Source organism: Ascidiella aspersa, chromosome 1, assembly GCF_963924565.1.
Source record: "Ascidiella aspersa chromosome 1, kaAscAspe10.2, whole genome shotgun sequence".
In the NCBI taxonomy this organism is placed as follows: Eukaryota; Metazoa; Chordata; class Ascidiacea; order Phlebobranchia; family Ascidiidae; genus Ascidiella; species Ascidiella aspersa.
Window position 1 is genome coordinate 38,459,574 of NC_139447.1, and position 72,089 is coordinate 38,531,662.

The 72,089-nt window shown below is 34.8% G+C and overlaps 1 protein-coding gene and 1 long non-coding RNA gene across 3 annotated transcripts; both read right to left on the reverse strand.

The window, feature by feature from the left end:
- Positions 1 to 16,309: 16,309 nt before the first annotated feature.
- On the reverse strand, positions 16,310 to 23,555 carry LOC146170402 (NACHT, LRR and PYD domains-containing protein 13-like). The gene is made up of 9 exons (XM_083388692.1): positions 22,059 to 23,555; positions 21,826 to 21,987; positions 20,069 to 20,230; positions 19,647 to 19,808; positions 19,225 to 19,386; positions 18,803 to 18,964; positions 18,372 to 18,539; positions 17,839 to 17,997; positions 16,310 to 16,980 (listed from the first exon to the last, which is right to left on the reverse strand). Exons 1-9 carry the CDS (start codon positions 23,553 to 23,555, stop codon positions 16,954 to 16,956), a joined length of 2,661 nt encoding a protein of 886 aa, XP_083244818.1. The 3' UTR covers positions 16,310 to 16,953.
- Positions 23,556 to 25,092: 1,537 nt separating this feature from the next.
- LOC146170403 (uncharacterized) lies at positions 25,093 to 27,587 on the reverse strand. 2 transcript variants are annotated; one of them, XR_014501037.1, is made up of 4 exons: positions 27,519 to 27,587; positions 26,125 to 26,218; positions 25,760 to 25,816; positions 25,093 to 25,164 (listed from the first exon to the last, which is right to left on the reverse strand). It is a non-coding gene; the product is annotated as an uncharacterized LOC146170403 (long non-coding RNA). The 2 variants fall into 2 exon arrangements; XR_014501035.1 differs by having other exon boundaries at positions 25,760 to 25,819.
- Positions 27,588 to 72,089: the final 44,502 nt, after the last annotated feature.

Here is a 72,089-nt window from a genome sequence, read left to right on the forward strand (position 1 = left end):
AAGGAAAAAATAATGTTAAAAGTAATAAAAAGATGTTCAATAAAAACAATAGACAATTACATATATTTTTTTTAGCATTGAACCTTAGTATGTAATAACTTTGTAGCAATGGAATTGGCACCCTTTGAAGTTATTCCACAGCCAGATAATTTAAGATTGTCAATATTGGTCAAGATATCAGCAACAATTAGAGCACCTTCATCACCAATATCATTATTGGAAAGATCAAGTGTTGAAATCTGTAAATAAAGATAATGTCTGCAATATTTCAACATTGTTCAATAATTTTAGGTAACAAAAAGGAAAAAATAATGTTAAAAGTAATAAAAAGATGTTCAATAAAAACAATAGACAATTACATATATTTTTTTTAGCATTGAACCTTAGTATGTAATAACTTTGCAGCAATGGACTTGGCACCCTTTGTAGTTATTCCACAGCCAGATAATTTAAGACTGTCAATATTTGTCAAAATATCAGCAACCATTAGAGCACCTTCATCACCAATATCATTATTGGAAAGATCAAGTGTTGAAATCTGTAATTTAAATTCAGTATTAATAGAAATTATCAGTGCAAAAGCAAATTAAGAAACATATAGTTAAAATTTACTGCAATACACATAAATAGTTTAAAGTGACACTGGATACAATTCAACCTTGGTACTTTCCAGTCGAAGTGATTCCATGAAAAAAAACAATCCTTTTCCTTGAAAGTGATTTATCCCCAAGTCCATGAAATCACTTTCCAATTCAGGTTCTAATGGAAATAACACCAAGATTAAAACTAATTAAATGTAAATGATATTTACAATCCTATAGTTTAACTCTGATGTGTTAAAATTTAAAATATAATTCCAAACTTAAAAAAGTCTAAATACAATAAATTAAAAAATGGTTGGTGATATATAAATGATAACTAATATGGAGAAACAGCAAGAATAACTTACAATAAATATTCTACAAGAAAATACTAATTCAGCAGGAAACTTGGTAAAACAGATTTCAACTTTATAAACTCTAGTGGTTTTAATTTATGATGTCATTATGACAATCATAATAATGGTTTAAGTTAGTTTAAATATTGTTGAAAATCATAACCAAACTTTGGATGTAGCCAAGTGCCTATCGCTGTTGTAAAACATTTATAATGCTTGCATTAAATGGGATCTCATTTAAAGAGTTGGTTTTCTGGCGACCAATTACTTGCTGATTGTGATAAACTTTGCCTTATTGTTACTAAGTATTAATCAAATGCAATTGGGCAAGCGACCAGCATATTTTGCCAGGTGCAAATAACTCACTTAAATGCATTAAGTTTCCAAACCAACACCCATCGTACATATTGGACTCTATCGAAGTATGCTAAAGGTTACTCGAGGTCAACCACAGCATAACTTTTAATAATAGCAAAACAATAGTTGCAGTCATGTTTACATCTGAATATTACCGACTGATAAATATACAATGTTTGTGACCAAGTTCAACTTCAACACAACAATGTTTCAGAAAACACTTAAAAAAACATTTAAAAGTATGTAAATATTTGTATAGAGTTCATTTTGTAGCATGCCACAAAATAAGTGGAATTGTAATACATAACTCCACAAAATATAATTAGAATGCATTACAATTCCCACAATATGTTTCAGACACCATTGTTTCAAATTTTAGTGATTGGGTTATTTACATTTTGTTAATCTAAATGTTAGGAAACGGTTTTGCCATTCGTTGCTGTTTTGTTACACAAGGATATCTTATGAATAACCTCTCAGCTAAATGAAATTAAAAAAATAAATAAAACTACACCAGGATTTGATATTTTTATTAATTATATTTAAAAACCTAGTATTCTAGAATATCTATTCTTTTGTACCTTTTTGGTGATTAATACAACAGTAAGTAAAACACATTATAACTTTAAAGTGCTGTTGTAAACGTGTGTCTGTGAAAAAACCAATAAGGATTGTTGTAAGCTTACAATAATGGTGGCTAATCTAACAATAATGACATGGGTTATGTAAATAAATGCAAATTAAACAGAGATAAATTCTACAAATTGTGGAATAATTACCTTTATTTCTGCTTATATCAAGGGATACAGCTTTGATTGAGAGCAGATAGACAAGACTGGGGACATCAGATGGTAAGACGCTTCCTTGAAACTTGATTTGACTCGGCAAGTACTCAGCAATCTTTTTATCGAGTTCTGGATCTCTGAGCTCGTTCAACCAGCCACTGATGGTTATAAGCTTTTTTGTGTCAGTTGAACTAATTTGCTGCATAAACTGAACTGCAAACTCAACTAATTTGGATCTTTTGGCCTGACATATCTGATGGTTGGGCTCACAACTACATGCGGTGAGAAATGAGCTAACTGTTGAGTTCAGTGCAATGTTAAAATATCCGAACATGAATCTTGAGACCACTTCCCATCGACTTTCAGGTAATTTAGGAAGAATGTTAATAAATTCACCCAGAGTGGAATAAAACACCAAGTGAAGAGCTGAGAAGTTTTCTTGCAATAACAAATGTGTAAAGCTTGTTCGCTTGAAACCTTCCAGTATTTTTAAGCTAACTTTATATCTGGAATCAACATAGTGCATGAGAAAGGCATCTGCATCACTTTGATCCATGCCTACATCACAAAAGTCCTTGGCTGTAAATACAAGATCTCCTTTTTTAAATCCATTCCATGCCAAAAGAGCAATTTTGCTTAAGTGAGCATGTTTTTCCCTGATGTGTTCACTTTGGCAGAAATACTCCAGAACTTTAAAAAAAATATATGTGAGGGATTCTATTTCCAGCTCTTTACCTTCTGCAAAATGTATGTTTATGACATACATAATGATTATGCAAAGAGCAGGAACGTGACACAAAACAGCAATGTCTCTCTTTCTTTCCAAATAAGCCATTACTAATGTAACCTGTTCTGCCATTTCACAGATTTGTTCACAAATATTTTTTTGTGAAGCAGCTGAAATACCTCGAAGTGTAAAAACTGATGTTGTTTGAATCATTTTAGTCATATTGTGAAATTGACCAGGCCTGCAAGTGAAAACTTTTATGGATTTTTTCCAAACTTTAGCATTAAACAGCTTTTTTAGATGAACATCAGCTGTTGCTATTTCATCTGATGGTAATGGTTCATCTGTGAAGAAAGCATCAGTATTTGCTTCATCCAAACCATCACATACAAATACAACATTTTCACCGTCCCCAATTTCTTCCATTAAAGACTTTTCTGTAGTTTGCTTATGTCGAAATGTGATGTTTGTTCCATTTAAACACATTTGTAGAAGTGTAGTTTTTGTTTCAAAGTTGATTTCCCGACAAAACACAAAGAAAATGTACTTGCATTTTGGAAAAAGCTTTTGCTGTAGAATCATTTCCACTATCATGCGCGTAAGAGTGGTCTTGCCAATACCAGCTTGTCCGATAAACACAATGTTGTTGCCGTTTCGGTCGATGTAGTCCTGTCTGGCTTCTTCAGAGGCATGTTGTCTTGCATCGGACTCTGCTTGTTTAAAAGCCTGCTCTATCGCTTCAATGATGCCAAGGCTTTCTGATTCAACTGATAAAAGTTGCTGGAAATCTTCTCGTTTGCTGTAATGTCCTTCTTTATTGAGTTGTTCGATAGATTTTGGTTCATTTTTAGTCAATGCAACTGGCACCAGCTGAATTGGCTGGTCCCGATCAAGTTTTATCGGCATATTTCTTATTCCTGATATTAATTTCACATGTTTGCGCAATTTCTTTTTTTGTTTTGCTCGCCAAACTATAAATAAATATTAAGCATAACAACATTTGATTAGAAAATTTATGTAAAATCCACTTAACTTACTTTTGTCTGGAATAAATTGCAAAGCTCTAGTTAATAAAGAAGGTCCTGGTTGGCCGGCCAAACTTTGACAAACATTTGCATCTGGTTGTTCGTTATTTGTATCTGAAAAAAGGCGTTTTCGGATTTAACACAATTAAAAAAATAGCTTGACTTCTTTACAGAAACAAGAAAAGTAAGAAAAAACACATAAAATTAGCTGATCTGACATTACTGCTAAGGAAAAAATCATGCCTTGCTATTCCAGGATAGTAGGTTTTCAATTTAAAATAAACTAACCTAGAATAGTGAAAATCGAATAGGTGTGGGTAATTCTATCGTCAGTGGTTCAGTTTAAATACCAACATGATCAGATTCTTATTGTTTGGTATAAAGTCAATATATTTAAAAAGACAAACCTCACTAAATTATACGCATATGTACTTTTATCCGATAATAATTGATTTATTTTTTCTCAAATTTTGTTGCAAAATTTGAAATTTACTGAAGTAACAGTTGCAATGATAAAAGAAATAAAAAGAAATTATTTCTAACACACAAATATTTTCTATAAGCATTTACAATTATTTTTCTTTTTTATGCAGTAACTAGTTATATTTTCATACTTTTGTGATGATGTTTTTGGAATGCATTGTTAAAGATGTATATTTTAACAGTTCTACCTTCTGTTTGCACTTAAACATTTATTAATGCTTTTAACTTTTCATTTTACTTACTGCTTGTAGACTTGGGTTGGCCTGAGTCAGCAGATTTGCTTTGTGCATTCTCTTGGTAATAATGGTAATGATTCTCAATATTTTGCTGTTCTATGTTGGTCACATGTTTAATAATACGATTCCCAATATTGGAATGTTTAACAACGCTGCCTTGTAGTGAAATACCTGGATGGTAGTTCTAGTTAAAAACTTGTGTGAATAAATCTCATTAGTTACAAGCAGATGTAAAACAATAACTGTTGTTAAACAAAGTAATGCTTCAGTATAAACTCAAGCTACAATCACATTGTCACATGCTTTTCATAAAAAGATTTAAATTTTAAAATAATTTGACTGCATCGCAAGTCTTACCACGATGTTACTCAAATAAACTTTGACGCTTTAATAACATTCGTTAAACAGAGTGCCCTTTAAACTTACTATTTCACCACACGACTTACCAACAGTTGCCTGTTTTTTTATTTCAGTGTTTTCAGTCTTTCCAATCTGCTGGGCAGTTTCTTAGTAAAACATTAAAAAAAAGCTTGAATCATATTCTCAGTTAGGTCAAACAGTAATGATAAATTGTAACTCAGCACTGGCCAGGCTAATAAACCACATGTTTTAAACCAAATATAGTTGGAAGCAATGCTGCTTTGTGTTGCAGTTAAATAGTCACAAAAAATGCATCAGTAAAAATAAAATATTTTTGATGTTACATGCATGTAATGGATGTAATGCACCAACAAATATAAATCAAGGTTTTATGTGATTATTTACTAAATAAGTAAACCAGGGAATACACGCACCTTCTGCTCTCCTTGTGATTTGCTTGTCTTTGGATTCCACATTTTGATGTTTTGAGACTGAAAAAAAAACATGGTCACTACTAATAACATGTGGTGTATTTTGCTCAAAAACAATGCACTGAAGATATACAGGTATGAATAAGATGTTGCAGATGTGTGTCCTTATTTTGCACAGACAAATAAACAACAGAAAGATTATCAAATAGCAGGGATTAATTGAAGCTAAAAATCATGGTTTTATCTTTGCCGCATTGCAACACAATATATTCACCTGTTTGATTTGTGCTTGTAGATGGCTCAGACCTTGCATCTGAAAATTAACAACTCAATAAGCTTTTTTACAATCATTTAGATTGGAGGGAAAAGTCAAAGAATAGATAAAAAACAAGCTAAAAAAAGCATTGTACACAAAAAGTGAATTCAAACAATTTCTTACTTTGCGCTTGCTGGAAGGTTATGTGATGGTCTGCAATCAACCCAGCTAAATATATTTCATTGTTATTAGTGACAGAATGTTGAAAAGTGGATATATTTAACTAATAAATGATGTATAGAACAATTGGTAAGCAAAAAGATGGCTATAATCAGTGTTGCTCTAGCTATACACAACTTGGGTTGTCGTTCGACTTGGTCAGGTTGCCGATGGGAATATTTTTTTTTTATATCTAAGGATTTTTATTTGATTTATTGAAGTTCTGAGTAAGATAATTATCCATACTTTTTAAAATTGAGTAAGAAATATAAAGGTTATGGCTCATATCATAAAATTTGAACTTATTTATGTTAATGTCTTGTGTTTCGTTTGCTTACAAAAATCAATATGTTTAGAATTTGTGTCGCCATTTATAAAGCTTGAGAAACACTTCTTTAAATCCATGTTTCATAATTAAAAATAAACCTAATAATATTTTTTAAGTGCAAATACCAGTTTGTTTACAGGTAGGACAAGACTACAAAGACTAAAAGTATAAAAGCTATAAAACGATAAATTATCTTGTTACCTTTTTTCAATCCTCTTCTAGCTCTTGAACTCTGATCTGCAGAACAACATTTGATTAAACTATACTTTGTCATCAACACTAACAAGCGGAGTTGATTTCTCTGATGTACTGATTTCTAAATATCTCTATTACTTATAACTAGCATGATTTCTTTAAAAAGTTTAAATTTGTTAAAATTACTTTGGGTTAAAATCATATTTTGTAATTTTTTTGCTCTTTTCAACTTAAATCACTACCAACCCTGTTAGCTAAACAATTTTCTAAAATAACCAACGTCGCTATTCTTTGGTATTTTATAGTTATTAGTTTTTTGATATTCTAAAAATATCAACTGTATACAACAATACGTGGTTTAAATCAAGTTTTTTCTAATAGGTCAAAATGTTTTTAAAACAATTTTTTAGATCAAAAAACACGGAGGACAAATTTGCAATGCAATATTTGTTTATTTCTAAAGGAAAACTATATAGATATGTTATTTTCATATCGACTTATAGGCAAAAATATAAGATGGAGATTACTGATAGTGATATAGTGGTAAGAAAGGAATATCAGCCGATAAATAAGTTTATCTTAAAATCATTCTTAATTAACAAACAGACCTAAAAAATAATTAAACCAACCTTCTTGTACTATTTTTTCCACCTCACGTAAATTAAAAGAGTGTTGGCGATTTTGGTGATGGGGTTGTCGAAAAGTTTTGACAGAATATGTAGTCTGGATAATATTAAGTATATTAAGTGGCAACTAGACAACTTTACTAGACAACTTTATCAATTTAAATGTTTGTCTAAATTAGTTGATCTTAACTTGTGGTAAACATACAAGTAGTAGTTGTAAGCGGATTGCAAAATAAACAGTTAAAACAAATTGGTTTGTTTAAAAACTAGTGTATATAAAATCCACTGGGTAGATTTAAATACTATCATGAAGTGAAGAGCTTAATACACTTCTAATTTAGGATTTTTAGTGAAATAAATACAGCAGTACTCACCGAGGTTCCGGGTTTTTCCGATTCTTCCGCGTCTTGTGATTGGTCGCTTCCATCGCTGTTATTCTTGCCACTTCCTGCAAACATTTTTACAAAGCCTTTACTGTTAGGATAAAATACTGTACTACATTACTCCTTGGTGCAGATGTGTTGGCCAGTATCACAGAATGCTCACAGTTTGACAATCATGTTGGTCAAAGAATCAGCAAGAAAACCAAAAAGTTGGAATGCGTTCTTATTTAAATTAGACCCATTTTCAATTGCAAAAAACGATTATCAATTAAAGTTTATTACGGACCCGCCAAGACATTTCAGGGTTTGGTTTTCATAGGCGTACATAAAAAGTTTCCTGAAATAGGTCAAGCTTGTAGGCTGATATACGCTTTTGATGTTTAATATGATTATAAAACATCAATTCAAATCATGTGCTTTTAATCTATCGCAACCAACATAAAACAAATTTTCATTCAGTTATTTAAGTATAATGAATCGATGAGGCTTATGTTATAAATTAAAGCAATTAAACAAAAATTTGAGTATGTCACAAAAACATTGGAAGTCACTTTACTCAAAAGGTCTTAAAGTATTTTACGACTTTGTCCGTATAACTTAAGCACCATTATAATTGAGAATTGCTTTAAAAGAAATGTGTAATAAGTAGGTTTGGCAAGCACTCTATTTGAACAGTCGAATACTCATATTGGAGGAAAATGTTGTAAATTTTATCAGGCTTGTTTTGTGATTTGAGTTCTTTTTCATAACTTTTTTAAAGAATTCAAATTTGAAATGGTCGGGTCTACCTGATGCAAACACAATCATGTTCTGTGATAATAACAAAGTGTTTGGAATAGCAAAGTAGATTTATTTTGTTTAGTTTCGTCTTTTTTGAGCCTCCCAGTCTGTTTTTTTTTAGTTGCTCCCGCCAGAGATGTTTGACATGATATGCTTGCCCAAAATCACGCCAGTGACGTCATTTGGCGTTATATGCCGTCTTACATTGGCGTTGTAGAATTTCAACCCCAGAAAAAATTTGATGTAAATCTTTGGAGGCCACAAATTATGGAATGCAGTCAGGGTGTATACCACAATCTCAGGCTACTTAGAAATTTCTAAGAATCAAATCCTTTGTCTCCAGTGAATGCTAATTCAGATATTGGTGATGACTGCGAGAATTCAGATAGTGATAAAAGTTGTGATGAGGAGTAAAAAATACTTTTTCTTAATACATTTACAGTTTGTTAAATTTCGTTAATAAACTTGTTGGCTAAACTCGGTGGTTGTAGTAGTGGTAAAAAATTCTACAGCAACTGCTATAGTATTGTAAGATAGGCATGGTTTTGCAAAGATTCTTATTAATGTTTAAACAAATAGTTGTTTTTGATAATGCAAAGCCAAAAAGGTCGAGTCGATCGACATCATCTTGATTAAGACGTTTCGATACAAACTTGTATCATATACAGTTAGTGTTCCACATTAACCAAGCTACATTACAGATCCGTGCATAGTGTACCCTAGTTGTTTGTTTTACAAACCATTGTACTTAAGTTAAAACCTTCATATATTTTATTTAAAGTTAAAATCAAAGTTATTTTTAACTTGAATTGCTTTTTAATAGTGAGTATAGTATTTGACCTATTTGACCAGTCAAATGCCCAGCTTAGTAATGAGTTATATAGTGTCCACTGACAAACAGCACTTAGACCAGTCGCTTCCAACCTGGGTACAGTTTCGAACACTCAAGGGCGCCTTGAGATATTTTAAAATCTTTTTGGTACTTAAGAAGCTTTCTTAATATTCCTGAAATGTTCTCTATTAAAGAGCGCATTTGCAATTTATTGTGACTCAATTCCAACAGACTTAACTCATTGTTTGATAATAATATTCAGAAGTGCTGATGGTTCCCAGTTAACGTTTTGTTTGTGATACTGATAAACGACGTTCCCTCTATTTTTTTACTATAGGCGCAGGTGCCCAACATTTTTAACAAGAGTCAATAATAAATGTGCAATTTATTAAACGTAAAAGTTTCCAAATACGCTCTGCAGAAGACCTTTTTTTTTGGTCCACAATTTTTTTAGTCTGCTAATATGCGCGCGTCGATTCTCCCAATGTGACATGATAGATCATCTAATCACTGTTGGCTTGCCATTGAACAAAGCATCTTGTCTAACTTGTAAATTTTATAAAACTTGTTCCTAAATGATTTTCGTTGGTAGTCTGTGTGGCAGACTTAACCAAGTGTAGCGCAATTTAACAACCCAATGGTCAAGGCAATTATTGCGCTTCTTACGATTTTAGCACGACTCAATTGTCACTTTTAAACACGTCAAAGATTTTTCTTATGTTGATAACTTTGAATAAAATGAGATTTTGCCCTCGCGCCTTTTCTGTTTATAATGACATAAATTCAGGCTGTCATTTAGTCAATCCATGTAAGACACAACACACAACATTGCCTCATTTTACATCCCGGACAAAATATTTTGGGAACTCTTTTGTTCACACGTAGCGCAAATAAAGTGATTAAAGCATTTTTGGTGCAAACAAAATGCTAAATTTGGGCCAAAAATGCTTGTCACATATAATATAATAATTTTTCAGTTTGATGACATTACAATTTTTTTCAAATTTTCTTATTTTCTTTAAATAAATTTTAGAAAATCGATTAAAATAGTTAAGTTGTTGCCAAAACTAACCTTTTTTTTCTCTGTTTTCCTTCTTTGCTCTGGCAGCCTTGGCTAGTTTCTTGGAACTTGTTGTTGGGCGATTGCTTGGTGGGGAACCCCCCTTTTTTTTGCTCCTTGCATCCGGATGTTGACTGGTGGAGGGATCATCATCGGAGCCACAAGAGGAAATATCTTCATCAGGGCTTGATCCTAAACAGAAGTACAAGAGTTTAAATCAATGATTAAATGAACCCAAACAACTAACTACACTTAAACACATATTAGAAATTACCTTGGTTGGAAGTCCCTGCTCTTGATTGTCCAGCAGATTCATGCTGAAACATAAATTAAAATCAAGATTATAAAGAGCTATGCACACCTTGATATTTCAAACAGGGAGTCAAACTAAACCCAAGCAGGAACATTATGAACCGGTTTCAAGTCACTCATTTCCTGACCTTAACAGAACCTGAATAGTTTTTTGTAAGATTGCAAAGAGCAGAACCAGAACCGAACCAAATACTTTGAAAGAACCTGAACCAAATCTGTCAAATAAGACATTTTTACAATAAGTTGTATTTTACATCAAGTTATGACATGTTCCAAATTTAATTAAAAACTAAATTTTTATTAAATAAAACATAGCTTTCTAATTTCTAAGATGTTTCAATTTTAGTGATTATATTATGGTGTATTAGCTGCTTTCTTTTTAATATGTCGCAAAACTGGAATTTAATGAGTTGCAATTCAATGATTTTTAGAGCATAATGTTTGGAGGTTGTAGTAAGATCTACAATAAGAATATCAAAGCCCATACCGAAGTAGGTGTCAATTCAATAATTGTTCTTTACATTAATTGAACTACTTTTTCCACGTTTAATGTAACCCCCAAACAACAATGGTCAATACTGAACCGGATCTTACTAATTGCTCTTAAGCAAAACCGGACCTTTAAAGACCGAATTCCTAAAAATCCCTGAACCCGAACCGGTAGAGCCAAAATGTTCGACTCCCTGGTGATTTTAAGTGAAAAACAATTAATGTATATATCAATGTTCTGTTTACATTGTTGCATTATGTAATTAATTAAAATTTTGTGCTAAAATTGACAGTTGAACTTTAGTATGACAATATATTATAACCCAGAAGAAAAACTATCATTTTGTCACAAGAAATAAGGGCGCTCTTTCACTATTGTACGTGAAAAGTTATGCAAAAAAAATAATAATAATACCGTATACCACAACGCATATTATTTGGGTTAGGGTGAAGGTGGGTCAAGTAATATTATGTTTATTATTAATAATAACTTGACCCACCCTCAACCAAACGCTAACCCGCACCCTAACCCAAACAATAAGTTTTGTGGTATGCGGCATTTGAAGAAAAAAAATTTTATTATTTTTTACGTGCAATAGTGAAAGAGCGCCGGGCGCTGGTCTAGAATCCTACCACAACGAAACACCATTTGGGTTAGGGTACAGGTTAGCGTTTGGGTTAAGGTGAGTCAAGTATTATTATTGAATTAGGAATATAATATTACTTGACCCACCCACACCCAAACGCTAACCCGCATCCTAACTCAAATCTTTTGCGTTGATTTTAGAACTGTGGTAGGATTCTAGACCAGCGCTGAGCGCCGAAATAAGTAAGTACCAACGAACAACTTGCTTAAGGTTTGACAAATGTCGGTAAGAAACATTCATTTCCTGCAAAACACTTGAAATTGGAAATAACAAAAAGCAGACTTACCTCAAAATTGATGTTTCTTGTTTGTTCGTCAGACATTTCACAGTTTAAACAAATTGGTAAAATATTCACATGTTTACAAACCTAATGTAGCAATTTAAAAACAACCATTCTCATATAAAATGTGTTAATCTATTTAAAATATTAACATATATTATAAGCTTTAGAAAGACATAATACATTTACAAAAGGTTTAATATTATTAATAAAATGTAGGTGTCAACAGTCGCCTTTATTAATTATTATTACTCCCATTGCTTAACTTGGCGTCTTTATGCATGTGACGGTTGTCCATACCAACACAGAATACTAATTGCTAATTAACAATTCGCCACTGAAAAGAAACACGAAAATTCAAAATGCATTCACAAAAGGTTTAATATCGATTTACAATAACGAAACTAATTGTCAAAATTATAATTTCAGGGAAGAAATTAATATGGGAGAGTAAATATATTAATAATATTCCATGACACCCTGTATTGATTCGGTGACACCTTGTCACTGCTTTGGTGAAAAAGTTACGACCCCTCCTCCAATGCCACGTGAACAAAACCAAAAAGCTGCTAATATTTCGGGAAGTTTTTAAATTCGAGAACCACAATCTCGCTTAGCTGCGCCTCTTGACCAAATATGTAGCGTCGGAAACTTTACGGTGGCTTGGCGAGCCAAGAAGCATAACGTTAACGCCACAGCGCAACAATCACGAGGAATTTGGAATCCAATTCAGGTCTCTGTTGCCTCTAACGAACAACTGCGGCTTGCTTCACAGAGGCTGACAACTTGGCGAGCTCTTTAGCATAACGTTAGCGCTGTCTGGAACATCAAGTCATTAACCATAAGTCATTGCAGCACTGTATAGATAGCATTGTCGGTTCAACCATTAGGCTTCTAAGTCTATCCTTAGGCCCTGGAAAAATTCGGCCCTCAATTTTTTTAAGGTAAATGTTTTGTATAGCTGACAGTGATACAGACCCAGTTTCAGGACAGTTTTTGCTTAAAAACGAATACTGGTTACATTTAATACTTGTGTTTGGCTTGGAAAATTAGGCCCGTATCTATGAAACAGCCTTAGGCCTAAATCCCTGATAGATAGACGCAATTGACATCGGATCTGACGACCGTACTTTTAAAAAACGATCAGATATCGTAATAACAACAGACTTTAGGACAAGTAGGATTGCTAACGACGTATTTGTAAAGCAGCTTGAAAGGTAATGTCAATATAACTTATGACGATACAAGTGCGTATCGAAAGGTCTTTTTTAAGATGCTGTCCAATTACTCAACGTGTTTTGCTTTCACGTTCATTTTCAATTTAAATTATTAAGGCTGGTTCACACTAGCCGCGTTAACGTCTGGCGTACATCGCCCAGTTCACATATAACGCGTCGCCAGCGTTAACGGCAAATTTCCTCGATTCTAACCGAAAGCGTCAAAGTAAAATATTACTTTTCCGCTACCGAAAGCAGGTTTTTACTTTCAAGATATTTCGCGGTTTAGTGTTTTCTCATGTTTCCGTAAACAGCAAAGTTGAGAAAAGCTCGAACGTCATCAGTTGGTCGCGAACCGACCACATTCTGCGAACCATGCCATACAAAACCACATCCGTGCTGGGATCACAAGGCATTGGTTCCCTGCAAAGGATATATGGGGGACGTAGAAGGGCATGTTGTTGACTGATGAAAATAACACAAAATACCGCATTTTCGTAAAAAAGGCCCCTTTGCGGTCGCAGTTCGCCAAAAAATGTATGTTTTTATTATAAACCAGCGATGGCAAACCTTTTCATCGCGCGGACCACAAACGCGACCTTCATCCTTACAAATGCACAAGTGGGTCATATATTTAATTATCCGCTTACTTTACGCGAAACTCTGCTGTTGCGTCGTTTTAAGTGTTATTGTCTGGGTTGGTAATTTTTGTATGATTTCGAAACTCGGATTCCACGAATAGTAAGAAGCTAAATAGCTTAGAATTTTTTTATGGGATTACAGAAGCTCAGCAAAAGCTTTTCGGAATGGTTTATTGGTTTAACCAGGGTTTTTAGAATTTTTTGTCTGTTTTTTTTTTGTCTCTTATTTTCCCATGATCGACAACCTTTACATTTTACAGCGATAAACAAAATATTTTAGTTGTCTGCTGTTCTGCATGCATTAGTGCAGTTAATGTCTGCCTAATCGGCACCCCTAAAACACTTGCACGACCCACAGATGGGCAGCCCTGATTTAAACATTATAATCCTATTTAACGAAGAACTGTTTATTTAGATTTATGCTTTCATGAAAATGATTGATAACTTCTCGGTATTTCTAAAGAGATAAGCGGTTCATTAAGATTACCAAAATCACTTCGGACAACGGACGGGTGTGGCGGATTTTAAACGATCCCAAAGTCGACGTGAAAAATAAGCCCTACCCAAAATGTGTAAGTTTAGCTTCTAGCAGCAAGCTTTACAACTTAAATTAAATATTACACTTTTAAGTTTAACCGCACTAGCCAAATAATATTCACTATATCGGCGGACAGTATGTTAAAAAATGTAATATTCCCTAAGATTGAAACAAAAACGTGCGAACCGCGACAAAATTTGCTAATAAAAATACAATTTAAAAGTGGTTATGGCCGCATGGAGTTTTATTTAAATCATGATAAGAAAAAATAGCCTGGATTTATTTGCGAGCAAGACTGTAACAACAGACTGTAATTTGGCGAGCTCATAAACTGTCACAACTTGGCGAGCTCATAAGCATAACGTTAGCGCTGTTCTGGAACAATAAGACTTGTGTAATAATGTTGAAATCTGAAAACGTGTTAGGCTTATAACGTTAAGTTTTTATTATTTCAGAACTTTTAAGTCACTAAACAACCTACTTTTAATTATTGAACTTTAGTTCCAAATATTTACGGCTAAAGTCACTTTTACCTTTTAAAATTATTAGTAGACCACGAAGTTTAAAGGAGGGCTGCGGAAGTCCGTTTAAAACAACCCTGAGTGCTAGACAATAAAGTTGAGTCACAAATCCTCCTCCGCAGCCTTGATTTTAAGTCATACTTTGCACTAAGTGTTCTGGGTGAAAAGGTTTTTAACATTTATAGTTGCACCCAACTTTCTGACAGTTATCGTCTCTCGTGTTTCATGTTAACTACTTCAACCAGTGGTGATAGTAAGCCTGAAAAACATACTGGAGAAATATAAGTTCGCTTTAAACATGTCGCAATCTCCTTTAATGTAATTAGACTAAGATCTCAGATGCAAATTTGCGCACGATATCAAACGATAAGCTCACTTTAGCCGCCCACATATTTCCTTAATTTACAAAGATAAAACTGAAAAATGACTCAAAATAATGATCAAAGCTCATTCTTTGCAATATCTGACTCATCATAACCCCACTAAACGATGGTTGGTGATTATAGCGTGCTACACAATGTGAGCTTTCGTTAACCGATAAAACTGAGCATTTGCCTGGCTGGCCTGATACAAGCAACAAAAATATCTTCCAATTATCGCAATTATCTGGGAGGCTTTGGTTAGTTTTGTGAAGAAATGGTTTGCACAGTCGTTGTCGGTCTGCGAACAAGTGATGAAGACGCTTCAGTGGGTGAAAGTTCGCGAACCACTTGATGAGTCGCAGCTTCACGTGCTAAGTATTTGCCCACAAAGTTTGCTTCCTCGTTGCAGGGTGCTGGACTTATTACTGCAGCAGAACTAGGCTTGGGTCAACTAGAAAGCATCATCAGCCTGCTCGAGAACGTCAGCAAGTTTTCACGGTAAGTCGCACTGGGTGCATGTGCATTTGACGAGCTTGCCCGCGGTGAGATTTGAACTCACGACCTCGGGACTCCTGCTGGAACGGTCGACGTGGCTAAACGCCTCTTACGAAGCTTTGAGTGTGACGCAACAGACAACTTAAACAAGGCAAAATAGAGACCTGAACTAACGTAAGGTGTGCAGGGCGATAACCTCCGCAGATGCGCGACGTAACAAGCATTTACTCGAAGAGCAAAATTGTGGGTTTCTTGTGAAAACACGAAGTGTCTTGTTGTTTCCACTAATCACCATTGCTATGGAATATCGCTTGCCGCACCTACTCTGTCCAATCACAACCATGAATCTACTTTATATATATATTTTATTTTGTTTGCGCGAGTGACCTCAAGCACGCGGTGACGCTATGGAGCAAGTCTAGCGGCATTTCAGCTCAGTCGGTCGCTGGCTAAAGGCGCCTCATGCAAATACATTGGAAGTCACAATGTAATCTACCAGTGGTTCTTGAACTGGGGTCTTTCCCTCTTGGTCTTATAGTAGGGGCTGAAGGTGGTTTCCCACCGAATCTCTCACACATTATTCATAAAACTTATAGGTTAAGAATCAAGTTTAACGTTTCAATTAATTAAGACCTCTGGAATAAATTAACCTTTAGTGCAACTATCTAATATACATTGTGGACAGTTTAAAGTTCACCAATTGAACAAAGTAATTTTAAAATCCGTTTATTAAAAAAAAAATAACCATGACGCAGCAAAACACAACAAGTGACTCAGCACGACCGTGGGGAGTGACGTCACGCGATGACGTGGCAGAAAGGAAAGAAGCGACCAGTGCAGTTTTGGCGTTATTAAAGGAAAAGCGAGATGGCAATAAGGCAAAGCAATGCGTTGCATAAAAACGATGAGTGATCGTGGCCCACAGGACAGACATTTGTTAAACATAAAAAGTAAAAAAGTATTTAGAAATCAACATGATTTCTAATAAAAACATCGTTAAAAAATATAAAGAGCGTAAATAAAATCATTACCAAAAATAACATAAAAATACAAACCACGTAAAAAATTGGCGCACTAAAAACAACAGAAAACGGAATAAAAAAGTTTAAACGAAAGGGGAATTGAAGAACGATATTACGTCGACTACAGTGAAACACGTGACGTTTTGAATATTACGGGGAAGTACTTGTAGGGGCTTCCCCTACGGCTACACGTCATAGAGTGCATAAACAAGAAGTTTAACATCGAACAGAAATCAAGGTACATGAAAATTGTGACTTGGATTAATAAGTTTTATGAAACAAGAAGTTCAACATGGTCATTGAATTTCTGTTAAAATAACTAAAAAATATGTTGAGAAAATGATTGATATTGAAACAAGGTAGATTGAACTGTTGACAGCAATGAGTGAAATGTGGAACACTCGGGATTCTATTTACCGAAGACGACTCTTTCCTCCTGCAACAATAAAATCGTGTCAGTGGATTTCGAAAGTTTATTACAATGATAATAGTGGGTGACATTTTGACCTAAGCTTAAAAGCAGTTTGTGTCAAGCATTTCTTAGTTCAAAAAAATCTAAAGGCAAATAGGAGAAAACACCAGAATGATTGGGTTAATACGTCGTTAATCACAAACTGAATGTTACAAAAGATATCTCCTGAAACTTACAGGTAAACGACGACAATTACTTCATTTGATGCAAATATTTTCCGATATTTAAACGACTTTACACAAAGATGGAAAAGCGAATTCAAACTGAGTCGTGCCTGGCAGACTTGGGGTTGTTTAAATTTAAAAAATGTTAAGGTTTTTTTAAAATGTTAGGTTTTATCAAAAATGTTAAGACCACTATTTAGGCAAAATAAAACTTCTGTGAAATCAATGAATCACCTATATAAAACACATAATAGCACGCGTTATAGCATTTATAGCTGAAAACTATTAATTATTTTTTAGACTTAAAATAAATTGTTTAAGTCTTAAGTGGAATTTGTCTTCACGCGCCAAATAAACAAAAAATTAGACATTATCCAAAAAAGTGGTTGGGGTGTGATATTTTTATTAACATTGCCTATTGGAGCAATTTTAACACCTTTTTACCAGATCAAACATTTAAAAAACTTCGAGGACCCCTAAAATTAGTTCACGTACCCCAAAGGGATCCATGGACCCCAGTTAAAAATCGCATAACAAAAGAAAAAAAAGTGTTTTTTGGTATTGCTTTTTCACAGAATTTAAACGACTCCACAGTAGCGGCAAAGCGATTTGCAGATTGTTAAGTTATCAACAAAAGTTGAAACAAACTTGTTCTCACGGGTAAGTTGAGTTCCCGTAGTTTTGACTTGAGAATGTTTTTGCTGCTCTCTGAAACCTTATTCGCAATATTCAACAATTCGATATTGTGCAAGCAGTGAGCGAGTGAGGTGGCGATTGTTTCATCGAATTCATTCCATCGCAGATTCAGCCGCTTCATCTAGATACAAACAAAACAAAACTTGTTAGAATTACACCTTTTCGATCGTTTATTTGCTTGTGGGTTAGACGGTCTGTTTTCGGCCTATTTTATAAATTCATCAGCGATTAATGCTAGATGAATTTATAAAATAGGCCGAAAACAGATAAGCTTGCGAGCTACAATGCAGTTTGTACAATACTTTTTGGATTTGCAGTTTGATGTTTTCAAACATCTATTTTGCGATGACGAACAATCAAGGTCTGATGAGCCTTGGGTTGGTAATTTTTATCAAAGCAAATGTAGAGTATTTTATTTTATCTGCTAGAGTGACATTACATGACAAGCAGGAAGTAATTATATACATGGCAACACACGACTCTCATGCCACAAACCGGTTGTTTTAGTTCCTTGATTGACTTGGCCAACGTTTGCATCGCAGCATTTGAAAGCTTACAACCATTAAGTTCCAGCTCCTGAATATTGTGGATGGCAGCAGATATTGCACGAGCATTCTCATCATCAACTTTGTTGTAGCTAAGATTGAGTAATTTCATCTGTGGCTGAGATGAAACTTTGTGTTAATTAAGACTAGATGAAATACTCGGCGCTGCGCAGGTTCAATAGAGTATTAACCAGTTCAATTCTAACCCGGGGTTGCCTAGGTTTAGTATGGAGTACTAGCTTTCTTTTGGCGATGTTAATCAATTACAACTGCAAAATGCGCTACAAATTGCAAAATCACTTTATATTACAACATACAGCTATCTCGTTCATGTTTAAACATAATTAAATGCGAACAACACAGGACTCGTATGTCACAAACCGGTTGTTTTAGTTCCTCAATTGACTTGGCGAATGTTTGTATCGCAGCATTTGAAAGCTTACAATCAGTAAGTTTCAGCTCCTGAATATTGTGGATGGCAGCAGATAATGCACAAGCACTCTCATCATCAACTTTGTTACAGCTAAGATCCAGTGATTTGATCTGTAGGTGAGATGAAACTTGGATTTAATAAACACTAGATGAAATATCCGGCGCTGCCCAGGTTTAATAGAGTAATAATTTATAACCACGCTAGTCCTAACTGGTAAAGGCTACTAGCTTTCTTCTGGCGATGTAAATCATTTAACATCTGCAAAATGCGCAACAATTTGCAAAATCACTTTACATTGGAATATACAGCTATCTCGTACATGTTTAAAAATAGTTAAATGCAAACAACACAGGACTCGTATGTCACAAACCGTTTGTTTTAGTTCCTCAATTGACTTGGCGAATGTTTGTATCGCAGCTTTTGAAAGCTCACAATTATAAAGTTTGAGCTCCTCAATATTGTGGATGGCAGCAGATAATGCACGAGCACTCTTATCATCAACTTTGTTCCAGCTAAGATCGAGTAATTTGATCTGTGGGTGAGATGAAACTTTGGGTTTAATAAATCCTAAATGAAATACCCGGCGCTGCCCAGGTTTAATAGAGTAATAATTTATAACCACGCTAGTCCTAACTGGTAAAGGCTACTAGCTTTCTTCTGGCGATGTAAATCATTTAACATCTGCAAAATGCGCAACAATTTGCAAAATCACTTTACATTGGAATATACAGCCATCTCGTACATGTTTAAAAATAGTTAAATGCAAACAACACTAACTCGTATGTCACAAACCGTTTGTTTTAGTTCCTCAATTGACTTGGCGAATGTTTGTATCGCAGCTTTTGAAAGCTCACAATTATAAAGTTTGAGCTCCTCAATATTGTGGATGGCAGCAGATAATGCACGAGCACTCTCATCATCAACTTTGTTCCAGCTAAGATCGAGTGATTTGATCTGTAGGTGAAATGAAACTTGGATTTAATAAACACTAGATGAAATATCCGGCGCTGCCCAGGTTTAATAGAGTAATAATTTATAACCACGCTAGTCCTAACTGGTAAAGGCTACTAGCTTTCTTCTGGCGATGTAAATCATTTAACATCTGCAAAATGCGCAACAATTTGCAAAATCACTTTACATTGGAATATACAGCCATCTCGTACATGTTTAAACATAATTAAATGCAAACAACACACGACTCGTATGTCACAAACCGGTTGTTTTAGTTTTTTGATTGACTTGGCCATGGTTTGCATCGCAGCGTTTGAAAGCTCACAACTATTAAGTTTCAGCTTCTCAAAATTGTGGATGGCAGCAGATATTGCACGAGCACTCTCATCATCAACTTTGTTGTCGCTAAGATCGAGTAATTTGATCTGTGGGTGAGATGAAACTTTGGGTTTAATAAATCCTTAATGAAATACCCGACGCCTCCAAGGTTAAATATTTTTCAGATATTTTTGGTCTATTTACTAGTTTAGTGACACATAGCCTTAAACTTGGATAAATTAATTCTTGGACTACTGGCGCTGTCCCAGAGGATTAAAAGAATTACCGCTGCAATAAGCGGGATAATTTTCCAAATCCAAATTTTTTGTGCGTAGTTAAGCAAAATTAAACTATTCAATAAGTTGGGGACTCTTAAATACTAAAGTATCATAAAGGAATGTACGATACTTAACATGTTAATCCTATACCGATAACCTACATTTAAGAGTTAGACAAAAAGTATCTCCATTCCACCCAATGACGTCATTATAATGTTCGACCAATGAAGATCCCAAAAAATTTTCCTATGCGGTACCACAAGGCTAACATTTAATTTTAAGGGTTGGTCAAAATTGAGTATTGTGCGGCAAAACATGGCTAAAATACCTACATAAATTTGGTTTTGGATCATCACTGGTTGACCCAAGTATCGAATGAGTAGCGATACTACCGATTGGCATCCGGTATCGGCTCTGATCCCACAATATTGGATAACCCTAGCCTAGTATATTGTATAGTATATTGTGTTGTTTTGTGTCCATGTAAATTTTTATGAAGTCTAATGTTGTAACAGATGGCCAAAAATGAGAATGGGAGATCAAAAACATTAACAACTGAAAAAAGTATGGTTATTTTTTTAGCAACATCACATAAAAGTTCGTAGTTCGGGACACAAAGACACAATAAACAGTCTGAAATTATAAGATTACAAATGTAAAAGACGCGAGCGTGGAAGGTCCAATTTAAAAAAAGCTGTAACCTCTTAATCCCTATTATGCTATTGTAGGTAATGTATGGATTATATGTGTTGTATGTATTATATGTATTATGTATAAGTATTCTATGTATTATATGTATTCTATGTATTATATGTGTTGTATTATAAGTATTATATGTATTCTATGTATTATATGTGTTGTATATTATGTATTATAAGTATTATATGTAATGTATGTATTGTGTTGTATTGTAACGTATTGTATGTAAAGAAAATAATGTATGTAATTATGTATGTATGTAATGTAAGCAATGTATATAATGTATGTAATTTAAATTTTGCATTTAATTTTACAGTTTTCTCGAATTAAATCCAAACCAGGAGACAGCTGACTCGATGAACCTTACGGTCTATCGCTGTCTCCTGGGAATGTCAAATATTCCAAACGTTTTGATTTTGACCACTTTCATTTTTTGGTTTTTGATGTTCCAAATAAATCACATATCTATCTATCTATGCAATATCATGGTGAAGTTTCCTGAACAGGTTAAATAGACTTTAGTGTATTAAACAGTTTAATTCCAACCCGGGGTCGCCTAGGTTTAATAAGTTTAATAGGTTTAAGTCTGGCGATGTAAATCAATTACAACTGCAAAATAAGCGGCAATTTGCAATATCACGTTATGTTTGAACATACAGCTAACCTGTACTTGTTTAAATATAATTAATTAAATGCGAACAACACATGCGTGGAATGTTACATACCGCGTTTTCAAGTTCCTTTGTTGACTCGGCCAACGTTTGCATCGCAACATTTGAAAGCTCACAACCCCAAAGTTTCAACTCCTCAAATTTGTGGATGGCAGCGGATAATGCACAAGCACTCTCATCATCAACTTTGTGGTAGCTAAGATCGAGTAATTTGATCTGTTGGTGAGATGAAACTGAAGTATCGGTTTTGGAATATATGTGTTGTTACACACTTTTCAAACACTAACCTGAAATCTGTTTGCTGGAAATATACCTGCTAGCATAAATATGCTTCCATGACAAAACGTACAAGACAGACCAATATTTAAGCTATGTTTGGTTGAAGAAATGTTTAGAATGTAAGCAATGTTTGCAATGTCAGCAGGCAGAATATTTCCAGTTAATCGAAGTTCTTGTTTAAAGAATTTACAAACACTGTTGCTCATATCTTTGTCATCAGTTTCATGCAGACAGCTTAAAATCGCTTTGGGGCACTTCAAACTTTTCAGTTTTTGCAGTTTGTTTATGATTAGTTGTTTAGGTTTTATCTTTTTCTGTTTCCATTTGTTGACATCTGGAGGTAGATCCGATCCCTCATGAGTTAAATAACCCACAGCTTTGTCTCTGACAGTTTCATTGCAAAGACCAAATGAGAATTTAGCCACAACTTCCCATCTACTTGTGGTGATATTTTTCAAGCCAGATTGAAATTCTTTGTCAGTTGAAATTAGCATAAAATAAATAGATGCAAACAGTTCCAGCCAAATTAGGTGCGAAAAACTGCAGCGCTTCGAATAGTTCAATATCACCGTTGTATTAGGGTCTTCAATAACAAAAGAAGAAAGAATGTCCTGAAAAGTTACTTTATCTATCTTTACATCCGCAAGATCTGATTGGTCAAACACAATCTTCCGCTTGATTAACCCATTCCATGCCAACTTACAAATTTTTTCTAAAATACCTCCAACTTTTTTGGAATGCTTAACCAAACCGAACTTTATGTAATGACCCAAGCCTTCTACATAAAGATCAGTAAGTGAGATAAAGTGAAGCTCTTTTTCTTCGTTATTCAGAAGCTTTTTGTAGATGACAAAACAAATAAAAATGCATTTTGCAGGAACGTAGCATGAAAGTGCTACATCTTGGTTGCATTCCAGAAAGGCCAAAGCTTCTTCACTTTTATCTAGACAAATTTGCTTGCAAAGAGCAATCTGAGAATTTTTACTTAATCCCAAAACCTCAACAACAAATGGACGACAAAACCCGAATTCAATTTCCAAAAAATGACGTTGTCTTGAGGTGAACAGTTTTTTAGCAAGAGGTATCCATTCTCCCTTCATTAGACCAAGCAAGAGTTGAAGGGGGTTCTGCTTTTCCAATGCACTATGTTTTCTAAATTTGACTGCCTCCCAATCTGTATCAGCCTCATCCAAGCCATCAAATACAATAAACACTGAATCACAATTAAGTAAATCGAAAATTTCTTTTTCCCTATACCCTAGATCCCTAATCTTTGTGATGGCTGCGGAGTCCAGTGCATTGCTCAACAAGAACTCTACCAAAGTCACATCCTTCTTGAATTCTAATTCTTTGACAACAATGTAAAACACCCAAGTGACTTTGGGTACATTATGCAGTTCTTCGAAAATTGCTTTATTAGTCATATCTTTGGAAAGTGTAGTTTTTCCTATTCCTGGCTGCCCAATGAGAGCAACTACATTACTTTGTTTTTCTAAAAAGTCCATTTTCGCATCTTCAGACATATTGAAAGTCAGATTTTCGGCAGATTTTTTTGCTGCTGAGAATACTTGTTCACAAGTGACATTGTTGTCTTCCTCCAAGCTGATCTTTGCGTAATCATCATGTCTGTTGTAATGTCCGTCTTCATCTGTGTATTCTGGTTGTTTTTCCCTTTCCTTCTTATCGATTTTTCGTGTAATTTTATCAGTTATCTTCAGAGGTAATATTTTTATATTTTGTTTAATAAATGTAGGAATGTTGTGGAATCCACAAACCCTTTGCGCTGCAGTCAACAGTAATTTTCTAATATCTTCAGTTACACCTAAAAAAAACAAGTAAAATGATAAACTTTGGTTTAATAATATTGTATGTACGAACAGGATGCAGCATTTGATACTGCTAGGGTCGTGTCTTGACTCCCTCCTCTATGAGACTATGTGGCTTAGTTAGAAGATCGACGGTCCCTGTATGACCAAGATTGTGATTCGAACCTCACCACAAGCTAGTTGTTTTTCTAGCCTGGTCTTGCACGAAATTCCTGATTAGGTCGACTGAATTCGGTAAGCCTTTCCGGAGGCATTATGAATCATTATAATAATTATGAGTAAGGCCCTTTTACACTACAGCTGCACTGAGCTGAGCAAAGCGTAACGTAACTTACATTTAAATTCTATTGTGGCGAGCGTTTCAAGCTTTGCTAAACTCAACCCCGTGCATAACGTTTTCTAATTTTTTCGAAAAGTTGAAAAAAATAATGGGCCATTGATTTCCAAACATTTTCAAAGGGGGCCCACGGTGTTAAAAGGTTGGGAACCCCTTAGGAGTCTGATATCTTAGTTTGGATAAACTAATTGTTTTATTTAGTAGTTGTTTAAAAGCAAAAACATTTGTTTCTAGTTTTTTTTTTAAACGTATAAATTTGATAATGTTTTCAACTTTAAACAAACACCAAACACTTACAGTTGGTAGGAATGGGTTGGTCTGTGTTAGAAGATTTGCTTGATGTAGTTGCTGGGTAATTGTCGGTTATTTGCTGCTCTATGTTGGTGATGTTTTTTTGATTGTCAACATTAGAACCAGTTATATTGATGTTTTGTAGCAAAATATCTAAAGGGTTGAATAAATTGGATATTTACAAATAATTTGACAAACACTAACTCCAGTGCTTCTCAAACTGGGTGCTTCCAAGAGATTTTTATAATTACGTTAAAATCAGTGTCGAAATTTTGGATTATTTCACATTAAACCATCATATATTTATGTTTAGAATGCCAAATGCATTGCGAAATCAGCGCTTCATCCTTTTCTGATTCTTGGCTGGGCGTTTTGGATCAAATAAAACTACCATAACTGTCTTAAAGTCAGTAAGGATTTAATTGAAAAAAAAGTTACATATGAATAGATTTTTTACACCTTTCTACAACCCATAATAATCATTAGGTCATAAAATAGAGTGTTTAATATATTTAGAAGCATTAACTCCTATGTATTTTTATAACTGTTTTAGCTTTGTAGTCAGTACAGTTATTTTAAAACACTACTTACTCATGATATTAACAGGATTGTAAGTTTTTTCAGTATTTATGATATCTCCCCCGGCCTGCTGGGCAGAGTCTGCATAAAACATTCAACTTACTGAGAAGTATTGTCAGTTGGGTGAGTAGCAACACTTTATTTCATGGTTTCAACAGGTTTCTTTTATTGAATTCCAGAGTGTAAATTTATTTTTTTTAAACTTGAAACTACAACTACTAAACATTTTTAGAAAAAAGCACATTGCATTCTTTTCTGGTGGGTGTTGATGATCTGCCTAACATATAGATGCATGTCGCTCAAACTACATTCCAGCACTTTAACTTATTTCCAATATACCTTGGTGCAGTTAGTGACGAACAAAAAATACATTTAAGCTATGAAATCCTGTCACCAAGGATTTTGGAAGGGGGAATATTTCAAATTATCTGACAGAAGTTCTATGTATTGACCTAAGCCATGTGTAAAAAAAGCTGTATGTCAGGTTTTTTTAATGACCATGTATCATTGCTGTGCATTGTTTTCAATTGTGTTTTTTCTGGAAGTTTAAATTTAAATCTTCAAAATGTGCTAGAGAAAAACTAAAGGTATATTCAGAATCACCGTGAAAAATAAAATGAAAATTTTTTTATTTTTATAAAAAATAATATACCAGCTAACCAGCAACAACAATTACCTCCTGCTTGCATTGTGACTTGCCCGGGATTGGAATGCACATTTTGATGCGGTGGGTCTGCTAAACAACAACATGATCACAGTTAAGTTTTTTATGTGAGTGCATATGTGAGTGCAGAGTCCAACGCCAGCAAAACAAACTGACTCGCTGAGTGTAACGTCTGACACCACAGCAAAGAAAATGGTTTACACCACTGCTTTCCAACCTTTTTCAGTTTGTGACCCACTTTTAATGCAAGTTTATTGTGGGGGATAAGATAAACAGTTTACTGCACTCTGTCTTTTAAGTAGTTGTACCTATATCAACTGCATATATCTGCTAAATTAGTTAATCTTAAAGATTTTCCAGAAAATGATTAAACCAACCTTCTTGTTCCATTCTTTCCACCTCACAAAAATCAAAAGACTGACGTCGATCTTGGTGGTGAGGATGTCGATAAATTTTGACATAGTATTTTGCCTGGAAAGCAATAAGTATTCTATGTTCCAAACAAAACTTTGTGGCTATGGCAAATCAACTGATCAACTTTCAATATTTACTTGTTTCAAATGGTCATAACATATTATCATTTTTTGCTTGGATTTTGCAAAAAATTAAACTAATAAGGCCAGTGACAAATAGTATAGAGCAGTGGTTTTCAACCTAAGTCAGCAGTTCTCGAGGGGCTCGCGAAACGGTTTACAAGGGACTGCCAAAAAAAAGCTAAGTTAATAATGCTTTTACTTGATGCTAAAAATAAAATGGAAAATGTTTTTTTATATCAACAATATAAAAGGTTGTACCTCTGTGGAATTGAAAACCATAAAAGAAAAAAGAACGACAAAGCCACTCTTTTCCGGCACTATGCTGTTGAACACATGTCTAAACCAGGTGCCAATGAATCAACTGGATATTAGCACAGCTAAATGAATAAAAGTAACCTATGCCACTTTAAACATACAAAAAAGTAAAGTGTTTATGACATTGTTAAAAATTATAACATGTCAGCATTCCATGCCGGAATGGTAAAAATGTGCTGATCTATAGTTCAAAAGACAGCATCAAACATTACATAACGGACCAGTTGAATAGTAAGTTATTCGCGCGAATTGTGAAAATTTTTCGTAATTACGTAGTTAAAATAGTCAAAAAGTATGTGAAATGAACTCGTGTCTAGTTTGTCAAATAGGCGGCCGGCCGGATCCGGCCCCAGGGCTGTAGATTGCCGACCCCTGCTCTATATCAACCATGAACAGTGTGCACATATAGCAGTAAGAAAGAGATGGCCGAAACGGCCAGTCTCCCATTAAGCTATGAGTTGAAAAGCGAGTGCCAAAGATAATAAAGAAAGGAGAATAATTGTGACTTGGCTATTGGACGCAATATAACTTAAGTCCATCCTTCAGTTACAGTCAAAGACTTGTCTGTATTTAGTAAGTTTTATTCGACAAAATATAAACCATTAAATTATACAAAGTGCTATTTTTGTGTGCTAATATATGTTATGTTTGTAGTGTGTTTCAGTCAATTTTCTTGAAATAAGTTCAGCTGATTTTGTTTATCATTTCAACTGGACCGTGTTATGATTTTAACTGGAATCACCTAAAACGTTGCCAGTGGACTGCTAGTTAAATTTTAGAAAAGGTTAACAACCACTGGTATAGACAGAAATTCATTAAGCCTCCTACTCCCTGAACAAAAAACTTATGGTTTTACTATTTTATAAATATTTTGATTTGCAACAGAAATATAGTAAAGTTGCATCAGCATCTAAACTCACTGAGGTTCCGGGTTTTTCCGATTCTTCCTCGTCTTGTGATTGGTCGCTTTCATCGCTGTTATTCTTGACCCTTCCTGCGTCAATTAACTAAAGCTTTAGGATAAAATACCGTAATACATTACTCCTTGGTGAAGATTATTGGCACAACTTTGAAAGATGCAAATTAATGTGTTTGATAACATTCCTAGGGAATTTTGTGAGAAATTCATTTGACCCGCCTAGTTAAGGCAAAATAGATTGTACTTGTTGGGAATTTAATTATTAACAACTTACCCTTTTCTTTTTGGTTGCTTTCCTTTGCTCTGGCAGCTTTTGCTAGTTTCTTGGAACTTGTTCTTGGGCGATTGCTTGGTGGGGAACCCCCCTTTTTCTTGCTCCTTGCATCCGGATGTTGACTGGTGGAGGGATTATCATCGGAGCCACAAGACGAAATATCTTCATCAGAGCTTGATCCTATTCATTAGTACAAGAGTTTACACACAACACTGATTTTAACAACTTAAGCAATAAATTTAAACTAATGAAAATGTGTTTAAAAACTTTGGAGCATTATGCTTGGAAGCTGCAGTTAGACCAAGAATGAATAAAGACATATAGAAGTAGCTAGCATTTCACAAAAACGTGTCACTAAATATAAACACCAATAAATTTTTCTTTATTTGCTCAAAACGTTTTGTTATACATTTATATTTGTAGCTGGAAGTTTTAAATTTGGCATATTTTTCATGTTATTCAATAAACTCCCACAAAGTAACATTTTTATATTAATCAAATAGGGATGGTTCGGGCTAACAAAATCAAAGAATATCAAAGCCCATACAGAGGTAGGTATCATTTTTTGAACATTTTGAATAAATTTTAAGATAATGGCTGTAGGTTGTAGTTAGACGAGAATAATTATCAAGGCCGCTTCGTAAAAAACATTTTTCCACATGTTTGAAAATTATTGAGTTACATTCTCTACCGGAATTAATCTTCCTTTATCTTCTAGCCTTCTTTACTCCGTCACTTTTGCCAGATTTCTGGGTTCTTGGTCGTTTTCTTTGAGTTGATTTCCGCATTTTTTTTGCTCCTTACATCCAGCTGTTTAATATAGGAGAAATTACTATCATGGTCCCTGGAGGTGGGATATTTTGAGGAGCTTGGTTCTGAATACACAAACTAAACATTTAAGCATTTGTTTCTTAACCTACGTGGTCAAAAATAATATAAAATTGGATTGTCACTTATTTCGGTTGGGTTGCAAACTGCATTAGTTCACATGGTTAAGATTGAACGAGATTGGTTCCGAGCAGATTATCTGTAAAATCTTAGAAAATTGAGACATCTTTCAAAATCTTAGAAAAAAACATAATTATTATTTAAATTCAAATTTATTTATGTTATTTGAAATATGTTTTGTTCATTAATAAAAAAGTTCAGTAAGCGCCAAAAGCTTTACGTTAAGGCTCAGTATTCAGGACACCACAAAAAAAGGTTGAAACACATCTATATCCATAACTACCTCAGGTAGCCTTTTAAAGCAGTTTAAATCAATTCTGCCCATGTTGTGGACGTCCGCAATATACTGTTTGCAAAAATGACATAGTTGCACTAATATGCTACTGTCACTGTCATCCATACAGGAAAAAAGTTAACAAATTAAAACTAGACAAGGTGTGCGTTTTCTGTATATTTTGCCAGGGGGGTATAGGGCGGTTATACTATATTATACCCAGAGGCGCCGAACTTTCAAAAATACTGTTAGTGAACCACGTTTGTGCTACTAGCATTGTACATTGCGCTAGTTTTAATATATGGTTCACAGAAGTGGAGTGCACAATAATTGCACACAAAACTTAGTTGAATTAAAGGGCCTTTTGACGCCCTGCAAGAAATTCAGGGCAACAAAAAACGCCCTGCACACCCACGTTCGGCGCCTATGATTAAACCAGGGTATATAGTATGGTTCCGCTATATTGCCTAAGGCGCAAAAATTTTGTGAGATTAAGTCATTAACAAATCCATAAGCGACAAGTTAAGGTACAACCTGGGGCCTGGGGGTGTACGTACATGTCTGCTCAAAATAATGATATTTATAATAAAATTTAATAGAAATTGTCACAGTCACAGTGCAACATACCCCATAGTATGCATATATATTACCTTTGGGATATATTTGTTGAAAACAATGACACATAAACCTAGCAAAACCATGCCAAGGTTTTAAATTTTTTTGCATTTGCGTAATTAAACAAACAAAAATATACTTTAGGCCTTAGGGGGAGAAGCATAGCCTGGTACATCCTTAATATGCCGATGCGAATGTTATACCTGTACATTTAACAGGAATGGGGAATTCAACTCAATATACAGGAAATCAATTCAATATAGAAGTACTTGCCAGTTCAAAGTAAAACTGCCAACATGTAACAATTGTATGATCAAAAGTGTGTACTTTTTAAAATAATAAACAGTCTATATGCCTTCACTGGCTTTTTCTCACTAAAGAACGTGCTTCACACTAACGTAACTTTTTTCAAAATGACACAACAAAATTAATTTCTGCCAATTGTAGTGTGTAATGTTATTACTTATTGCATATTTCTGCTTTTCAAAAATATATGTGATGCAATATAAAAAATTTTTTTTTTCAATTTTTTTTTTAACTTAAATTTTTTTTGCACCAATTTCTTCGGTTTTCTGGCTGATTCTTCGGCCGACATGGTCGCCAAGTCGCCAGCATTCTGCCATACTGGGTATATCTAATAGTTGTAAAAATTTGATGTTCCAATTCTGTTTTTTTTCTTTGTCGAAAGTGAGCCATAAAAAAATTGACTGAAACGACTAAAACATTTCAAGTTAAACAAGGCTTTTCCAACCTGGGTTCCATATGAAGGTTTGAACTAGGGTTCCTATTTTTCCCGGATTTTTTCACTCCCGGGAAACGGGATTGAAAAATGAAACTTCCCGGGAATCCAGGGATCCCGACGAAAAAATTATACATAAAATCACGTCATTTTGAGGTTGGTATTTTTTTTATTTTAGCTTCAAACATTTAATTAAGCTCATTTATGGGCGTTCTTTCACTTATGTACGTAGAAAGTTATCCAAAAAAACAAAAGAAAGAAATACTGCATACCACAACGCATATTGTTTGGATTAAGGTGCGGGTTAGCGTTTGGGTGAGGGTGGGTCAAGTATTATTATGTTTATTATTAATAATACCGCTTGACCAACCCTCACCCAAACGCTAACCCGCATTCTAACCCAAATAATTTGCGTTGTGGTAAGCGGCTTTTAAAGACCGTTTCATTTTATTAATTTATACGTTCATAACTAAAGGAGCTCCAGACCTTCTTTAATACGAGTCAGGACCCTTATTTGTGACGCATTTTTTTTGTTAGAATAAATTTAATTAGGTTTTTTCGCTGGTAAGCGCAAATAAAACAACTCAGGCAACGACATTAACATGGTTGGTACTAATTTTTTCTTTATATTAGACAAAAACGGCAATATTTTTCAAGTTTTTCTAGGTTGCCGAATACCCGGGATTATAAAAAAAATTTCCCGGGATTCGGGATTGTTAATTCGCGGGAAATCCTGGGAATTTCCCGTCGAAACATTCCCGGAGAGGAACCCTAGTTTGAACACTTATAAGTTGAAGGTTCACAATATTATTTGGGTTAGCGTTTGTGTTTGGCTGGGCCAAGTATTATTATTAAACTAATTCTTCCATAATTATTTATTGTTGCAATTTCAAATTTGACCACTCGTGTCAGTGCTGTACCTTGGCGTTGGTCAAGAATCCTACCAGTTATGAAATCAAAGCACAAAATTTGAGTTAGGATGCAAGTATTGACCCACCCGCACCCTAAACCAAATAATGTTTGTTGTGGTAGATTCTAAACCAGCGCCCGGTACCTTTCATATACCAATAAAAGAAATGTTATGCTAACCATTTAATTTAATTGTTGTTATTGTTATGAGAAAAACAGATTATAGAGCTTAAATTAACTACTAACTATTAGGCTTAACGAAACACTAACCTTTGAGTAACGAGAGTTGTGTTCATTTCAATAAGATGCATCACACATTGTTTTAGTTTTATGTATATTAAAGATCTTGTTTGTCAAACTTCTTAGCACATAGTCTTGGATCCGCACGTAACTTGAAAACGATATGCTATCCAGCGACCAGCAATAACACTTGTTTTTAAAAATTGAATCCTACCACATTTTCGTCTGAGGGTTTATATTCCTAACATTATCTGGGTTAAGGTACGAGTTAGTGTATGGGCTCGGTGTGGTCAAGTAATAATATTATTATCCAATATAGTTTTGACAAATATCTGCCAATAATCCAACGCCCAAATAGGAAACCAAACGAATTGGCAAAAAGAGGAACTAAGTTGTCACGAAGAACAAAGACTAGTAAGAAAAAAGATTCTGGCAGATAACTTTACCGCCAAAATAAACATATGAACGTTATTAAAAAAATTACCACTGCATTAAGATCGGTCTATAATATCAAAGAATTTCTTTGGTCTATATTACTTTGTAAATTAAAAAAAAAAAATTAAAAAACATTACTACCGTTCTCAATAAATTTCGTTCTACAATTAAATCACCCGATCCGTTAGAAATCAGTGCATTTCTAAGCAAAAAGGTCTACGACAATCAGGGCATCCAATGGCAGAAAAGTCTAGACTTTTAGACCTTGAGGTCCTGGCAATGCACTGATTTGGACCTTTAGGTAAACTCCCGGCGTAGATTAATTAAAAATATTCATTAAAAGTTCAGAAAAGATAACAAAAAGTATGAGATAGGATTAATAACACTTGACCCACCTAAACCCTAACGCTAACCCGAATCCTAACCCAAATAATGTGCGTTATTTTAATAATTCTTTAAATGCTGGGGAAAAAAGCCCAAACTCGGATGGGCATAAGATGGTTTCTCGTCAATTGTATTTAAGATTATTACGTCACAAATTGAGGTATTGGGGCCTGAAGCGTTATAATTATTAAATTATCGCACATTATTTGGGTTAGGGCGCTGGTTAGCGTTTGGGTTTGGTTGGGTCAAGTATTGTTAAACTTAATCTTCTTATGCACATTTGTTAATGCAAATTAGTGCATTGTCCAAGACCTAAAAGTCGGACTTTTTGATCCTTTGAATGCACTGATTGTCGTAGACCTTTTTGCTTAGAACTGCACTGATTTCTGACGGATGGGGAACGCTCACAAACCAAATCTGCATAGGGCTCACAATCAGTGCATTGTCCAAGACCTCAAGGTCTAAAAGTCTAGACTTTTCTGCCTTAGGATGCGCTGATTGTCATAGACCTTTTTGCTTAGATATGCACTGATTTCTGACGGATCGGGTGATTAAATGCTCAAATTTTTTGACATCTAAATTGATTTTCGGGCGCTGGTCTAGAATCCTACCACAGTTCTAAAATCAACGCACAAAATTTGAGTTAGGGTGCGGGTTAGCGTTCGGGTGTGGGTGGGTCAAGTATTATTATATTCTTTGTTTAATAATAATACTTGACCCACCTTAACCCAAACGCTAACCCGCACCCTAATCCAAATGGTGTTTCGTTGTGGTAGGATTCTAGACCAGCGCCGATTTTCGCTCTAGCCTACATGTTTGATTCGTTATAAGGACTTTTGGATAAATTTATAATTTTAAAAACTTAAATTTTTTAGTTCTTTGACAAACTATGCCTTACAAAAGCAGCGTGTGAAGTTTCGTTTGTATCTACTCTGTATTAAGCATAATAGGGACGAAAATTATCGCAAAGCCTTCTTCGAAAGGTTTATTTCTGCACTAACCAAAAAATATTGTTTAACCTGGAATAAAGTTCATTTCTTAATTTTTTTTTTAATTTATGGCGAAAATTAGTATAAATATTTTTTGTGTTTGTTTCGCGTGTGTACTCGAAAAGTCTGTTTGAAAACGTCCTGGCATATTTTCCTATCCCGCATGCTTCGTGCATAGTGCCTACCCACTGAATAGTTAATCCCCAAGACTTTTCCTGTGATACTAGTTGACTCGAAACGATATGCCAGACGTGTTTTTGCTGCACTGTAAGTTGTTTTATTTAAATCGGAGGAATGCTGTATTAGTTGAATGCAAATATATAAGCAACCGAACAATATGTATTTTAACGTGAAATGGCGGTTTGTTTGGTTTCGTTTCAGTGGAATTAGGTAATAGGGTGTCAGGTCATCTCCCCCTGCTGAAATATTGAATTTTCTTTTGGACAAAAAAATAAAACTCTAGTTTAAAAATAGTATTGTTGCCTGCTGCATCCTTTTTGTACATTAAGCTTCATATTAGGGTATCAACAGCCTGGATCAAGTAACTGCACCATGGAATCCACATCGGTGTATATTGAGATTAAAGCAAGTCGGTTAATTATGAGTTCTCATTAATGTCTTTTGCCTCGGTGAACTAACCTTACTCTTTCAACGTACAGACTGCATTCGTAAAGAAATTGTTCATCTGGCTGCTTCGTATTTCTGATACGTTTCCACACTGATTCGTTGGCATGAGAAGCCAGCAAGCAAAGCAGCGAGGTACAACCGTTCCGTTTATTCACTAGACATGACTGGGCTATATTCATATAACGCTATCGCTTATACAAGTTGAGAAGCAAATAAGAGTGTTCGTGTGTTAGAAACAGAGACAATGAACAATTTCTTTACGATTGCAGTCTCTACCTTGAAGTAGTAAGGTTAATTCACGAGGCAAAACACTTAATGATTCTCATAATTAACCCACTTGCTTCAAGGTCAGCCAATGGTTTATCGAAATGTATTATTCGGCACAATTTAAACAACACTTATTTCAAACATTTTATTAGCTCAACGTTTTAAGGGACATCAAACCATCTAGAATAGCAATTTAACTGTAAAATATAAAATACATAGACTAAAACATTGTATTTGTAGTAGATAAAAATAACATTTATGGACGATCTAAAACTGGAATCGTTTTAATACGGTTTGATAAACATTAATTATTAGATGGCAGAAAACTGTTTAGCAGAATCCAGATAAAAATCAAAAGTTAAATGTTAAACATCAAATAAGAACAAGCAAAGCCGCACTAAGAGGATTAAAGGCATCAGGTGGAACTACACAAAGACAATTGTCTTAAACTATTAACAAGCTTTCACGCAACCGTGCTTCATCAGGTCAAAGTAGAAATGAAATCAATTCAAATGCACGAAGTAGAAGCACAAGCGCGAGTAAAAGGCGATAAGAACAATGAAGTCCAATTTATCCCTATTTAAAATTAGACAAACACGGTCATTTACCAAGAGAAATAAATCACTGTAGATGTCTAACACACGATTCGCAAACAAATTTATTGGTTTTAAATTGTGGAAATTATCGAAAATATAAGACCTCAATAGTGTCGGACATTTGTACAAACAAGCATTATTTCAAAGGTCGTTTCGCTTTTTGTTTTTACTTCATTGCAGTTTAGGCGGTCATTAAAGTTACAAAAATATCACGAAAACAACAAAAAATAAAGTTTTCAGCTTGATTTTTTTTCGTGTGATGTCTTGCAATGTAACATTTAGTAAATTTCTTGAATATGAAACCTTAAATATTTATTCTTTGCTTCAGTTCAGTGTCAATGCCATTGTTGTTAAAATAGAAGATCTGAAAGCAAAAGCGTATTTAATAAAAAGCCCATAAAGCCCATGCTAACATAACATATACACACGCACACACACATATCATTATTATTGATTAATAAACTATAACTACTCTATTCCAATATGCAGTGCTGGACAATAGAGTCCATACATTGCCTATTGAATACAACATAGGAACGAAATTGCTGGTTTCAGTCATGTATTGTAAATTTGGCAAACTAGAAACCTACTACTGTCTCCACAAGATAGGAGGCGTTTGCCGTCTATGAGAATGCAATTAGCACTACTGAGCCAGACTTACAATATGTTTTGGAGTATAATGTGCATAAAGCTGTAGAAAGTAAAATCTGACTAACAGATTTCACAACTAACGTCATGTTCTTTGTACCCCAAGAACAGTGTTCACGGCTGTATAGTGTACTGGGCACACAAGCTTGAAACAAAATGCAAAATGCACCAACTTAACCAGATATACCTTGTGAACATTCCAGTGACAATGTAGTGTTTCCAGGAGTTGCACAAGTAGCTATTGTTGATCCACTCTGACCGTTACAACATCCTACGTTTACGTCTGAGCCCTCGGTTACTGTTGTAACATTTGTGTTGGTTCCATGCACACAGTAATCAGCCGATGGCTGGCTACACACGGCTGTACAAAGTAGCGTTAAATGTCGTGTTGAACAGACTTAACATTATCTTGTAGCTACCTTTACACCCGTTAGTGACCATCCAGCTCCTTGTATCACCAGCAGCGTTACAAACAGCACTTGCACTTCCAATGTAACCAGAAGTACAGGTGAGATCTTTAGAGCTTCCCACAATTATCAAGTCAGATGCGGATGGAGATACGTAAGAAGGACTTGATGGTATCGTGGTCGTATCGCAAACTTTCGGCGGAACTGGATTAAAATCTACAAAATTTTTACCATTATTGATTGAACACGTTCAAATAAAGTAAATAGTACATAACCGGGTTGATTTGGGGTTTGTAAAAGCTCGCAATTTAAAGCAAATATTATATTTAAAAACTGTTTGTGGTAATTTTGTGAAATATCAATGGCATCTAACATTTGCCTAATTAATTATTGTCTGTTGTTTTTTCTGACTGAAGTAAATTTTACTTTAGTGTTTAAAACGACCAAAAAATTCTGGGCAAATAACGTCCCTTTGTCCTCATCAAACAAAGCAATATGTCGGTGAAATTTCGTTCCCGCAGAAATGGCCGCCACAAAGGTTTATAGGTTTTAAAATTTTATAGTAAAACTTCCTGGAAAAGGTACTTGGGCTATGCTAAAGTAAATAAAACGTTTGTAAATTACGTCTAGTCTTTTTGGGTTGCTATGGTTTGCTATGGTTTGCTTTCGTTGGGAAACCATTGGCAGCAGGTTTCTGCTTGTCGATCACTGTTCCGCTATGTATATAAACAAGAAAACTCAAAGTTTAAAAACCCGAGTGAAACCAGGATCAGACATTTTGTAAAGGAAGAAATAAAGTTCGCCTATTCAAAACATTATCAACTTTTTGGCCGAGTTTAAATTTACGAGCTTATCCACATTTTTTAACATTTGGTTTCAAACTCAATATTTTAGCTTTTTTGGTTTTTATAAAAACAAGAATGACATTATCGCCCACATAAGTTGTGGGGTTATCTTTTATTATCACTATTTTTCATAAATTTATCAATGTCTAATGTATAACATTGTTAACCTTCATAAGTAATAAATATTACATTTATAAACAATAATTATAATCGAACAGTATGGCAGAATGCTGGCGACTTGGCGACTATGTCGGCCGAAGAATCAGCCAGAAAACCGAAGAAATTGGGGCAAAAAAAAAAAAATTTGTTTCTTTTTTTTCGATATTTTTTTTCCAACATCCAATTTACAAAATACCTTGTGGTTGTTTCCACACATATTTAATCACATATATTTTTGAAAAGCGGAAATATGTAATAATGAATAACATTACACACTACAATTGGCAGAAATTAATTTTGTTGGGTCATTTTGAAAAAAGTTACGGTAGTGTGAAGCACGTTGTTTAGTGAGAAAAAGCCAGTGTAAGGCATATAGACTGTTTATTATTTTAAAAAGTACACACTTTTGATCATACTATTGTTACGTGTTGGCAGTTTTACTTTGAATTGGCAAGTACTTCTATATTGAGTTGATTTCCTGTATATTGAGTTGAATTTCCCATTCCTGTTAAATGTACAGCGTACAGGTATAACATTTGCATCAGCATATTAAGGATTAGCAGGCTATGCTTCTCCACCTAATGCCTAAAGTATATTTTTGATGTTTAATTATGCAAATGCAAAAAATTTTCGCGCTTCGCGCTAACTTGAGCCTGGTTTTGCTAGGTTTCTGTGCATTTTTTTTCAGCAAATCTATCCCAAAGGTAATATGCATACTATGGGGCATGTTGCACTGTAACTGTGACAATTTCTATTGAATTTTATTATAAATATCATTATTTCGAGGAATATAAATTGGAAATTTATCCAAAGAATACTTTTTTTTTCAATCTGGTTTTGAGCAGCACGTTTTCACACAGGTTTGCCTGAAAACAGCTTATCTATGTAACACCTTTAAAACAAGAAAAGCAGACATGTACGTACACCCCCAGGCCCCAGGTTGTACCTTCACATGTCCCTTATGTATTTGTTAATGACTTAATGTCACAAAATTTGTTTGCGCCTTCGACGTTACGTTTTGTTGTCAAATTTTATTATTAATAGCCTTGTTTATCGCCAAAACATGGCAAGGTTCATAGATTCCTCAGGGAACACATCATTTAAGTTTAGGGGCGCGACCAAAAACCGAAGAATTTTCGCCAAAAATGCTTGTCACCAGAAGGCTGGCAAGATTCTGCCAGCCTGTAATCGAATTTTGAAATTTCAGAGGGGTTAAGTGCGGGAGCTCGTAGCTTGTACCTGATAATGGGATGTTTTGATTACAAAGCTTCATTTTGGTCACGTACTAAAAAGGTTGAGAATTGATGAACTAATTCGAGCTTAGATATTGCAGAGTATCCTTATTTATGAGGCACTGTACGCGACATGCTGCACGCGACATGCTACACGCGACACGTTTATTGTACCTTGTCGATGTCATTGTTAACACGAGGACAATGGTTTGCTTTCGATGGGAAAAATGATAAACAAAGACATAAATTTTAAAGATCATTGACCGATTTTAAATAAACAAAAGGGGTTTCTTAAAACAAAATAGTATAAAACCACATTGGACTTATATTTATCCAATAGTAGGATTAAATCAAAAGGTATGACGCATGTGAAATGTTTGTTTGTCACACCAGACATACCTATTGTACAGGTCGGTATTCCCTCCAAGCTCCAAGTACCATCAGCTTGGCAGGTTGAGAGCCCGGTAGCTGTCCCTGTGTAGCCAGTGGTGCAGGTGAATGTGTGGCTCGCTCCAAACCCACTGTTTGCTGGGGCTGCTGACACACCAGCTTGGCTCGGATTTCCACATCCTTACAACACACAACATAATTGATACTTTGTGGAAAAGGGTTTTGATTCCTTTGTGCACAATGTGGACTTTTAAAGCTCAAGTGACTTGCGTGTACATTGTACATACAATGCAACGCATTCATGTACAATTATTCTTTTGGGTTATCTAAATGCGGTAAATTGCCTAGTTTTGAGTTCTGCAAACAATTTGAAACTAGTAAGTTGAAAACAACATTGAGAATATTACTTATGTTTGGTCTATCTTAACAAACAAGAAATTGGGCAGTGATGTACTTTTTTTTGATTTAGAGCATCATTTGATTTTAAATTACGGAAATAGTTGTAAATAAATTTAGGACAAATCAAGAACTGTAAGTGCGTGTTAAACAGATAACAAAGATAAACAATTATTCTGTAAAAAATTAAACCTAAAATGTTAGAAAAAAACAACACAACAAATATCTCACTTGCAGTTGAAAATTCCAAATATCCGAAAGATGAGGAATCGTAGTAATCTTGAAGACTTATGTTGTACGATGCAGAGCTAGCATTGGTTTGGAATCTCATCGATAACTCAACTGAGATAAAGTTTCTCACAATGCTTTAAATTAAAACATTTATATTTATAACATGAAATTAAAAATAGACAATAGAGAAAATAACAATAAATTTCAAACAGTAAACATATTTTCTATTATTTTTGCACGGTTAAAAGTAAATGAATTGTTTGTGTTCGGTGTGCTTAAGGAGTTTAAAGATGCAACAACAGGTTAAACAAGCAACATATACCAATCAGTTGGTGTTAAAGTGACATACAACATACTCATCAGTGAAGCAAATGTTAAATGCTTACTTACTTCAATAAAACTTGACTTTGATAAACATTTCCTGAATTTTCATAACATTCATGCCAAGAGCAATCTCCAACCTCCTAAAACAAGAGAAAAAATAATCATTTAAGCATGCTTAACCGGGTATCACAAATACACAGGCAAAGTAATGGATTAAGTAAGAATATGTTAAAACAGTGGCTAGAAGTAAACTTAAATAAAATAATAATATTTAAGAAGAAAATTAAAATATAAAGACGCATGAATCAAGCTTACAAGTTCGGAGATGAACCATTTAAAGCGAAAAGCTGTAGAATTGGTCACAAGTGATATTGATGCAGTTATGTTGCTTCCTGGTAAGAATCCATTTGGTGGAGTTTCAAGGGTTAGGGGGATTTTAACTGAAAATAAATAAAGTGTCATTCACCTACAACTACACTTTAGGGAGAATTGTTGTAAATAAAATATAATGCAACAAAAGCAACAATCCAAGACTTTCCAGTTTAATATTAATAAAATGTGTGTCTGAATAAGGTCAAATCCACTTCTAAAACTCTTAAAGTGTATGGATCATTGCATCATCCCAATCTAGCTGCTTATGGCTCCACAAGAACCAATAATAAAAAAGTCAAGCATTTACATTTTATGCTGACAACATTCTGTTTAGGTTTATAAAAAAGCTGTTTAAACCAAGGAAGAATTATTTTCTTACCAAATATACACAAAGGTGTTCCCAACCATTGAGCATTATAATCACAGTATGGCTGGAGGTTCATGCCACTATATCCACTCATGCATGTAAATTTGTGACTGCTCCCATGTCCCTTGTTGGCTGGAACATCCTGGATAACTCCATCCGATGTCATATTTCCACAATCTGAATTGAAAGATTGGATTTTTTGCCACAGTCAAAAACAGTCACCCATCTTTCAAATAACATGCACTTAACTAAAATCGTAATTCTATTTTATTATTGATCTTTTTTTAATCAGCTGACACTTGCAATAACTTAAACGAAAAATCAAGGAGTGCATTTTTTTTAGGAATATATTTTTGTTGGTATAGCTGTATAGTAGATGAATATTTTATCAGCGTGGTTTATAAGTTGTTATAAATACTAAGTTGTATTTTTTAATCCACAAAGGCTATAAAAAAATAAAGAAAAAAAAAACTTACATCGTACATCAAGATTGAAATTTTGAAGGGTAATACCATCAGTCGTTGTGACAGAAATATTTTTATCCTTTGAAATGAGTGGCTCCAATCTAATGTAATTGCGTACAAAGAAGCTACCAATCGAACAACCGCTGGAAAACAAAAGAACATTTCTTCTTTTGTGGACCAGGTTGTCTCGGTTGGTTGGGTAAAATATTTTACAATACGTTCAACTGAGGTCTGTCAACTAAATTTAATTGTTTATCTTATGAGTGAATATAACCAATCCATATTTTTTTGAATTCGTCGTAAAAATGCAGGAAATGAAAACACTATGCTGTAATTTCATGGATACCATCAAACCAAACCAACCTATGTGTTCTGTTGTTGTAAATGCTTCCAATCCTTTGGGTGCATTCACATGTGGAGGAAACATGGTAGCGACATGTGGAGGCAATCTAAATGTTAAGTGTAGAATCAAAGCTGACTACAAAGGATTCAGCAAGGATTGCATTTTTTTTTACGGCTATTTGGGGAAGTCAATCACCAATTATTTAAACAAATATGCTACAACCTTATTTCAGTATGTTTATTTTTTAGCATATTTATTTTGCTAGGGTCAGGCTTTGGATTCAAATAAGACTACCTGAGTTCTGAGTCGGACGTGTACATGCGATGCAAACTCAGAACTATTAAGGACACTAACTGCAAAGAATATTTTTAAATCACATATTTTGGCGAGTGAACTATATGACAGCCCTATGAGAGGATTGTTGTATATTCAGAATTTACCTTATTTTAATTACAGAAATAGTTTTATCAGGCTGTAGAGTTTGATTCTTAGGCTGTAGCGTCAAACCCTGTTTTTGTTTAACTGACTCGCACTCCTGGTTTAAAGAAACAACTTGGGTGTGATTAGAATCACCGTGAGTTCACAGTCAATCATGAGAGTTTTAGAAGACAGCTTAGCGTCAGCAACATTAGGTATTCACATGCTTTAAAAATAATAAAAATTATTAAATACTACGCTGCATCGTCGGACTCAACTATATCAACCACTGTACTTCCTGTTTTTGCAAATGTTCAAAATTAGAAGTTAGAGATGATCTGAAAATATCAGGGTCTAACATTTACTGAATCAGAATGCGAGCACATGTTTCAATAACAAAATGATTATAACAAAATATATTTTTGTTGCTCTAACAACTTAACGACAAGAATATAAGAATGTTTTGAAACAAATTAGAAAAAAAAAAAAAATAGCTGCTCAAATCAGAAAAACAGCCTTTGTTCAATAAATGGAATACATTTAGCCAATATTGTAACCTTTTACATGAGAATCATTTAATAAAGTTGTTAAAACTTACATCTCCATCGATTACAAAGTAGATTTCAAAGTTGGTCTTTGCAAGATCAATGTCAAAGTGCACTAGTCCACCAACAACTTGGGTGGGGCTTGGATAGATCCAGAATCCTTTAACTAAAAAATATTCGTTTTTACTTACATATATATCCCATTAATCCTCTAAAATATAAAAGTGTCAGTAAAAATCAGCAATATATAATGGTGACAAACAACAACATCGCAAAACATAAAAAGAGACACAATGTGTGGTTTAAGCACTTGCAATATTACAATATTATTTGCATGGAAGCACATTGACCTACAATCTATCATTTTTAAAAATTTTTGTGTGATGCAGCGGCAAGCAAGTCTTTTTTAAGTGAATGTTTTAACAATTAAAAATTTTGCATTATAATGCTGATTTGGCACAACACAAACTTTATAATAAACAAACTGACGGGTAAGATTTAGCCCTTGGTCTGTAAATTATTATTTGTTATAAATCAAACCTTTCACTGAGCAGAAAGTATCATTTGTTAAACTCCAGGTGGCATCAGCTTTGCAAGTTGCATTCACAGCTTCACCACTGTGGTTTGTATCGCAGCTAAAAGTGTGTGAGTCGCCGTAAACACTATTTGCTGGCGGTGGTTCCACACCAGTAAGACCTGGACTCCCACAATCTATACAAACAGTGGAAATGAAGGAATGCTTTCCACCTTGTATAAGTGAAGTTTAAATAGATGTAAGTCACATTAACTGAATGAAACGCTCATCTAAATGTCTTGATTAAGAGGATGTAGATATAACTATTTTTTTCCAATTTGAGACTTTTATTTTCAAGTTGATCGAAGTTTAGAATATTAAAAAAAACAGAACTATTCAAAATGGTGCAAATAAATAAATTGTGTACTGAATTATTTTAAAATCACTTTTACTGGATAACTTAGTTGAGCGCTGGTTTAGAATATTTGTCTGCGTGTTCATATTGATTTTATTATTTGGGTTGAGGCGGAGTTAGCATTTGGATTTGGGTGGGTAAAGTAATGTTATATTTATTCTCCCATTTATATTTCTGCCTTGAAATTACAAATTTGACAACTCGTTGCTTTACTGTAAAAAAGAGGTTGGATTCTAGACCAGCGACATTTAAATGTTATATGAACTAACTCACATTTAAACAAAACCTTTACCTTGCACAGAAATAAACGTTGTTAGATCGACGCACGATGTACCAGACGCAATAACTTCAAGTTTAACGATTTCAGTTGTCAGTGGAGCAGTTGCACTGATGGAAAGTGAAACAGAATTTCCACTTATCAAACAACTCGCACTGAACTTTGATTGGTCATCACTTGAGGGCGTCCCACATTCATCGGCACGAATTGCGATTATTGAATAACCGGAATTAAAGTAAATAACCCAACCCACAACTTTATTGGTGGCTGTATCTTGAAAGGAGCCACTATAAAGAGGCCCCACATAGTTTGTAGCCCAAGTGTGGCCATTTCCACTTGTTTGTCTCACAAGGTTTGTTGTTGCAATGCAAGCACCTGTAAAAACAAAAACTAACTATGACTTTTCAGGGTTTTTGTTAATTGTATGACCAGAACAAAGAAACAGAGCTTCACATATAATCCTTAAATATGGCCACCAAATTTAGGCCTAAATGCCATATTGAAACACTAATATCAAAACTAATGGGACACTCCAGACAAGAATTTAAAAAGTAATATCCAGAATTTTCCATATTGCAAAACAAATAATGTTAAAAACCCCACAATTCTTTTGTAATTTCACCTTAAAAACATTATTGTAAATTGTTTAACAATATTACCATGCTGGGACATATAACTGCATTTTCAGCTAGCCATTAAAATGATTTTTTATATGAAATTGTCCGTAAAAGTTTAGAAACATCAGAATTTTGGAGCAGCTTTAATAATTTTCAATTCGTTTCTTTCTAAGTGATCCAAACGTTAGTTTCGTGCTATGTAGCAAACGTAGACAACAATCGTTTCGGTTTGGACTTTGGATATACTTTTTTTTGAGCTTTTTTCTTTGAAATAGTTTTATTCCTACAAGCTGTAGTTATATTTGATAAATTGTTTAATAAAAACAAAATAAGCTAAAATATCCAACTTTTAGTTTTGGGATTCCCCTAAGAGTAATTTCTCTAGTTTAAATTCCCCCAAATGAAGAACAATCAGGACTGCAAATTAGGCTACCGCATTTATTTTTATTGGGGTTTTTGTTCCATAATAAGTTTGTATTTTTTTTTAAGATAAATATTTTTCTCCTGTTAGTGTATATTTTGTCCTGATAGTGTAATGTATATTTAAGGCAGCTTTATAAAATTACGTTTACAAGCCAGTACTATGTATAGTTTTTGATCTCTCTAATTTAGTTCGATTCTGCAAGCGGTCATTACATTATTTTGATAAATCGTTTGATAAAACAAAACATGTTGAAACAGTTAATTTTGGATTTTGGGATTTCCCCAAGAGTAATTTCCCAAGTTTAAATTCCCCGAAATAAAGAACAGTAGGACCGCAATTTGAGCAACCACATTTATTTTTTTTATCTTCGTTCCAAAATATAGTTTATCAATATTATCGTAAACCCTCCCGGGTTATTCGGTGTCACCTTGCCGAACCACTGTTTATTTTTTTTCGCCTAGTTTGATAAATATTTTTTTGAAAAAATGCTTCTGGCAAAATAAAATACTTTGAATTGAATTGAATATTGATCTAGACTATTTGGAATATATTTTGCCCTATAAGTGTAATGTTAAGGCAGCTGTATAAATGAGTACACTTTAATTTAACTTGTTACACTACGTTTACAAACCAGTTCTACTGGATGTATAAATAAAACTTAATGTTTTATAATCTCAGTAAAAACTTACTGTTCACTGGCCTGATGTTGTATCCAAGAACCAAACACACCGTAAACACTTCAAGCAAATAAAAAAATCTTAAATTTTTCATTTTGTATGAAGGGTTTTCTAAAAACACGAAATTAAAGTTTAAAAAAATGATTTGCATGCTTCCAACAATATTTTTTTTAATTTAAATTTCTAACAAACAACTGAGTTACAATCAGCATGCAGCATCTAAACCAAATTCGAAAAAGAAAAAACCCATACTGTAAACACTCTTACATTAGTTTATTACGTCAATTTACGTCCGCACAATAAGTTATGCTGTTGTCCCACCTGACTCATAATAACCTTTTCACGACAGCCTTCCAAAGGACACGATTATTTATCCAAGAAAGGTCGCAATAGGTTTGATTGTATATCTTTAAAGGATCGCAGTCACAAACATAACGAAAATAAACCTTTTACAGACCGCTGCATGCTCTTTTAACACAGTTGCGTATGTTTATTATATGACGCAAGTTACTTTAAAAGTTTATCACGTTAGTTTGTTTCTTTTGAAGCGCCTAGTAAATCAATATAAAAAAATCACGATTTGTCGTTTCGTAAATGGAAGGCTAATGCGTTAAAGTGTCATATTTCTTACAGTTACAATTCAAACAATTCTCAACAATTAAAACTTTTGAAAATGCGATAAGTGCGATCCCGGGCAAAGATGGACTCGAGCCTGGCAAGTTGCAAACGAAATACATCAGACACAACTTGAACTACGCGTTCCCACAAGAAAGCACAGAAGGTTCACTATACCAAAGAGTTTTTATATATAAATGAACAAAATAATAACAAAAATAAAATCTCTTTAAATATACGTTGTCTATAGGATGACGTCACGTTGTGAAGGCATTTTATGCGGCAAAAATTATGTTTAATTTTGGTATTGCGGTGCACGTATATGACACATCAGCTAAACCCAAATTTTCTCGGGGCGAGTTCGAATCTCAATCAAGCAGAAGATCTGCTTCGTTTTATTAAACGCTATGCAAATTTTCATGTGTTAACGACAAACGCTGCTTGCATTTATTGTTAGTTAAAATTTGACTAAACAAAACACGAAAGCAACTACAATACATCGATAAATTTAAGTGACTGTGTGGTAATTTCAAGTCATAAGCTTACACGAAATTGCCTCCGCGCTAATTTACAATGACGTAACTATAATTTTCTAGAAATTTGGCACTTATTTAATGTTTAACTTTATTAGAACAATATATTGCATTTGCTATGAGCAATATTCAACCCAAAATCGATCACGTTGTACGTTTACAATTATATTTAGAAAGGTGACATCATCAAAATGTTACGAGTTACCTCGGATGGAATTTTGGAATATTTAAAAACGGGCTCATAGAGATGCGCAACAATGCTTACTTTGTTTAACGACCATGATAAATCTATCCTTATCCTTCTATGTTCAAGAGCTCTTTGTAACTCTTAGCCCTGCTACGTTATCATTGTTAGGGGAATTCCCTGTAGAAGTACTCCACTGTCAATGATCGATTTGTACGAACAAAGTTGTGGATGTCAACACGTGGTTGGCTGAAGTTCATTCAGCAAATGAATCTAAACACGCGGTGGCGCTCTGGAGCACTGAAGGGCAGGTCTTGCGACATTTCAGCTCAGTCGGTCGCTGGCTTGAGGCGCCTCAGCAAATATATTGGAAGTCACAATGTAATCTACCAGTGGTTCTTGAACTGGGGGACTTTTCCTGTGGGTCTTATACTAAGGGTGTTTCCTACTGAGAAGACTTGACATCAGCTGAATCTCTCACAACATTGCTAAAAACTTATAGATTAAGAATCTAGTTTAACATTTTCACTAATTAAGACCTCTGGGAATAAGTAACCGTTTTCATTGTAACCTATTTAATAAACATTGTGAACAGTTTAAAGTTCACAAAGTGAATAAAGTAAATTTAAAATCCGTTTAATAAAAAGCAAAATACAACAAGTGACGCAGCAACAATCGTGGGGAATGACGTCACGCGATGACGTGGCAGAAACGAAAGAAGCGACCAGCGCAGTTTAGGCGTTATTAAAGGAAAGGCGAGATGGCAATAAGGCAAAGCAATGCGTTGCATAAAAACGATAATGAGTGATTGTGGCCCACAGGACAGATCAGACCAGGGAAGGGAAATCACAAACCTCAAACATTAACAAGTAAAAAGTAAAAAGTAATAATTGTAACGAAACTTGACAATGTTTACAAAGTAACAAAAACATAACAAATGTAAAAATTTAAGGATGTATTAAATCTGTAAAAATATAAAAAGGTATTAAACGAATATTTACAAAACAGCATATCTTCAGTATAATGCACATTTAAGAAATTAAACAGCATTAGAAAAAATACATTCAAATACAATAAAAATACAACCACATAAAAATTGAGCACAATTAGAATAAAGGGAAGATGAATATTGAAATATAAAGTATGAATAAATCCAGGTTTGCATTAAATTTCGCGACATTGGCGATTGAAGAACTAAATTTTGAAATAAGTTTTACGAAGTAGAAATTTGACAAGGATGTTTAAACATGAAACCAAATCAAATATAAGCAGCAAGTGAAAAATGTTGACAGCAGTGAGTGAAATGTGGCACATTCGGGATTCTACCAACTGAAGCGGACTCTTCCCTCCTGCAACAATAAAATCCTGTCAGTGGATTTCAAACTATGTCGTGGCTGACGGTAAAGTGCTTTGCAGATTGTAAGTTATCAACAAAAGTTGAAACAAACTTGTTCTCACAGGTAAGTTGAGTTCCCGTAGTTTCGACTTGAGGATGTTTTTGCTTTTGTCAGAAATCTGAAACGGCGACCACCCCCTAATCTTCAACAACTCGATATTGTGCAAGCAGTGAGCGAGTGAGGTGGCGCTTGTTTCATCGACATTATTGAACAGCAGACCCAGCAGCTTCATCTAGATACAGACAAAACTAAAATTTGTAAACTAGCAAAAGTTTGTGTCTCTGTGTCCTGTGTGTTCGTTGCAAGAGAAACGCGTAGGCTGGCGTGGCGAACGATCGCTGCTCTGTCTGGGATGAGACGGAGCATAAACGCGTATCTTTACGTTATTGCACCTTACTGAGGAAACACAATTCGGCGCTCGGGATACGAAGGTAATAATCGTGTGGAACAAAGGACGTCGAGCGACGGGAATCGCGATCCTCGCACAATAAAACACGACAAATAGTTTGGAGAAGACGATAGAAAATACTTAATGAATATCAGCCATTTCTGTTTAACGGAAAGTAATATAATTACGTTCTTATATATTATGAACTTAGTTAAACTGAAGTAAACAAAATATTATTAAAATACATACAATATTTGCAAATAAGCTTTTATTTAGTTCTGTGGCCAACAACGCACAAATAGAAATACAACGTAACTTGATCGTTTCAATCAAACAGAAGTGTTCTGTCGATGAAAGCCACTTTGTTGGTTGTAGCAGTTAAAAAATCCCTCACTTGTAAATTGCGTAAATAGATAGATGTATTGATGAGGATGGCCGTTATGTTTACCCAAAACATCTAAATGATACCCCAGTTTCAAACATCTTCCACAAAAACATTATAACTACCCCGAGGCTTGCCATGAGTCACAAACATGACCGATAAAAAAATAATATTTTATCGGATCGGTAACGATACCAGCCTAGTATTAAAAAATCCCTCACTTGAATCATTTGGTAAATTAAAATTTAGCTTTAAAATTAATCCAATATGCGATATACTGAGCTCATAAAGCCTGGATTCTATACGTTATTGGCGCGGACGAGTTCTTACCACTTTGCATTCTATGCGTATTTCTTTGCGCGGTCTCGTGTGTAATGGTTATGGAGTAAATCTACATAATTAAAGAGAAAGTTTGTGTGTGTGTGGTGTGTATGGTGTGTATGGTATGTATGGTGTGTGGTGTGGCGTGGGTGTGGTGTGTGGCAACATGTTCGCCCAGTTATTTTACAATATATTTGTGTTACATCACAATGGAAATAAGCATGTATCCCAAGCACCAGAATTAGTTAATTTAATTTAAGTATATTTAGAAGTTTTTGTGTACCCCCGGTTGAGAACAACTGTTATAAACTATGCTAACAAACGTGTGCAACGTTCCAAGTAAAGACTCAAGTTTAACATTGCCAAATTTGTTGTCGCAGTAAGTAAAAGATAGCCCAAGTTTAATTTACCTGCCGGGAAATAAAAAAATAAAACTAAGTACATTTCCTTCATAAAGTAAAATTGAATGTTTCCAACTAAGACTATTATGTTTAGGAACTTATTGATGCCTGTTACCGCGTAAAATTTAGGTAGAGTTTTTTTTCAAGCCGTTTGTTAGCGATAGTGATTGAGGCCAAAGCCTAATGACTTCTTACAATGTTACACACGCAATACTTAGCAGAGTTCGCGAAATATTGCGTTTATTGCAGTAGTTAACAGTAAGCATTTGTTTTTTCAATGAAGATTTTTCTCACGTTTGACGCAGTTTAGCACCGGGATCACTTATTTGCTTAAACATGACGTTATCACGCAAGTCTAACCAATTGCTGCTGCAACCTAAAGTTTTACGTTTGGGAGTTATTCTCAATTGACTAACGTCACAGGTTTTCGTTACTTAAAAGATTTATTGCATGCTTAGCCGTTTTTTGCATTATTTATGTTATTTACGAAGATCTTACGAATAATCGGTAAATATTCTATTTAACCTGGGAAACGCCGGGTTTATCGTCTAGTATAAAATATATGGTTACAAGGAAATGTCACAAACCGGTTGTTTTAGTTCCTTGATTGACTTGGCCAACGTTTGCATCGCAGCATTTGAAAGCTTACAAAATCCAAGTTCCAGCTCCTCAATATTGTGGATGGCAGCAGATATTGCACGAGCACTCTCATCATCAACTTTGTTGTAGCTCAGATCGAGTGACTTGATCTGTGGGTGAGATGAAACTTTGGATTTAACAAACATTTTAAACAATCACCAGCGCCAACTGGTGGCGAAAATCCCTTCTAACAAATAAAGCAAGTAATTGTTTAAAATGTCGCGCCCATTGTTGGACACCCCCGACACACCCATCGTGGTGTCGTAGGGTGGCGATATAGAGGAAATAGTTCTAGTTCCTTCCCTCAAACATTTTGGCATGAATTGTAATCGGTAATAACATAAAAAATAAACACAAACATAATAAAAACAACAGGTTAATGTCAAATCTTATTTTTGATGATTATTACGTGATCTGTTAGTCGTGGAATATGTTGTGAAGAATACATCATTACTTTTTTCAGTAGAGCGTAATTATTGCTTGCAATTAATTTATATGTAACCTTGCTGGATATTAGATTAAGTTTGACCTTAAGTAACCCCATAGCGTATTTTTTTGTGAGGTCTCGATTATATTCTACTTTGAACATCGCTAGTTGGGCTTGAGCCTGCTGCGGGCTCCACACCACAACTATTTACATTATACCACATGTTTTACGCCTTTGCGCCAATTCCACAATAAAATGTGCGTGAATGAAAAGGATGGGAGCCTATGCACTTGTGACAGCTACCCACAAAGCCGCCGGGAGTGGCGACATGACCCGGGGCTGCGGATTGTAGCAAAGCACAACGAAACACAACGAAACCACAGAGTGACAGAGTGACTAGCGACTGTTAATGTGCTACAACAAAGAGAAGGCGTGCAACTAGCAAGTTTGTAGCGTAACATGGTTTGCCCTTTCTAATGCTCAAGGCTGTCGAGAGATATTTGGTATTTTTAGTTGTTAATTTTCGCATATTGTTAATCCTCTTCATACAAATGTATGTATACGATCGGAGTGCAATAATCAACAATTAACTGTTATGACGTAACAATTACTTAGTGTAGCACGTGATGCGGTGCTTAGAACTTGGTGTAAAAAAGCAGCAGTGACGTAATATACGCTCCAGTGTGACGTAACAAGCGTAAGTTCAGGCAAAACTAAGCAAGCGACTTTCAAGTTTAACGTTGTCCGGTAGTATGAGGGCTACCCAGCTTAAATGTTTCTTACATTAATCATTGTAAAATAAACTATTTAAAAAAAAACATATTTAGTCTTCAAAAAGATACATGACTCGACCGCCAGTTGTTCGGGGGTGAGGAATTAATATTCGTTCAAAGAATTTGCAGGAATTTTAATCTTTTGGAAGCCGCAAGCGATTTTATAATTCAGCGTTAAAATAATCGCAATAATAACTTTTACAATCTCGTGGCAAACTATTGAGGTAACAAGTCGGCAAAATGCGAATACAAAATGTTGACGCCACATTAGTTTTACAAGATCCAAATTCAGTGACAATCTGATTGCAATTAATGAAGAGCAAGAAATTGCGAAATGCTTGCACGATTTGCAGCACTATAAATATTGGCCATATATTGCGCAAATAAAAACCTGTATTCTATACGTTATTGGAGCGGACGAGTTCTTACCACTTTGCATTATATAAGTATTTATTTATGCGGGGTCGTGTTTTATAGTTATGACGTAATAATAGTCAGTATAAAATATAGTTGTCCCTTGTTTCCAAACGCAGGTGGCGTGACCCCTCGTTCCCCAGGATCAGACGTCAGTGTTTTAAGGTAAATATAGAATATATAGTTTCAAGGAAATGTCACAAACCGGTTGTTTTAGTTCCTTAATTGACTTGGCCAACGTTTGCATCGCAGCATTTGAAAGCTTACACCATCCGAGGTCCAGCTTCTCAATATTGTGGATGGCAGCAGATATTGCACGAGCACTCTCATCATCAACTTTGCTGTGGTTAAGATTGAGTGATTTGATCTGTGGGTGAGATGAAACTTTGGGTTTAATGAACATTTTACCACAAAGGTCAGGGTTGGGGTAAAAATGTTCACAGTATAATTCCTGGGGATTACAGGTTAGTAGGTTTCCAATCTGAAATACGAATCCAAGTATATTTTGGTTAATTTATTTAATTCTTATTTTATATGGAATTTAATCATAACGTACCATTTAGTGATAAAATTTTTTGAAAACAGCTTCCTTACAGAACTATATTGTAAAAACAACGAAGGTTGAGATTAAAAATCATCGGCTGTTTGAAGCAGTTTTTCAAATATTGTAATAAGTAACTACTAGAATGTTCAAAGTAGAATCCCAACGTATTCTAGGATAGAACATTTTGAATCTAGAATAACAAATCCAGAATATAGATTCCTTATGTACCATGTTGAGGAATTTTAACCATTTATGAATATCAGGCATCTGAATGACAACACAACAATTTTAAGGACAACATTTTATTTGGAATAATTGAATATTATCGAAAAAAAAAAAAATATATCAGTTATCCTTCTGGTAAAGGTGGCTCTACTGGGCAACTTAAAACCAGGAGCCATCTTTTTTTATCAAAATGTTAAAATGCTCCCCTGCTACAAGGTTTATTGGTCGTAAATCTCCAACAATCACATTTATTGTCAATTTGGTATTTTCATTGCTTTGATTAGGGCTTAGGGGTGACTTTGGGGCGAACATATGGACCAATCTGGTTTGTCTACTTGTTGTTTGAATTGATTCTTCTGAACTGTGAAGTCAGAACAATGATTTTCTTACACTTTAACAAAATTAACACAAACTTAACCTACTTTATTATGCTAGATCAGTGGTTATAAACCTTCTATCTTTCGTGGCCCATTTTTGTTGCACAAAAATAAATTTTTATGAAAGAAAAAAAACTATAAAATAGGTTTGGAACAACAAACAGAAGAACATACTAAAAAAAATATTTATTCATTTGTGGATTAGTGAGAAACTTGCTGCTGAACAATAAATTTACATTCCTTCTCAATTCCTCCCCAAGCCATTATTCCTTTAAAATTAAGCATAGCAACACAAAAACTAAATTTTTCAATATATCTAGCTTTTTTATATTGGTCTGTGGCCAACCTCAGGATGCTTTCATGGACCACTGGTTGAGAACCGCTGTGCTAGATAAAGCCAACAGTGAATGTTTTTTTTAAAGTGCTTCAATAAACGGCGCTGGTCTAGAATCCTACCACATTTTTGTCGGGTGGTTATTATTTGGGTCAGGGTGCGAGTTAGCGTTCGGGTTTGGATGGGTCAAATATTATTAAAATATTTGTACAGTCCCATATTTTTTTTTTTGCAATTTCAATTTTGACAACTCATTTTGTTACTGTAGACAACAATGTTGTAGTATTCTAAACCAACACCCTATGAACTGCCAGTGCTATTGCAATACGCAAACTGAACACATTTTTGGCATGTGACATCACTTTGTTGGTCCAGCGCAGTAAAATGTTCCCAAACATTTGAAAACCTTGCACGTGGCATTTCTTTCTCCTTAGTCAATACTTTGTCTGTGCTTCTTAACCGCACTGACAACAAATGATGATGCATGCCTTAGCACCAACGCGAAACCTTAACATATAAACAAAGTCAACGTATTTTACGACTACCGTGATTCCAAAGTCCAACCGCGCGGTCAGTCCAAATACGTCATACACGGACTTCTGAAAATCGTACTTATTTATATTGGTTCCACTTACCCACAATAAAATTGGAATCGACACCAAGGATCCTATATTCTACTTTGAACATCCCTAGTTACATTAAAAAAAAACATGAAAAAAAACAACAGGTTACTGTCAAGTCTTATTTTTTGGTGAGTATCACGTGATCAGCTGAATAGTAAAATATGTTGTAAAAATACAACCTTACTTCTATCCGTAGAGAGTAATTATTGCTTGCAATTACTTTGTAACCTTGCAGGATATTAGATAAGTTTGACCTTAAGTAACCCCATAGCGTATTTTGTTCGAGGTCTTGATTATATTCTACAGTCTTGAACATCGCTAGTTGGGCTTGTGCTTGCTGCGGGCTCCACACCACAACTATTTACAATATACCACATGTTTTACGCCTTTGCGCTAATTCCACAATAAAATGTGCGTGAATGAAAAGGATGGGAGCCGATGCACTTGTGACGGCTACCCACAAAGCCGCCGAGAGTGGCGACCGGGCCCGGGGCTGCGGATTGTAGAAAAGCACAACGAAACCACAGAGTGACAGAGTGACTAGCGACCGTTAATGTGCTACAACAAAGAGCAGGCGTGCAACTAGCAAGTTTGTAGCGTAACATGGCTTGCCCTTTCTAATACTCAAGGGTGTCGAGGGATATTTTGTATTTTTAGTTGTTAATTTCGCATATTGTTAATCCTCTTCATACAAATGCATGTATACGATCGGAGTGCAATAATCAACAATTAACTGTTATGACGTAACAATAACTTAGTGTAGCACGTAATGCGGTGCTTGGACCAGTTGCAGTATCTTAGTTATGACGTAATAATAGCCAGGATCAATGTAGTTGCCTCTTGTTTTGAAACGCAGGGGGCGTGACCCCTCGTCCCCAGAAATAGACGACAGTGTTTTAAGGTAAATATAAAATATATGGTTACAAGGAAATGTCACAAACCGGTTGTTTTAGTTCCTTGATTGACTTGGCCAACGTTTGCATCGCAACATTTGAAAGCTTACATCCACTAAGTCCCAGCTTCTCAATATTGTGGATGGCAGCAAATATTGCACGAGCACTCTCATCATCAACTTTGTTGCGGCTAAGATTGAGTGATTTGATCTGTTGGTGAGATGAAACTTTGGATTTAATAAACATTTTAAACAATCACCAGCGCCCACTGGTGGCGGTCATCTCCTATAACAAATAAAGCAAGTAATTGTATAAAATTTCGCACCCCTTGTTGGACACCCCCGACACATCCATCGTGGTGCCTTTGGGTGGCGATAAAAAAGCAATTGTTGCAGTATTTTTAATTTTTTATGTTTTTTAACTTAACCTGTTTTTTGTTAGAGTTTTTCTCTTCTACTTTAACTTGAATATGCCAGCGGCTTACCAGGATCCATGAGGCGAATATTCAAATTACTGTAGCGACCAAACGCATTGGAAACACTTTCCAAAGTATTTTACCACACAACTTAACCCTTAACCTTAGGGGATAACCTGGGGTTTAGAAGACAGTTTAAGAGGATGCGTAGAATTGTAGCAAACATTTCCATTCAATTAAGACAAGTGAAATATTATTATATATTGAAATGTAAACCGAACTAATGTGTGCTTCACAAGTGAACTCGTATCATGTTGGTTGAAGAACGGCAGGGAAGTGACACAAGACACTTCAAAAAATTAAATAGGACACAATATGGCGACTAACTAATGTTTAAGAAGAAAACTTTAGGCATGTTTAAGAAAGAACAAGCAAATCAAGTTGTGTGACTGCTAACTTGTTGTCTTAAAATTTGAATAGAAGATTAGAGCTGCCAGTAAATTATAGTAACATTATTGACTCACTGGTTTATGAAGTAGAGCAATGGCGTAAGCAAGTTCTTGTAAATCATCACTTTGTATTTTTGACGAACTTAGATTTACTTCATCAAAATGTTGCAAGCAAAGAGAGAGGATTGCCACAACATCAGATCTTGATAGATTTGATTCCAACACAACAAATTCATTGAAGTTGAAAGTCCTTGACTAAAAGCAATATTAAAATGTTACACTTACACTTGTACCTCTACAAATATGTTTGACAGAGTTTTTAACCTGGACGTAAATATTTTGCTTGAATTACTTGATGCCAGATAAAATCTCCTAATATACACCTCTAGAAATATGCCTGACAAGATTTGTACATAAATATAGGACATGAATAACATAACTATTTAGCCTCGCAATTCCATAAAGTAAACGAGAATTACTTGATGCCAGATAAAACAAACAGGCGATTTCAGGGGCAAGTATGTGTGTCATGTACTAAGCCAGGTGTAGCGCGTTATAGCGAGTAATTATTTGATCCATTTCAGACACAACATTAAACATTGCGTTTTCTTTATATATTAATTTTGAATTGTAAACTGCCAGGTCATTCAAAGGACTGCGATCATTTTGTTTACAAAGTTTTACGCTGTTACGCAAACAGATTTTTCACTTATTTTGCTTTAATAACAAATTATGTTTTACAAAAGCAAAATAATACTTTGAATTCGGACACAACCAGCGGCAAACAGTCAAGGAACGACCAGCGCCTTTGATGTTTCAAAATGTAGGCTACACGCTCCACGATTACACGAAATGAAAAACACATCACATTTTATGGCATTCTATCTACGTAACGTGTAGCGCCACGTTTATTAAGAAAAAGAAAACCTTGGACTTTCCTTTTCAACGAATATATGTTCCTGGGGTTGCAGACCCACCGAAAAGAAGCCTGGAGTTTTAGGCGAGGAAACGCATTGACCACAAAGATTCGCGTAAAGCGTTTTATAATAGCTCGTTTATATTGTAAAAGTTTGTGAAACATTCCATAACCTTGTTAAATAGTTTATTATGTTTGCAAAAAATTGAATGTTAGTAGAAACAATAATGCTCACATCATATCGCGTTAAGTAAACAAACATTTATCTGATTTAAGTTGGCATATTTTAATTTTATAATGCAAGGTGCTCACGACGCTTTGGTTACAGAAACACACATACTGGGAAGTATACTCAGATTTCGGTTAAGCAAATCAGTTTGGTAAGTCGGTAATCGCCAAAAACTGTGTTGGATTGCAAGCGACCCATTATTTGCTTAACCCCCTGGGCTATCACACGAGCAAATTTACACGGACATGTTACGACGTATTATACAATAGTGATGAAGAGCCCACAGCATGATGGATCCAGTCAAAAGAATGAAAATGTCAACGTCGGAATAAAACACAGTTCGGAATAATACTAAAATACGACCAATACCTAATCGTCGGAATAATACCTAATTGGAATAAGTCGTAAATCCGTCGGAATAATACCTAATTGGTAAAATCAGGCCTACTTTAACTAACACCAAACCCTACCTCAAAGAACCTCACTAAATCCTCTTAATATAATAATTTCAATACTAACCATAATTTTAAATCCACCCATTACCCACCACTAACCACAAACAGGGCCCAAGAATCCCCTCCCCCCCCCCCCCTACAGTTTCAGACCTTAATTTGGCCATTTAGGCCTTATTTTGATGAATTTAAGATTTATTCCAAAAAGTTAAGGTTTTATTTAGACGATTACTAGAGATCAACCGATATAATTCGTTCTCGCCACCCCAATAGTTGCTTTTTAAAGTAGTGTGCAATTGTTGTATTTTGTTTAACCACGTAAATTCAGGTAGATTTTGCAATTTATTGCGCTTATTGTCACCTTAGATTTGTTCACAACCAGTTTTTCCATCGGATCAGTTTCATGATTTCCAATCACGACATTATCATATTTGGATATTTTGCCTTCATGGATCACATATGAAGTCAAGACAAGCTGATCAATGTTGCACTTGGACAAAGCGTCTATTCCTGACTTGCCGATAATGTTTCCAGTAACATCAAGTGTAGAAAGCTGAAACGTTATAGAAAATTTATTTTCGGGACATATCTTGTTTTTGCCGTTGTTTTTTTTTTGGTTTAATATGGTTTGCTATGGTTTGCTATGGTTTGCTATGGCATGTTTCAGACCGATTTTTGTCCAGAGCATACTAGAAAAAGTGAACACCGTAGAACTTTCAAATTTTCAGACATGGCGTAGAGTGGTATGAAGGTGCTATGTAGAGGTTTATGAGGCTGCACCCCTAGGCACCTCCAATTGGGGGACAAAAACAAAAGTGTTACGTCATCGTTTTAGTTCATAACAGCTATCTACTACTATCTAGCGGCAGAAAAACTTCAATACAGAATGCTTTCATTCACTTGCTTTATTCAGCTCGCGTCGCGACGAGGCGGCTGCTGGCATCCCTGCTGTGCCTCATTGCCCTGCGCGTGCAACGTTTTTGTTCGAAGTGGCTTGCCTAGTAAAACTAGGCGCATGCGACTTGCCTTTCATTAAGAGGCCTCTCTAAGTAAAAAAACCTATTGCTCTTACAACACAAAATATTTTACCGCCGCAAATTTAAATGCGAATCCTTGAGGCAGTGGACACATCTCTCTGTTTGGACCTGTTGTAATTGTTGCACCATTCAAACATATCAACACCAGGCCTAAACAAATATAATTATACAAGGGCCGCAACAACAAAAAGCTTCATTTTAACGCATTCTTAACGACGACGTTACAATGCTACGTCATAACATAACGTCATAAATAAATAAATCTTGCGTTTATTGGATTTAAATTGGCAAAACTTTCAATATAAAACGTGGCTTATTAGGCACATAAACGTGTTTGCATATTGCTCAAAACTACAGATTTAAAGTCTGTTTCAACAGTGATTCCTCAGACCAATGCATGGTAAAAATTTACCCAGTAAAAGTTGGAAAATGTATAGCAAACCATAGACGTTAAATCATTTAGAGAGAATGAAAATATTGGCTTTTTAAACATGCTATCTGACCAAAATGTAATAAAATACATGGCCGTAAGCATTATCTACGTAAATTTTTATTGATCAAATATATGTTTCGATCATTTCCCAAAATCTACGCCATGTTTGAACCCATTTCGCTTCAAAGCCATAAGTTATTATATTATTATACACAACTTATAATTGTGTGTTGATATGTTGGATTGGAGTAGCATACAGAACAGGTGCAAATAGCAAATATTCTCCAAATACGATTTTTTCAAATATTCTTCAAATCGTATTTCATCGTATTGTCGCGGTAATACAAAAAGAGGTAAGGCCGTGAATAAAGTTTCACCCACCGTACAATCAACGCAGGGAAGCATTTCGAGTAGGAATGTTCAAGGCAGAATATCGGCGACACATTTATAATCCTTGCTTTAAATGCGGCGTCAGCATTTTTTGGGGCGACCAATTACTTTGCGCTAAGCTTCGCCTAATAATAAAGTGTCAATAGGGTGTATTTACCGCCGCAAATTTAAATGCGAAATCTTAAGCAGTGTACGCCTCTCTGTTAGCACCTGTTGTGTAAGATGATCCAACCAACATACCAATATCGGACCTAAACAACTAGCAAAATTTTCGATTTAATAGTTTGCGTATTAGGCACATAATAGTGTGTTTCATATTGTTTGAAACTACAGATTTAAAGTCTGTTTTAACAGTGATTGCTCGGACCAAGCCATGGTAAAAAATTACCGAGTAAAATTTTGCAAAAGTATTGCAAACCATAGGCGTTAAACCATTTTAAGTTTTTAGGAGAATGATAATATTTGCTTTTCAAACACGTAAGCTGGCCAAAATGTAATAAAATGGCCATATGCATTATCTACGTAAATTCTATTTATCAAATATATGTTTCGATCATTCCCCAAATACTACGCCATATTTGAAACTATCGCGGTATTAAGTGGTTGTGTTTAAACAGTTTAGTTTTGTTTTGAAAGATTTTTTTAATATACTAACTGTAAACCATATTATTTTTGTAAACCAGGACGTGCGACAAATTCAAATGGAGATCTTTTCGAATATGAAAAATCGACGCTACATTGGTTTTATAAGAAACAAATTCAGTGACATCTTATTACAATTAATGAAAAAAACAATTGCGAAATGCTTGCACGATTTGCAGCACTATAAATATGAGCCATATCTTGCGCACATAACAACCTGTATTCTATACGTTATTGGCGCGGACGAGTTCTTACCACTTTGCATCCTATACGCATTTCTTCCTGCGCAGACCGGTATAACACATATCACATAGGGGTAAAAAATATAGTTGTCCCTTGTTTTCAAACGCGGGTGGCGTGACCCCTCGTTCCCCAGGAATAGACGCCAGTGTTTTAAGGTAAATATAAAATATATGTTTACAAGGAAATGTTACAAACCGGTTGTTTTAGTTCCTCGATTGACTTGGCCAACGTTTTCATCACATCTTTTGAAAGCCCACAACAATGAAGTACCAGCTCCTTAATATTGTGGATGGCAGCAGATATTGCACGAGCACTCTCATCATCAAATTTGTTGCGGCTAAGATCGAGTGATTTGATCTGCGGGTGAAATGAAACTTCGGATTTAATAAACATTTTTACTAAAAAGGCCAGGGTTGGGGTAAGGATGTAAACAGTATAACACCTGGGGATTATAGATTAGTAGGTTTCAAATCTAAAACACCAAATCCAAGTTTTATTTATTTATTTTTATTTTATAGGGAAATTAATTATATCGCACCCTTCAGTGATAAGTAGTAAAATATCTTGTAAAGAATACAACTTTAGTTCTATCAGTAGAGAGTAATTATTGCTTGCAATTACTTTGTCTGTAACCTTGCTGGATATTAGCTAAGTTTGACCTTGAGTAACCCCATTACGTATTTTTCCGAGGTCTTAATTATATATTCTACTGTAAACATCGCTAGTTGGGCTTGTGCTTGCTGCGGGCTCCACACCACAAATATTTACAACATACCACAAGTTTTACGCCTTTGCGCCAATTCCACAATAAAATGTGCGTGAATGAAAAGGATGGGAGCCAATGCACTTGTGACAGCTACCCACAAAGCCGCCGAGAGTGGCGACGGGGCCCGGGGCTGCGGATTGTAGAAAAGCACAACGAAACCACAGAGTGACAGAGTGACTAGCGACCGTTAATGTGCTACAACAAAGAGCAGGCGTGCAACTAGCAAGTTTGTAGCGTAACATGGCTTGCCCTTTCTAATACTCAAGGGTGTCGAGGGATATTTTGTATTTTTAGTTGTTAATTTCGCATATTGTTAATCCTCTTCATACAAATGCATGTATACGATCGGAGTGCAATAATCAACAATTAACTGTTATGACGTAACAATAACTTAGTGTAGCACGTAATGCGGTGCTTGGACCAGTTGCAGTATATTAGTTATGACGTAATAATAGCCAGGATCAATGTAGTTGCCTCTTGTTTTGAAACGCAGGGGGCGTGACCCCTCGTCCCCAGAAATAGACGACAGTGTTTTAAGGTAAATATAAAATATATGGTTACAAGGAAATGTCACAAACCGGTTGTTTTAGTTCCTTGATTGACTTGGCCAACGTTTGCATCGCAACATTTGAAAGCTTACATCCACTAAGTCCCAGCTTCTCAATATTGTGGATGGCAGCAAATATTGCACGAGCACTCTCATCATCAACTTTGTTGCGGCTAAGATTGAGTGATTTGATCTGTTGGTGAGATGAAACTTTGGATTTAATAAACATTTTAAACAATCACCAGCGCCCACTGGTGGCGGTCATCTCCTATAACAAATAAAGCAAGTAATTGTATAAAATTTCGCACCCCTTGTTGGACACCCCCGACACATCCATCGTGGTGCCTTTGGGTGGCGATAAAAAAGCAATTGTTGCAGTATTTTTAATTTTTTATGTTTTTTAACTTAACCTGTTTTTTGTTAGAGTTTTTCTCTTCTACTTTAACTTGAATATGCCAGCGGCTTACCAGGATCCATGAGGCGAATATTCAAATTACTGTAGCGACCAAACGCATTGGAAACACTTCCAAAGTATTTTACCACACAACTTAACCCTTAACCTTAGGGGATAACCTGGGGTTTAGAAGACAGTTTAAGAGGATGCGTAGAATTGTAGCAAACATTTCCATTCAATTAAGACAAGTGAAATATTATTATATATTGAAATGTAAACCGAACTAATGTGTGCTTTACAAGTGAACTCGTATCATGTTGGTTGACGAACGGCAGGGAAGTGACACAAGACTATTCAATAAATTAAATAGGACACAATATGGCGACTAACTAATGTTTAAGAAGAAAACTTTAGGCATGTTTAAGAAAGAACAAACAAATCAAGTTGTGTGACTGCCAACTTGTTGTCTTAAAATTTGAATAAAAGATTAGAGCTGCCAATAAATTATAGTAACATTATTGACTCACTGGTTTATGAAGTAGAGCAATGGCGTAAGCAAGTTCTTGTAAATCATCACTTTGTATTTTTGACGAACTTAGATTTACTTCATCAAAATGTTGCAAGCAAAGAGAGAGGATTGCCACAACATCAGATCTTGATAGATTTGATTCCAACACAACAAATTCATTGAAGTTGAAAGTCCTTGACTAAAAGCAATATTAAAATGTTACACTTACACTTGTACCTCTACAAATATGTTTGACAGAGTTTCTAACCTGGACGTAAATATTTTGCTTGAATTACTTGATGCCAGATAAAATGTCCTAATATACACCTCTAGAAATATGCCTGACAAGATTTGTACATAAATATAGGACATGAATAACATAACTATTTAGCCTCGCAATTCCATAAAGTAAACGAGAATTACTTGATGCCAGATAAAACAAACAGGCGATTTCAGGGGCAAGTATGTGTGTCATGTACTAAGCCAGGTGTAGCGCGTTATAGCGAGTAATTATTTGATCCATTTCAGACACAACATTAAACATTGCGTTTTCTTTATATATTAATTTTGAATTGTAAACTGCCAGGTCATTCAAAGGACTGCGATCATTTTGTTTACAAAGTTTTACGCTGTTACGCAAACAGATTTTTCACTTATTTTGCTTTAATAACAAATTATGTTTTACAAAAGCAAAATAATACTTTGAATTCGGACACAACCAGCGGCAAACAGTCAAGGAACGACCAGCGCCTTTGATGTTTCAAAATGTAGGCTACACGCTCCACGATTACACGAAATGAAAAACACATCACATTTTATGGCATTCTATCTACGTAACGTGTAGCGCCACGTTTATTAAGAAAAAGAAAACCTTGGACTTTCCTTTTCAACGAATATATGTTCCTGGGGTTGCAGACCCACCGAAAAGAAGCCTGGAGTTTTAGGCGAGGAAACGCATTGACCACAAAGATTCGCGTAAAGCGTTTTATAATAGCTCGTTTATATTGTAAAAGTTTGTGAAACATTCCATAACCTTGTTAAATAGTTTATTATGTTTGCAAAAAATTGAATGTTAGTAGAAACAATAATGCTCACATCATATCGCGTTAAGTAAACAAACATTTATCTGATTTAAGTTGGCATATTTTAATTTTATAATGCAAGGTGCTCACGACGCTTTGGTTACAGAAACACACATACTGGGAAGTATACTCAGATTTCGGTTAAGCAAATCAGTTTGGTAAGTCGGTAATCGCCAAAAACTGTGTTGGATTGCAAGCGACCCATTATTTGCTTAACCCCCTGGGCTATCACACGAGCAAATTTACACGGACATGTTACGACGTATTATACAATAGTGATGAAGAGCCCACAGCATGATGGATCCAGTCAAAAGAATGAAAATGTCAACGTCGGAATAAAACACAGTTCGGAATAATACTAAAATACGACCAATACCTAATCGTCGGAATAATACCTAATTGGAATAAGTCGTAAATCCGTCGGAATAATACCTAATTGGTAAAATCAGGCCTACTTTAACTAACACCAAACCCTACCTCAAAGAACCTCACTAAATCCTCTTAATATAATAATTTCAATACTAACCATAATTTTAAATCCACCCATTACCCACCACTAACCACAAACAGGGCCCAAGAATCCCCTCCCCCCCCCCCTACAGTTTCAGACCTTAATTTGGCCATTTAGGCCTTATTTTGATGAATTTAAGATTTATTCCAAAAAGTTAAGGTTTTATTTAGACGATTACTAGAGATCAACCGATATAATTCGTTCTCGCCACCCCAATAGTTGCTTTTTAAAGTAGTGTGCAATTGTTGTATTTTGTTTAACCACGTAAATTCAGGTAGATTTTGCAATTTATTGCGCTTATTGTCACCTTAGATTTGTTCACAACCAGTTTTTCCATCGGATCAGTTTCATGATTTCCAATCACGACATTATCATATTTGGATATTTTGCCTTCATGGATCACATATGAAGTCAAGACAAGCTGATCAATGTTGCACTTGGACAAAGCGTCTATTCCTGACTTGCCGATAATGTTTCCAGTAAGATCAAGTGTAGAAAGCTGAAACGTTATAGAAAATTTATTTTCGGGACATATCTTGTTTTTGCCGTTGTTTTTTTTTTGGTTTAATATGGTTTGCTATGGTTTGCTATGGTTTGCTATGGCATGTTTCAGACCGATTTTTGTCCAGAGCATACTAGAAAAAGTGAACACCGTAGAACTTTCAAATTTTCAGACATGGCGTAGAGTGGTATGAAGGTGCTATGTAGAGGTTTATGAGGCTGCACCCCTAGGCACCTCCAATTGGGGGACAAAAACAAAAGTGTTACGTCATCGTTTTAGTTCATAACAGCTATCTACTACTATCTAGCGGCAGAAAAACTTCAATACAGAATGCTTTCATTCACTTGCTTTATTCAGCTCGCGTCGCGACGAGGCGGCTGCTGGCATCCCTGCTGTGCCTCATTGCCCTGCGCGTGCAACGTTTTTGTTCGAAGTGGCTTGCCTAGTAAAACTAGGCGCATGCGACTTGCCTTTCATTAAGAGGCCTCTCTAAGTAAAAAAACCTATTGCTCTTACAACACAAAATATTTTACCGCCGCAAATTTAAATGCGAATCCTTGAGGCAGTGGACACATCTCTCTGTTTGGACCTGTTGTAATTGTTGCACCATTCAAACATATCAACACCAGGCCTAAACAAATATAATTATACAAGGGCCGCAACAACAAAAAGCTTCATTTTAACGCATTCTTAACGACGACGTTACAATGCTACGTCATAACATAACGTCATAAATAAATAAATCTTGCGTTTATTGGATTTAAATTGGCAAAACTTTCAATATAAAACGTGGCTTATTAGGCACATAAACGTGTTTGCATATTGCTCAAAACTACAGATTTAAAGTCTGTTTCAACAGTGATTCCTCAGACCAATGCATGGTAAAAATTTACCCAGTAAAAGTTGGAAAATGTATAGCAAACCATAGACGTTAAATCATTTAGAGAGAATGAAAATATTGGCTTTTTAAACATGCTATCTGACCAAAATGTAATAAAATACATGGCCGTAAGCATTATCTACGTAAATTTTTATTGATCAAATATATGTTTCGATCATTTCCCAAAATCTACGCCATGTTTGAACCCATTTCGCTTCAAAGCCATAAGTTATTATATTATTATACACAACTTATAATTGTGTGTTGATATGTTGGATTGGAGTAGCATACAGAACAGGTGCAAATAGCAAATATTCTCCAAATACGATTTTTTCAAATATTCTTCAAATCGTATTTCATCGTATTGTCGCGGTAATACAAAAAGAGGTAAGGCCGTGAATAAAGTTTCACCCACCGTACAATCAACGCAGGGAAGCATTTCGAGTAGGAATGTTCAAGGCAGAATATCGGCGACACATTTATAATCCTTGCTTTAAATGCGGCGTCAGCATTTTTTGGGGCGACCAATTACTTTGCGCTAAGCTTCGCCTAATAATAAAGTGTCAATAGGGTGTATTTACCGCCGCAAATTTAAATGCGAAATCTTAAGCAGTGTACGCCTCTCTGTTAGCACCTGTTGTGTAAGATGATCCAACCAACATACCAATATCGGACCTAAACAACTAGCAAAATTTTCGATTTAATAGTTTGCGTATTAGGCACATAATAGTGTGTTTCATATTGTTTGAAACTACAGATTTAAAGTCTGTTTTAACAGTGATTGCTCGGACCAAGCCATGGTAAAAAATTACCGAGTAAAATTTTGCAAAAGTATTGCAAACCATAGGCGTTAAACCATTTTAAGTTTTTAGGAGAATGATAATATTTGCTTTTCAAACACGTAAGCTGGCCAAAATGTAATAAAATGGCCATATGCATTATCTACGTAAATTCTATTTATCAAATATATGTTTCGATCATTCCCCAAATACTACGCCATATTTGAAACTATCGCGGTATTAAGTGGTTGTGTTTAAACAGTTTAGTTTTGTTTTGAAAGATTTTTTTAATATACTAACTGTAAACCATATTATTTTTGTAAACCAGGACGTGCGACAAATTCAAATGGAGATCTTTTCGAATATGAAAAATCGACGCTACATTGGTTTTATAAGAAACAAATTCAGTGACATCTTATTACAATTAATGAAAAAAACAATTGCGAAATGCTTGCACGATTTGCAGCACTATAAATATGAGCCATATCTTGCGCACATAACAACCTGTATTCTATACGTTATTGGCGCGGACGAGTTCTTACCACTTTGCATCCTATACGCATTTCTTCCTGCGCAGACCGGTATAACACATATCACATAGGGGTAAAAAATATAGTTGTCCCTTGTTTTCAAACGCGGGTGGCGTGACCCCTCGTTCCCCAGGAATAGACGCCAGTGTTTTAAGGTAAATATAAAATATATGTTTACAAGGAAATGTTACAAACCGGTTGTTTTAGTTCCTTGATTGACTTGGCCAACGTTTGCATCGCAGCATTTGAAAGCCTACAATTACAAAGTATCAGCTCCTCAATATTGTGGATGGCAGCAGATATTGCACGAGCACTCTCATCATCAAATTTGTTGCGGCTAAGATTGAGTGATTTGATCTGTGGGTGAGATGAAACTTTGGATTTAACATTTTTACCACAAAGGTCAGGCTTAGGATGTAAACAGTATAATACCTGGGGATTATAGATTAGTAGGTTTCCAATTTAAAACACCAAATCCAAGTTTTATTTATTTATTTATTTATTTTTATTTTATAGGGAAATTAATTATATCGCACCCTTCAGTGATAAGTAGTAAAATATCTTGTAAAGAATACAACTTTAGTTCTATCAGTAGAGAGTAATTATTGCTTGCAATTACTTTGTATGTAACCTTGCTGGATATTAGCTAAGTTTGACCTTGAGTAACCCCATTACGTATTTTTCCGAGGTCTTAATTATATATTCTACTGTAAACATCGCTAGTTGGGCTTGTGCTTGCTGCGGGCTCCACACCACAAATATTTACAACATACCACAAGTTTTACGCCTTTGCGCCAATTCCACAATAAAATGTGCGTGAATGAAAAGGATGGGAGCCAATGCACTTGTGACAGCTACCCACAAAGCCGCCGAGAGTGGCGACGGGGCCCGGGGCTGCGGATTGTAGCAAAGCACAACGAAACCACAGAGTGACAGAGTGACAAGCGACTGTTAATGTGCTGCAACAAAGAGCAGGCGTGCAACTAGCAAGTTTGTAGCGTAACATGGCTTGCCCTTTCTATTGCTAAAGAGTGTGGAGAGATATTTTAATTGTTAATTTTCACGCGTAGGTTCAGGCAAAACTAAGCAAGTGAAGTTTAACATTGTGCAGTAGTACAAGGTTTACCCAGCTGAAAAGTTTTATATATTACTCATTTTAAAATAACCTATTTAGCAAACTAAACTTTATCAAAACATATTCTGATTTCCCCATTTATTATTATTTAGTCGGAATCTTGCTTGAACATCAAGCGTATTGAAAGTTAATCAAATAGAATAAAATCTAGTCTTTAAAAAGAGCCATGACTCGACCGCCAGTTATTCGGGAGTGGGGAATTAATATTCGTGCACCGATCTAATGTTTGCTTTACAAGTAAACTCGCATCATGTTGGTTGACGAACGGCAGGGAAGGTGACACAAGACACTTCAATAAATTAAATAGGACACAATATGTTGACTAACTAGTTTAAGAAGAAAACTTTAGGCATGTTTAAGAAATAACAAGCAAATCAAGTTGTGTGACTGCTAACTTGTTGTCTTAAAATTTTGAATTATAGTAACATTATTAAACTCACTGGTTTATGAAGTAGAGCAATGGAGTAAGCAAGTTCTTGTAAATCATCACTTGTTATTCTGGATGTACTCAGATTTACTTCATCAAAATATTGCAAGCAAAGAGACAGGATTGCCACAACATCAGATGCTGGTAGATTTCGTCTCAACACAAGAAATTTATCAAAGTTGAAAGTCCTTGACTAAAAACAATGCCAGTGTGTTATAATATACATTTAACAAGCATATTTGTAGAGTTACCTTAGATTCGTTCACAACCAGTTTTTCCATCAGATCAGTTTCATGATTTCCAATCACGACATCACCATGCTTGGATATTTTTCCTTCATGGATCACATATGAAGTCAAGACAAGCTGATCAATGTTGCACTTGGACAAAGCGTCTATTCCTGACTTGCCGATAATGTTCCCAGTAAGATCAAGCGTAGAAAGCTGAAACGTTACAAATCAGATAGCAGGTATTCATTAAAAATGAATAATATTTATTTGGAAAAATTATAATAAAGTGTAGAGAAAATAAATAAAACAATTTAAAATGCTGTCAATAAAATTTCAAAAAAAAGACAGATTTCTTATAAAGCGACAAGTTGCAACACATACACAACAGCGATAACAAATCATGCGATTACCGACTCGCACCAACGTAGTGATAAAACAAGCTCGGTGGTGTAAAAGTCTTAGATTATATGTCATAATATGTCTTACATGATATGCTATTATCTTGATGAAGGCGCCTTGTATAAGACGTCAAAACTTCGATTATTTATAACAAAATTGCTGGATGAGCAACACTCGGTTTTACATTATACCTGGCAGCAATAGCTTATTTTATTAACTCACTGGTTTAAGAAGTAGAGCAATGGCGTAAGCAAGTTCTTGTAATTCACCACTTTGTATTTTTGATGAACCGAGATTTACTTGATCAAAATGTTGCAAGCAAAGAGACAGGATTGCCACAACATCAGATGTTGGTAGTTTTCGTCTCAACACAAGAAATTTATTAAAGTTGAAAGTCCTTGACTAAAAACAATGGCAGTGTGTTATAATATAGATTTAACAAGCATATTTGTAGAGTTACCTTAGATTTGTTCACAACCAGTTTTTCCATCAGATCAGTTTCATGATTCCCAATCACGACATCACCATGCTTGGATATTTTGCCTTCATGGATCACATATGAAGTCAAGACAAGCTGATCAATGTTGCACTTGGACAAAGCGTCTATTCCTGATTTGCCGATAATGTTTCCAGTAAGATCAAGTGTAGAAAGCTGAAACAATATAAAGCAGTGACACTTCATTTTCATGTCAATATGTAATATTTTATTGGTAAACAATTCATAATGCTCATGTTAAATAGAATAGTATAAAACAAAATTAAAACTAAAATAAATGTCAGACCCGTTTATTTGATAATTGCCCAGCAATGGACTTGGCACCCTTTGTAGTTATTCCACAGCCAGATAATTTAAGACTTTCAATATTTGGCAAAATATTAGAAACAGCTAGAGCACCTCCATCATCAATTTTATTATTGGAAAGATCCAGTGTTGAAATCTGTAAATAAAGACAATGTCTGCAATATTTCAATATTGTTCAATAATTTTAGGTAACAAAAATGAAAAAATATTGTTAAAAGTAATAAAAAGTGTTCAATAAAAACAATAGACATTTATATATATATTTTTTAGCATTGAACCTTAGTATGTAATAACTTTGTAGCAATGGACTTGGCACCCTTTGTAGTTATTCCACAGCCAGATAATTTAAGATTGTCAATATTGGTCAAGATATCAGCAACAATTAGAGCACCTTCATCACCAATATCATTATGGGAAAGATCAAGTGTTGAAACCTGTAAATAAAGATAATGTCTGCAATATTTCAACATTGTTCAATAATTTTAGGTAACAAAAATTAAAAAATATTGTTAAAAGTAATAAAAAGTGTTCAATAAAAACAATAAACATTTATACATATATTTTTTAGCATTGAACCTTAGTATGTAATAACTTTGTAGCAATGGACTTGGCACCCTTTGAAGTTATTCCACAGCCAGATAATTTAAGATTGTCAATATTGGTCAAAATATTAGCAACAATTAAAGCACCTTCATCACCAATATCATTATTGGAAAGATCAAGTGTTGAAACCTGTGAATAAAGATAATGTCTGCAATATTTCAACATTGTTCAATAATTTTAGGTAACAAAAATGAAAAAATAATGTTAAAAGTAATAAAAAAGTGTTCAATAAAAACAATAGACATTTATACACATATTTTTTTAACATTGAACCTTAGTATGTAATAACTTTGTAGCAATGAACTTGGCACCCTTTGTAGTTATTCCACAGCCAGATAATTTAAGACTGTCAATATTTGTCAAAATATCAGCAACCATTAGAGCACCTTCATCACCAATATCATTATTGGAAAGATCAAGTGTTGAAATCTGTAATTTAAATTCAGTATTAATAGAAATTATCAGTGCAAAAGCAAATTAGGAAACACATAGTTCAAATTTACTGCAATATACATGAATAGTTTAAAGTGACACTGGATACAATTCAACCTTAGTACTTTCCAGTCGAAGTGATTCCATGAAAAAAGAAAATCCTTTTCCTTGAAAGTGATTTATCCCCAAGTCCATGAAATCACTTTCCAATTCAGGTTCTAATGGAAATAACAACAAGATTAAAACTAATTAAATGTAAATGATATTTACAATCCTATAGTTTAACTCTGATGTGTTAAAATTTAAAATATAATTCCAAACTTAAAAAAGTCTAAATACAATAAATTAAAAAATGGTTGGTGATATATAAATGATAACTAATATGGGTAAACAGCAAGAATAACTTACAATAAATATTCTACAAGAAAATACTAATTCAGCAGGAAACTTGGTAAAACAGATTTCAACTTTATAAACTCTAGTGGTTTTAATTTATGATGTCATTATGACAATCATAATAATGGTTTAAGTTAGTTTAAATATTGTTGAAAATCATAACAAAACTTTGGATGTAGCCAAGTGCCTATCGCTGTTGTAAAACATTTATAATGCTTGCGTTAAATGTGATCTCATTTAAAGAGTTGGTTTTCTGGCGACCAATTACTTGCTGATTGTGATAAACTTTGCCTTATTGTTACTAAGTATCAATCAAATGCAATTGGGCAAGCGGCCAGCATATTTTGCCAGGCGCAAATAACTCACTTAAATGCATTAAGTTTCCAAACCAACACCCATTGTACATATTAGACTCTATCGAAGTATGCTAAAGGTTACTAAAGGTCAACCACAGCATAACTTTCAATAATAGCAACACAATAGTTGCAGTCATGTTTACATCTGAATATTACCGACTGATAAATATACAACGTTTGTGACCAAGTTCAACTTCAACACAACAATGTTTCAGAAAACACTTAAAAAAACATTTAAAAGTATGTAAATATTTGTATAGAGTTCATTTTGTAGCATGCCACAAAATAAGTGGAATTGTAATACATAACTCCACAAAATATAATTAGAATGCATTACAATTCCCACAATATGTTTCAGACACCATTGTTTCAAATTTTAGTGATTCGGTTATTTACATTTTGTTAATCTAAATGTTAGGAAACGGTTTTGCCATTCGTTGCTGTTTTGTGACACAAGGATATCTTATGAATAACCTCTCAGCTAAATGAAATTAAAAAAATAAATAAAACTATACCAGGATTTGATATTTTTATTAATTATATTTAAAAACTTGCTATTCTAGAATATCCAGTTATTCTTTTGTACCTTTTTGGTGATTAATACAACAGTAAGTAAAACACATTATAACTTTAAAGTGCTGTTGTAAACGTGTGTCTGTAAAAAACCAAATAAGGATTGTTGTTAGCTTACAATCATGGTGGCTAATCTAACAATAATGACATGGATTAGGTAAATAAATGCAAATTAAACAGAGATATATTCTACAAATTGTGGAATAATTACCTTTATTTCTGCTTATATCAAGGGATACAGCTTTGATTGAGAGCAGATAGACAAGACTGGGGACATCAGATGGTAAGACGCGCCCTTGAAACTTGATTTGACTCGGCAAGTACTCAGCAATCTTTTTATCGAGCTCTGGATCTCTGAGCTCGTTCAACCAGCCACTGATGGTTATAAGCTTTTTTGTGTCAGTTGAACTAATTTGCTGCATAAATTGAACTGCAAACTCAACTAATTTGGATCTTTTGGCCTCACATATCTGATGGTTGGGCTCACAACTGCATGCGGTGAGAAATGAGCTAACTGTTGAGTTCAGTGCAATGTTAAAATATCCGAACATGAATCTTGAGACCACTTCCCATCGACTTTCAGGTAATTTAGGAAGAATGTTAATAAATTCACCCAGAGTGGAATAAAACACTAAGTGAAGAGCTGAGAAGTTTTCTTGCAATAACAAATGTGTAAAGCTTGT

What these genes read in the sequence shown, in the direction of transcription:
- LOC146170402 (XM_083388692.1), bottom strand. Translation starts at nt 23,555, where the DNA reads ATGGACTTTTTAGAAAAACAAAGTAATGTAGTTGCTCTCATTGGGCAG. An exon ending in TTCCAGCAAACAGATTTCAG is followed by an intron (nt 21,988 to 22,058) that starts GTTAGTGTTTGA and finishes TCTCACCAACAG; the next exon opens with ATCAAATTACTCGATCTTAG. An exon ending in CAAAGGAACTTGAAAACGCG is followed by an intron (nt 20,231 to 21,825) that starts GTATGTAACATT and finishes TCTCACCCACAG; the next exon opens with ATCAAATTACTCGATCTTAG.